Source organism: Pinus tabuliformis, chromosome X (genome assembly GCF_031772625.1).
Source record: "Pinus tabuliformis cultivar Carrire ecotype Pingquan chromosome X, CPIR1, whole genome shotgun sequence".
NCBI lineage: Eukaryota > Viridiplantae > Streptophyta > Pinopsida > Pinales > Pinaceae > Pinus > Pinus tabuliformis.
Genome location: NC_142308.1, coordinates 1,275,839,261 through 1,275,911,349, shown reverse-complemented (window position 1 = coordinate 1,275,911,349; position 72,089 = coordinate 1,275,839,261). Strand labels below are relative to the sequence as shown.

The 72,089-nt window shown below is 37.5% G+C and overlaps 2 protein-coding genes across 2 annotated transcripts; both read right to left on the bottom strand.

Moving 5' to 3' along the window:
- Positions 1-19,487: 19,487 nt before the first annotated feature.
- Positions 19,488-21,644, bottom strand: LOC149144658 (uncharacterized). Its single transcript, XM_089449881.1, has 2 exons — positions 20,547-21,644; positions 19,488-20,043 (listed from the first exon to the last, which is right to left on the bottom strand). The coding sequence occupies exons 1-2, from the start codon at positions 20,778-20,780 to the stop codon at positions 19,780-19,782; spliced, it is 498 nt and encodes a 165-aa protein (XP_089306007.1). The 5' UTR covers positions 20,781-21,644; the 3' UTR covers positions 19,488-19,779.
- A 2,757-nt stretch (positions 21,645-24,401) lies between these two features.
- Positions 24,402-26,509, bottom strand: LOC149144657 (uncharacterized). The gene is made up of 2 exons (XM_089449964.1): positions 25,378-26,509; positions 24,402-24,885 (listed from the first exon to the last, which is right to left on the bottom strand). The coding sequence occupies exons 1-2, from the start codon at positions 25,603-25,605 to the stop codon at positions 24,622-24,624; spliced, it is 492 nt and encodes a 163-aa protein (XP_089306090.1). The 5' UTR covers positions 25,606-26,509; the 3' UTR covers positions 24,402-24,621.
- Between the last annotated feature and the right edge of the window lie 45,580 nt (positions 26,510-72,089).

Here is a 72,089-nt window from a genome sequence, read left to right as displayed (position 1 = left end):
TATAAGGTTACTGCTATAATTGAAGTACAATGAGTGGGATAATATTGGATGTTGATCTTTTTTATGATGTTTTGGAAAACCTATTTGGAAGTATTGTTGATAATATATTTTATTCTGGTAGTATTTTTGAGTCACAAGGACTATTAGATCAACACAATGATTTTATTGATGACCATAAATACTCAGAGGTGGAGTCCATTCCACAGGAGAGCAAAACTTGTTTGTCCTTAAACCCAATTGCTAGTAATGTGATTGGCTTTGTTTCTAAGATTTCTGCAACAGTAGAGGATACTACCATGGATGTTGTTCGGAGGCCACTCATGTTCGAAGATAAGTGCATTTTGGTAGCTCCTCATGGAAAGTGGAGAGAACTTGAATTAGATTACCGTGTTCGGGGTCTTGCATTACATCCCAATCCGGAAAAGATTGCTGATGTTTAGTACATAAGCAAGGAGCAAAGGAATTCTTTTAGGAAATCCAGAAAGGTGAAGATGAAACTGCACCAGCAAATGAACAAGCATGGACCCTTTAGCAAGAAGTCAAAATTGAAATGTTTTGTTGTAAGCCTAGCTGAGACTTAGACCAGCAGGCATGACAATTAAGAATATAGTGTCTTGTATATTGTGCTATAGTATATTTGTCATATGGTTGGAATTAAGGGGGAGTGTTGGAAGACGTTAATTCCAACCACCCGCACTAATGTAGTTGCTAGACTGTTCTAGAGAATTCAGCAGGTAGTTTTTAGAATTCATTGACAAATGGGCAAGCTTCCTGAAGAAGCCACTGCCCCATCAGACTCCAGAAATTTTTCTGTCATGTATAAATACCTGTTCAATCATCGAATGAAGGCAAGTTTCTGAGTTCTGTGTTTCAATACATGCTCTCTGTTTATTCTGGCCTTCGCAACAATGCTTCTTGGTTGGCATACAATGGGTTCTCCACACACTTGAGTTCGCGTTGCCATTTTGGTATGTGGAGGGGTTGGCCAAGTAGAATCGCTAAGCGTGCTTTCCACCGGCAACAGGGTTTTAGTGGTCTTCTGCATAATTGGCCAAGTCAGTCTCAACTCTATGTTAATAGTGCTTTCCTTACCATAGCTTACAGGAATGGCTCTTTGGAATGATAAGAGTATTCTTTAATTTTGTCAATTTTGCTCAGAAATGATAAGCCTCTGTGCCTATTGTCAGTCTCATAGTTTTTGTAGTTTCTCTAGCCTTTTGTTTTATCAAATGCAATGGTCAAACACAATGTAATCTTAAGATCTTGAACTTTTATTACTGATATCTTCTTTTTTTAACAGGAACGATTAGATTTTATTAAGTGTTGGAAGGTTGGGTCGAACCCTAAACAACCTCTATTACATAGAGCTTTCGCGGAATGCTTCCAATACAGCATCCACTGAAACGGATGGAGTTGAAACTGATGTTCCATTGACCATGCGATGAGATCCCTCTTCATCGTTAGATTCTAATGCAGTTACAAAGGGTACCGTGAGAACGATGCATAGGAAGCAGATTGTATTGCATTTCCGTTCATACTGATAGGAAGAGTCGAAGATTGGAGGCGCCCAGGATCGAATCCTTCAACGTATCAACTCTGATTTCATGGGTGTATTAAGTTGATCCGCTATTTTTAACTCTTGCTTGATTGCTGAATGCATGGATGCTACCTTGGGCGCTCAGGAGTATTGGCCGAGGTGAAAGGGATGAGTAGCAAGTGAGATCCTCGTTGTAATACTGAAACAGAGAGATTTTGCGAAACAGGAGTTTAGAAGAGATGAGATTATTTGATTGTTGTCTGCATGATTGTTTGAAAAATGTGGAGACAGATGCTTTGCCAGTTGGAGGGCGAAGCTAGGATCTCTTTGCCACCAATACCCTGTTCTTGAATTGGAATAGGTTGCCATACAGATGCTTCATCATTTTTTTTAAATTTTCTTTTGAGCTAAGAGGCAGCCCATGTTTGCCCTTATGTCAGCTTCTTTATTTAGATTTTGGAGGATGTGGTAGAATGAATTGGCAGCCCATGTTTGCCCTTATGTCAACGTTTTTATTTATATTTCGGAGGATGTGGTAGAATGAATTGATGGTGAAACTTTGTAGCACTTTCTTGAGTCTCTGCAGGGTCTTGTTGAGCGCTGGATTATTGAGATGATCTTCTGTGTTTAAGATTTTTATCAGGATTTCTGAGTCCCCGAAGACTTGAAGGTTTTCCCCAACATTCCCCTGAACAAGCTGGCATGCTTTGAGCAATCCTAAGATTTATGTCTGGTTGTTAGTGTTGTCCTAGGCCCTAACTGAAACTGTTTTTGTTGTGCCCATCTGGGGAGTAGATTACCCCATTGCTCCTGATTTCCCCATAATTCCTTTGGAGGCTCCGTCAAAGAACATCGTGACTTCGCCCTGTTTCTTCCACCACTTTTGAAACTTCAATTCAAAGATTTGGAGCCGCCACTCAGGGTTGGAGCACGGCCAAGAGTGGTTCTTTTTTTCGTTGGCACGCCTCAGAGAATCACCGAACCAGCTGATCTCTTCAGGGAGGAGCGCATTGTTTGGCTTATGAGGCCAGTTCTCGATAGTTTCCAACAACAATGCTTTGGCTTTGGCAGCCACTACAATGGGAGAGTGCAGACTATTTTTGAAAATGGCTTCATTCCTTGCTAACCACACTTCCCAGCGAATGAATTTTGGTATTGCATACCAGATTTTGGTCCACGTGGATTTGCTCTTCAGTGCGTGAGGGGATCGTCTTTTCTAGTAGGTGAATAGATTAACTACTAAGAGTTGCGTTGGGGTTTTAACATTGAATCTGTGCATAGCCTGAATCTAGACTTCTTGAGTGAATATGCAATCAATAAACAGATGATCAAGCGTTTCCTGAGCCAAACAACAGAGAGGGCATCTATGGGGTCCGATGATTCCACGTTTCGCTAGGTTGTCTCCTATGAGGACCCTTCTGTGCATGAGAATCCAACAGAAGAAGTTTATCTTTGGGAGGCCAAAGGGGTCCCAGACATGCTGCCAGAGTGAAGGAGAGTGGATCTGAGGATGATGTTCTTGGAGAGCTGCAAAGCCTTGCGATGTTGAGTAAGCATCATTCTTCCCCCAACCCCATTTGTCCCTTGAACGAATATGCATGGGAGCCAGTCCCGAGATCGCAGCTAGGAAGAGGTGGTGTTGAGGGTGCAGCCTATCTGGGAGGCATTGGAAAGCCCAGGCACTCTAATTCCCACCAGAGTCCCAAGAAGAAATATCTGCCAGCTTATGGATGTCTTGTTGAATTATCAAAACACGCAGATCTGCAAATTCAAGGGCGAATTTGAGGGGTTGGAGGCCCATGATCTTGTCTTCCCATTGCCCGATTCTTTCACCATTTCCAGGGATTTTGTACATATGATCTTTAAAGAACTCCCAACCTCGGCTGCATAGCTTCGAAAGAGTGGTTCCTTTGCAGGAGACTCCTTCATCCATATTATTTATTGAGAGCCCATGCAAATACTTTTTAATGAGAACTTGACTTACTGGATGTCAATGATTTGAGAAGATTTTCCAAAGAATCTTTCCTCCCAAAGCCAGATTGGCCAACCTAGGGTCTCTTACCTGAAGACCATCTGCTGATAATGGCCTTTTCACAATGTCCCAGCTTACTAAATGAAATTTCTTTTGATTCCCCTTTCCTCCTTACTACAGGAAATTTCAAATCAGCGTACAGAGCTGCTCGGTGATCATTTTTGGAGCCAAGAGAAACAAGGCCTAATAAATTGGAAGGGAGGAGAGAACAAATTTTACAAGGATGAGCTTCCTGGCTGTGGTAAGCCACTGGCTGCCCTAAGCAATCATTTTCGCCTTTACTTTGTTGATTATTTCCTGCCAATGAGGGGCCTTGTTGATTCCTAGAGTTAAAGGCAGTCCCAAGTACTTGACTTTGTCCCAAGAGGCAAAGCCCGTGAAACCCAGGGCTTGAGCAATCCGAAGAATAGTTTGCTGGTCTACCGCCCAACCATACACTGCACTTTTCCTCCTGTTGACCAGACTCTGAATACTTTGCAAAAGCTTTGAATAACATCGTTAAAAGCCCTTGCAATTTTAATGGAGGCGCCTCCCATAAGAAGAGAGTCATCGACGAACAAGGCATGGTTGATTGGGTCTGAACCTTTTATCGGCCTGATGCCTAGGAGTGTCCCTTTTAATTTATCTGTTGTCATCTTTTGGCTTAGGGAATCTGCCATCAAAATGTACAGGAAGGGGGACAGTGGGCAACCTTGCCTTATGCCCCTCGAGGCTTTGAAATAGTTGGTCGGTCTTCCATTTACTAAAGGGGCTATCCATGGCTCTCCTATACAAGCTTTAATCAATTTTATAAACTCAAGGCTGAAACCAAAAGCAGAAAGAACTTGGAGAATGAAATAATGCCATACTCGGTCAAAGGCTTTCGCCATGTCCAACTTAATGAGCATCCCTTGCTCTTGGCATTGGTGGCTGGAATGAATGATTTCCTACACCAAGATCATGTTGTCCAAGATATGCCTTCCTTTAACAAACCCCCCTTGGTTGGGAGAAATGAGTTTTTCTAGCAGAGGCTTTATTCTATTCGCCAGAAGTTTGGAGAGAATTTTGTAGGATGCATTGCACAGTGAGATTGGCCTAAAATGATCAAAAGCCTCCGGGTTTGCTTGAACCTTTTGGGATTAGCACTAAGAAAGTGGAGTTTGTGCTTCCTCCCACTTTCGCCTTTTAGAGAAAGCCTTTGATCATACAAAACAGTTCAGCCTTGATGATGTCCTAGCAAATTCTATAAAAATGAATGGAGAACCCATTGGGTCCTGCAGCTTTGTTTGGTTCCATCATCCAGATGACATTGCTGATTTCATCTTCAGTGAAGGGCTTCAGGAGTGTTGAGTTATCCTCCTCGCTTACCAATATTGGAACGTGTGAGGAAGTCTAATGATTTCTCAACATCGTCCACGCCTTCTTCTTTGCTGCTGGTAATGAGAGGTTGCAACCTCTTTTAATAGAGTTGTGCCTTTGAGGACAGACCCATCTGAAGAGGTAATTTCAGCAATGTGATTTCTAGACAAACGAGTTCTAATTTTCTTATGGAAGAAGGCAATATTTTTGTCTCCAGACATAAGCCAGAGATTACGTGATTTGAGCCTCAAGGATTCTTCCTCCACTCTGAATGATCGGAGAGTGCTAAGTTGAGCTTCTTGTTCATTTTGAATTTCTGAACATGTAATGTTTTGCTGCTCCATGCCCATTTGCAAATCGAGCAGCTGCTTGGTTTTCTACTTTCTGAGCATAGCTGGGGAGTCTATAGGCTTTTTTATCCATTCTTTCAAGGTTGTTTTGGTGGCATTTAGTTTTTGTTCCCACACATTGTTGGGCGATATGAGAACAGGGATGGACCCCAATTTTTCCTCTTCTTCAAACAGCAAAAGAATGGGTTTATGATCAGAAGTCAACTTTGGCAGAATTTTAGTGGAGATAATATTCTTTTCAGATAGGAAGGTGCTCTGAAGTAAAGATCTGTCCAAACGAGCTGATATATGCTCCGCCCCTGCTCTGTTGTTTGACCAAGTGCAGAGCCCTTTTTGGCTTAAAATCCAGTAAGTCCCATTGTTGAATCAGGTCTTCCACGAAGGGAAGTAAATGGTCCCTAGTGTTGACTCTTCTTTTTTCCTTTGGGTCGAAGATTAGATTGTCGTCTCTTGCTAGAATTATGTTCTTGGGGGAGTAAGCGTCCAAAAAATCGAACAAGGTTTTCGAGCAATCCTTCTTTTCTGCATAAAGCACAGGGACATAAAGGTTAAAGAGTGCGAAGGTGATCTTACTTGCATGGTGCCGGAGTTCAGTCTAAATCCAGTGTTGCATTTGGAAGGAGCTCTCGAGTTGATATTTGTCTTCCTCCCAAAGAGTGGCAAGCCCACCACATGTACCCCTTGCACTTATTGCTTTTTTGACTTTTGTTTTCCATTTTACTTCGCTAAGATAAATAAGAGCATCCCCTTCTATTTTAATCTCTTGGAGCATGAGGATATCGGGGATTTCTGATTTCAATAGGTTCTTCACCGCTTCAACTTTTAAGGGATTCCCCAGGCCTCTGCAATTCCAAGAGACTAATCGCATTATTTACTAGCAGCGGGGGGAGCAGACCCTCCCTTGGGAGGCCTTGTTCTAGTATTTCTACCTATGGCCATCTCAATCGTGGCCTGGCTGCCTTGCATTTTTGGTCTCTCAACCTCTTCTTCCCTTGCCTCTTTGTGTGATTTCCTCCCAACTCTTTTAAGGCCTCTCGATTGTCTCATCTTCCGAGGAACTAGAAATCTCAAGAGACTTCTTCCTCGTCATTTCTGCATAGAATGGGGGACTGGAGGCACTTTTTGGAGATCCGGCTTGATGGGGGCTTATTTCTTCCAGTCTTTTCTGTTCTTCCATATTAATGGGTTGTTGTTCAGCCTCTTCAACTACTGGAGTTAGGGGTTCTTCTGGTGTGCTGAGTATTTCGAAGGGGTTGTTGGATATCTTTGCTCTTGGAGGACCTGTGCTCCCTTCCCCTTGTACCATTGGCAGTGCTCCGCTCCCCGTAAGCACTCCTTTCCCTTTGGTTTTGATGTTTTGTTTAGTTGTTGTTGATTTCTTGACCTGAGTCCATTGTTACCCTTTCGAGTTCTCGGCCTCCTCCTATGATTTCTTTTTACAATGCCTGGCAAAGTGCCCATAGCCATGGCAATGCCAGCATTAAACGTGAGTTGCTTGTAGTCTAACACTTGAATGTGAGACCAGTTAGCCATTGTAAGCTTTATAGCTTCAGGGAGGCCTTCCTCTAGGTCGACTTCTACACAAATTCTCGCACAGGAGTATTGATCCCTCCTTTCAGCGTGATCTATGTATTTTCCAAGCTTATTGCCTATGGTTTCTATGGATTTGGGGTTCTAGCAGTGCAGAGGTAAATGAGGCAGGCGTACCCATATAGGAACAGCAGAGGGAACACCCTGTGTCGGATCGAAATCCAGAGTCCATTGGTTCATATACAGACCTTGAGGGCCCATGAAATATGGGCCATTTCTGAATATGAGATTCCTATCCTTTATCGACTCAAAAACAAACACAAAGAAGCCCTTACCAACTAAATGACTTTTGATTCCTTCTTTGACCAAAGGTCTCCAGTTCCTTTGCACCCAGGCATCAACAGCTTTGGGCGAGAGCCATAGCCCCGTGACTTTCCCAATGAGCCCTCGTTCTGCCAGATTCAGAGCCGATCTACATGGTTCTTCAGTCGGCAGGGCAACCGTGGGGATGGTTTCCATTCTTTTGAAAAAAAAAATTGTTGGTTTTCATTTACTGGTGTTACACTAAAAAATGTCACCATGACTATTTACAGTTAGGATGACTCTATCAACAGTCATGCTACCCTCTTAGGCAAGTCTTATGCCTCTGCTCTCCATGTCAAACTCCAAAAAAGAGAGAAAGTCTTTCTAAATGTATTTATCTCTGGGGACGCAGGTTCTCTCAACCTTACCTGCGGGGACGCACCCAATGTTCACAAAAGCTGCGTCTTTGGACGCTCTGTATGTAAAGGTGCAGGTGCGTCCCCCTGAAAAGGTTAAAATGCACAAGTTTCATCTTTAAAAAGTCACTTGTGGTCATTTCTAGAGCATTCTAGAAGGTTGTTCGACGTGTATTGAGCGCCTCCAGATGGTTCATGCACTCCTACCAAAGAGGAACTTATCCCATCAATAAGGGAGCTATCCCATCCAAAGAGGGGGTTATCCCATTGATGGTGGACCTGATTAACTTCCTCTTGAGCACTATAAATACAGGCATTGGGCCAGAAGGAGAGGAGGTTGGAAGCTATACATTTCTAAGGGTAGATGCTGCAGGAATTAGGACTCCCATTTAGAAGCTTGTGAGGAGAGATTGCCATCTTTGCTTATTCTATTTGGAAGTGGGTGAGCTTTGTCAAAGTAAAGGAGAACTCTTGATGGACCCTGGGAGGGACTTGCACAACACCAAGGCTCAGGTTGTATTTGTTCCTTTTGTTACCTATTAATGCAAATGAGTCCATTCTTCTCAATAACTTGTTATTTATGAGTTGTTTCATGTACTCCTTGGTCTATGTGTTAAATATGTTTTATTCTATGAGATTATCAAGTGTTATTTAATCGTTTGATTGTTAGTGTATGCAGGTTTCAAAGTGAAGGAGGAGCTCATCCGGATCAGCGGAGCTGGACTGCTACAACAGCGTTGGACTACAGGTAGGATCTAAACACTTGATTTCCCATATAGTAAATGCATGTTTAGAGAAGGATTGCTCTTGTTTGTCTTGTTTGTCACTAGAGAGTCTTAGGCTCCTAGGGAGGTTGGTTGTGTCCGCACAATCGACTCTTTCCGCCTGACAACTGGGCATTTGTTGCATGCAGCTACAAGCCTCTGGAACGTCGTCAGCTCGAAAGACAAGGAAGAATCGACCTCGGGCCCCCTCCTGGGGCCATGGCGATGGAGCAGCACATAGGTGCTCACTGTGATCTTCGTTGCTCCGCACGCGCGCTCGTCTTACTGATATCTTGAACTTCTGTTACTAGTCTGGTTTTTCTATTTCCCTACTGACACAAAACCTAAACCATAAACCATCATTTTTATGTACAATTTTTGTACTATTTTTCTAAAATGATGAAAGTCAAACCTTCACAAAAAAACTATCCCTCTCTACTTTACAGTTATACAACATGTTTTTTACACATCAATAATATCATCATAACTCCATAGTATATGTCAAACTGAAATATTGAGATGGTTTTCATTTTGAAGGCAAATAGTTCAATCAATATACTTCCCTTTAACAATCAACTCATAATCATAGTAGTCCAATAAGGCCAATGCTCATGACTCATCCTTTCTAACAAAATATAAAAACATATTCAAGAGTTGTCCTAAATCTCATCATGACTCATCCTTTCTAACAAAATATAAAAGCATATTCAAGAGTTGTCCTAAATGTCATCATGAAAATCAAATAAGGTAGAAGAGAAAATGGAGACAAGAAATTTACAATCTTAAAGAGTTATTTCAAGTCACCCAAAAATAGCATATCTTACTTGAATAAAAAAAGAGACTAGTACCAAATCAAAGTATGGATAGTGTGTCTTTTTCACCTCTACTCATCCAAAATCTTCTTGCGAGATTTTGAACTATTATCATTGTTGACCGGGCCATAAGCCTACATCTTTGCAAGCATTATTAAATACACTAAATTTATCAAGAAGCTTCATGTGCCACATAAACATTACAAACATGACACATATATTCGTATTGTAAAAAAAACCTCTTTGGTGCACGGAGAGATAATTAACATTATGCTTCAATTGATCTTTGTATGTAGTTGATCCAAATTGGATCTTCAAAGGACCAAAATGGTCAAGTGATTAAATTTTTAATTTATGTGCTATAAAACCCTTGAATTCGTGCTTGGTGTATGTTTTATGACATGGTAGAGTGATATGGTTAACAATGAAAGTGGTAAATAATGATTGGATAAGCTCTAATGTGGGTGGTCTCTTTAAGTAGACTAGCAATAGTTGAGACTAAAGCTTAGTACTAAGGGTTTGATAAATTTACCCCAACTTTATATTAGGGAAGGTCCATCAAGAGACCCAACTACACTCGAGGACTCGCCTTAGTGCCATGGATTTTGTGGAGTTACCTAAACTTTGCCAAGGTAATCCCAACCAAGGCTCCACTATATTAAAAGGGTGGCCACTAAAAGGCTTTCAATTAGACTAGCCAAAGGGGCAATTCAAAGACTCCAGTCCTCTAGAGTCAAGGTTTTCTCAAAGCTACCCCAAATCTTCATTAGGGAGATCCCTCGTGAAACTCTATGACATTACAATGGGGTCTTCATTATATTGAGGCCTCCATGGAGTTACTATCCCATTAGACAAGACAACTTCAGCAAAAGTGTGTCTACAAAGGAAAGGGGACCCCACAAGGATTGAAGGGAGCACCTACCATCAACAACCACACAACACATGGTATCGACAAAAGGGTCCATGAGGCAATGAAGAAGCCTCAATAAATCTACAAGCAGTGTGAGGTTTCCATGTGATAAGCAAAAGAAAAGGGCCAAAAGGTCATTTCTAGAAAAAAATTGTTCTTGACACATAAAAGTGAAATATGACAACTTCTAATGAGTGTTGGCATTCAAGAAAGCTAAAGGAACAATTTGACAAGCTTGATAAGAAGAAAGTTGCATGCCATAAGCAATTTTTGGGCCTTTAGCATTCTAATTAATCGAGGAGCCTTCAAAAGGCCACAAGATAGAAAAATATGGAGTTCCGCCAATACAATTATTGGGTTTCATGTTGATGGTTATTTGCTTCATGCTAAGGGGAGTTGTGGTGAGGAACAAAGAGACTTTGCTTTCCAATTGCAAATAAGATGCCAACATTTCCACTCAAAGAATTGAACAAGCACTTGAGAAAAGTAAAAAAAGAGCCATTATCAAACTATATGGATTTGACATTCTAGAATCACAAATAATTGGTCCATTAAGGCACTAAAGGCCAATTTAGGAAGTTTACCATGTTGTAATAAAGGAGACAAAAATAAGATTAACAATGAAAGAAACCTAATATTTGTGTAGAAAGGGAAGTCATCCGAACCATTTTAGCCTTTACTAAATCCAATAGCCTTAATCCCAACCATTGTAGCCTTTACTAAATCCGATAGTCCTAAGCATAAGAAATATGGGTTTATTGCAATACCTACAACAAGAGATCACCTATAGTATGGATGGTGAGTCTTTCTTCCAAATAAGAGGCAACCATTGCTAATTACTCAATCATAATCCAAAGAATCAAGAATCTTTGTTGTATAGTCACAATCTAAAGAAATCAAGAGTTTTTATTATAGACTAGTGTTTGCGTAGTGAATGTATCAAAAGTAAATTAAGGGTATTACTCTTTCTTTTAGCCTTGAATTATTGATATAGGAATCACAGAGAGTAAAGTAAGTTTTATTTGAAATCCACTATTTCATGAGATTCTTTGGAGTCAATATTTCATTTTAAATGAGCAGCTATTTTGTATGCTTTACTTAAATACATGCAGTGAAAATTGAAACTATCAAATTATAGCCATAAGACTACACTTTAATAATGGACAAAAGCAATGCACATCAAAATAAAAAAACAAAACAATAAAGTAAAGAACATTTATTTTTTTAATTTGAAAAAAAAACCAATAATGATCCATTATAATATTTTATATAAGCTCTTATAACAACCATTCATTTAAAAAAATCACTTATTAATACACTAAAATAAATATCTTTCATCATTAATTCTAAAAACCAATAATTTAACATTAAATTAACAAATTATAACTTGTTATAATAACACTAAAACAAAAAATATTTTCAATTTTATATTACAAACAAAATTCAATAAAATCATACATAAAAAAATTGGAAACTTTCTTTTCACTTCATTTACCATAACAAAAAAAATTAATAATAATAAATAAATATTAAAAAAGAATATAAATTTGGCACATAATTTTTTCCGGAGCGCGCGGAGCTGGATCGCGGGAGCGCTGAAGACTTGTGAGCAGCTGCAGCTTCGTCGCCTCGGCCTGGGCCGCGAGGCCTGCCTTTTGGGGCCTGGCCACCGCCATGGCCCATTCAGATCCATCTTCTGGGGATGCAGAGAAAGCTTTCTCTGATCTGGTAAAGTCTCTGCCCCCCGCCCGACCGAAACCAGCAACTTCAAAATTTGTCAAGAAACTGGATATTCTCCAAGAAGTTCAGCTACCTCCATCTCTCCCTCGAATGGCAGCTTTATCTTTAGCAGAAAAAGGGCTCATAGGGCAGTTTACAGGCTTATGGCCTTCACCAAAGACAGTCCAGAGATGGGTGGAAAGGAATTGGTCTGATAAAACACAAGGAAAGATTTCGATTTGATTATGTGGTAAAGGCTATTATACCTTTCATTTTGAAACCAAGGCAGACAAGGATCTGATATTCAGGAACGGGCCCTATTTTATGGACTCCCGAGGGTTATATCTGAACAAGTGGACTCCTGACTTCGACCCTGAACTAGATATTCCTAATGCGGTTCCGGTTTGGGTCCGTCTTCCCCATCTCCCCCTGCACTGTTGGGGAGATGATTCGGTCAAAGCAATAGGGAATGCAGTAGGTAAATACATTGACAGAAGCGAGCCTAAAGATAACATGCAAGCCTGTACAAGGATTTGCGTAGAAGTGGACCTTGGGAAAGGCCTGCCAGAAGCCATCAAGCTGAAGGTGGATGACTGGAGCTACATACAGCAGCTGGACTACGAGCAAATACCCTTTAAATGTAAGGTATGTCACGAATACGGCCACTTTGCTAATAGATGCACTAAAATAACTAATCTTGAATCTGAGGATCAAGAAGGACAATGGGAAACTGTGAAAAAAAAGAAAGCAGCACCTCAGTCAAAACAAGATCCACCTTCTGAACAACCGGGCTCTTCCTCCCCCTGCCCCACCTCTCCTCCTTTCAATCCTCCTGGACCTTCCCATGAATCCTCTTTCCCCTCATCCTCCAACCCTTTCCTTATTTTATCCTCTGATGATCCTCAGACTGATCAGCCCTCTCCGGATCTGACCGATCCTCCCTTGATTTCTTCGATTCCCTCTCAGCCCCTCATTGATCCTCCCCCCCTCAGAACCACCAGAAGCTCTTCAAAAGACATTGGCGCCTCCAGCGATATCCACAAGAAGCCGGGACCAGGAAGAAAGTCAGCCAAGCAGCATCGGGAAGAAAGCACGCAAAAGGACATAGCCCTAGGGATCCAAACCCCTATGGACTCCTTCATTACAGGATCTCAAGAAAAAGAAACAGCAGGTAAAGACCATGAGAGGCGAGCACCTCCTCGCTCGAACGCCTCATGATGAAGCTTTTATCTTGGAACAGTAGGGGTATGGGGCACCCTCTAAATCAGCTGCCCTACGAGATCTTCTTCAAACAGAAAGACCTGAAATTGTTCTGATACAGGAAACCAAGCAAAGTCAGAGCGAAATGCAAATAATTATAGATGCCCAAAAAAACTTTTCAGGGGCCAGTAGCAACTCCAGAGGAGCCTCTGGAGGAATCACAACCATGTGGAACAAGCAGTACTGGGACTGCAAATCTTCTGTCCTCAATCAAAATTGGGTAAGGACCAACCTTAGTAACAAGGAAGAGAGCTGTGACTTCATCATTTATAATGTCTATATCCCCAATCATTACCGGGAAAAGGAACAGTGCTGGAAGGAACTGAAGGAAGACATAGACAGCGAGCAGAACTCAAATGTTATTCTAGCTGGAGACTTCAATTTAATCCTCCATGCGAACGAGAAAAGAGGGGGCAACTTCACCTCCGATCCCTTCAGAAGACAGATGGAAGTGATAATGTCCGAACATGAACTGATGGATATCATCCCAAAAAATAGAAAATATATCTGGAATAATAGAAGGTTGGGGCCAGGCAATATTATGGAAAGACTGGACAGAATTTTGGTTAATGTCTCCCTCCTTTCTTCCTTTGCTGCAGGCCACACCAAAATTCTCAGTGTCACAGCTTCAGACCACTTTCCCATTCTCTTAACGCTGGACTCCCATTCTCAATTGGGACCAATCCCGTTCAGGTACAATCCTTTGTGGAGAGACAACGTTGAGGCCGAAGCTATCATAGAAGCAACCTGGAAGCACCATGTTGAAGGCTCTCCAAGCCATATTTGGGAAACAAAACTTAGAAACACAAGGAGAGCTCTCAAGGACTGGGCAAAAGTCAGCTATCAAGAGCCAGAAAAAATAAGAAAAAAAATACAGCAGGACTTGGAAGAAATCCATAAACAAATAGAGGACCATGGATTCACCCACCAGCTGAAAAGTAAAGAATGGGAAGCTCAAGGGCAGCTAATACAAATCAAGAGAGCGGAAGAAATCAAGTGGAGAATCAAATCGAGACAATTATGGCTGAAAGAAGGTGATAAAAATACGGCTTACTTCCATAAGCAAGCCACTGCCAGAAAAACAAGGAACAATGTAAACACTATAATTGATAGCCAAGGCAGTCAGCATAACGACCAAGAATCCATCAAAAGAGCTGCCTTCCTTCATTATAAAAACCTCCTCACGGAAAATCAAGGAGATGCCGACTATTCGGCGCTTCTACAGCATCTACCGGAAAGAATCTCTCCAGAGGAGAATGACAGTCTAAATCGTGAAATAACAGAGGAGGAAATCAGAAAAGCTATCTGGACTTTACAACCAGACAAGTCACCAGGTCCAGACGGGTTCCCAATAAATTTTTACAGGGATCATTGGCATTTGATAAAAAAAGACCTTGCAAAAATGATGAAGGGAATCCAAAGAAAAAGGAAAATGGGGGGCTTCACAAACTCAACGTTCCTCGCCCTCATTCCTAAAGAAAATCGCCCCACTTCCTTCTCCAGGTTCCGACCTATTTCATTGTGTAACACCTCTTATAAGATCTTTACAAAAATTATAGCTGCTAGACTCCAACCCCTTCTCCCTTCCCTTATATCCGAAAATCAAGGAGGCTTCATGTCAAACAGGCAAATTCATGACACCATCACCTTGGTCCAAGAAGCTATTCATTCCAGCACATCAAGGCAGGAGAAAGGTTTCGTTCTTAAGCTTGACTTAGCCAATGCTTTTGATCGAGTAAGACACTCCTTCTTGTTTGCTGTCTTGAGGAAAATGGGATTCAATTCTGCCTTCATCAGCACCATTGCTGCTTGCATCTCAGGTCCCTGGATTTCGCCTCTCATAAATGGGCGCCCTTGCGAAGCATTTCAATCCTCAAGAGGGTTAAGGCAAGGTTGCCCTCTTTCCCCTTATCTTTTCATCATTATGGCTGAATCATTTAGCAGCACTTTAAATCACAACAGAAGAGTTGGCCTCATCTCTGGTATCAAGTTTGGAAACGGAGTGAAGAATATCAATCACTCACAATTTGCTGACGACACTCTGCTCATTGGAGGGGCTTCCACTACTATTGCAAGGCGCTTCAAGATCCTTCTCGATCAATTCATGGAGTACTCAGGGGGAGAGGTCAACTTTCAAAAAAGCTGCATCTATGGATGGAATATCTCCAATCAAACAGCTCACAGCATAGCTAACATTTTTGGAGTTGCCTACAAAGCAAACTGGGACCACTTCACCTACCTTGGGATGCCGGTCACCATGGGCTCTCTAAAAGCCACTACCTGGAATGAAATAATAGACAAAGTCAAAAGGAAGGTCCAGCAATGGGGAACTCAATGGCTTAACCCAGCAGGCAGATTAATTTTGCTCAAATCAGGTATCTCCTCCTTACCTCTATATCGATTCACTCTTTACCAAGCTCCTGCCACTTTTTACTATAAGCTGGAAACTGCCCTCCGCAACTTCTTATGGCAAGGAGGGAAAAAAGAAAAAAATAGATTCAATTTGGTCAGTTGGAAAAGCGTAATCCAATCACAAGATAGAGGTGGACTGGGAATTAGAGCCCCTAAAATTCTAAATCTCGCTTTTGGGATCAAAATGGCTTGGAGGTTAATTAATGAACCAAAAGCCTGGTGGAAACAGGTCATTGAAAGCAAATACCTCTCCGACAAAAGGCAAAGACTTCTTGAAATTGATATTCCCAGTAGAGATTCTACTAAAATTTGGCACCTCTGTAAGAAAGCAATTCCCATCCTCAATCAAAACATCTCAAAGATCCCTGGGGGAGGGAACAGTATCAATTATGCCACTGATAAGATAATGGGTCTCCAACCTCTAAACACAGTCGAAGAAGCCATTCCCTTCATCCTCCATCTTAATAGCAAAGGCATTCAGAGGCTTGATCAAATATCAAAATGGGATGCTGATACAGGAGCCTGGATTAGTTGGGAATTTCCAGTTATCCCCTCAAATCTAGAATCAAGCTTCCAAGCCCTTCAAAAAAACCTCCAGAACAGAGCACCCATTAAAAAAGGAGCAGCAGATGGATTTCGATGGGATCCCACGGGCTCAAGCTACACCATCAAGTCCGGCTATCAATTTATCTGCAACAGCACCTATCAGACTCCTATCTGGAATCAATGGAGAACAATATGGAAATCTGAGGCCATTCCCAAGGTTAAATTTTTCATATGGCTGTTGTTAAAAGGCAAAGTCCTCACTTCTTAAAATTTAAGAAAGAGAGGGATACATGGACCTTCAATTTGCCCCAATTGCTGCTCAGCAGAGGAAACCATCCACCACCTATTCCTCGATTGTCCCTTCGCGAAGAGATGCTGGATCAACTTGTCCAACTTGGGCAATATAACATGGCAACCTCATCAGAACATTGCAGAGGCAATTCAAGAATGGAGAAGGAACTGCCCATGGAAAGATAAAAGGAGCAAGATTGTCAAAAGAACTTGGGATATCATACCTCACAATCTTCTATGGAAAATTTGGCTCACAAGAAATAAAAAAATCTTCCAAAGCAAAGAGAGTAATGTTCGGATGACATGCAACAAGGCCCACATCTTGGCGCAGGAGACAATTGCAGCAAAACACACAGGGAAAATCAAAGCAGCAGATTACTCAGTTGAGGAGAGGTCAATTATCAGGCATATTCTAGGCCATCCAGGACATCAACAGGATACTCAGAGAACTGATAGAAAGCATCAGGATCAGACCAGGGAGTGGGAAATCAGACTTCCAACCCAGGACTATAAGAGGTGGATCCAGAGTAGCAATTGTCCAATTTTATACTTTGATGGTGCCTCAAAGTCCAACCCAGGACCAGCAGGCGCGGGAGGAGTTATTCTAAATGAATCAGGAGAAGAAATCTGCAGCTATGAATGGAGCCTGGGAAAAAAAACAAACAACAACGCAGAGGCCTTAGCTCTCTATCAAGGTTTGTTGCAATTAAAAAACCTGGGTATTAGAAAAGCATTAGTATTTGGAGACTCTTCTATAATTATTGGCCTCATGAATCATAACCAGAGATCACCGAACAGCAGCCTTCAGCAACATATTCGACGCATTAAACTCCTCCTCAAATACTTTGAAAACATCATACTCTACCATATCCTTCGCACGCTCAACGTGGAAGCTGATAAGCATGCGAATAACGCAGTTGGAAAACGGGAAGGTGCGTTGAGGCACAACAACAGAGATACCTTCCAACCTCTGCCATGACACAGGCAAATCCTGACATTGCCCAGATTCGCAGGTCCATCAAGCGTGCGAAGGGCATGGCTTCAACAGCATCAGGACATTTTGCAGAGAGCACGAAATGCACAAGCAGTCTTATCCAAGCATCGATTCAAAGAATAATCTACTACCCAAGGAAAGCCAATCAACTCAGTGCCGGCCGGAAGATCGAAAACACTGCATCAGTAGATCGCCAAAGAGATCTCGGAAAATATCTCATCACTACCGAGGGTCCAGCTCCTGCTAGGCACCCAGGCTATCGGTGGATTCACTCCATAAATATGGGCAGAGGCAAGCCAAGATTTGTCATTCACTGCTATGCGAAAGAGCAGCTACACTGGCTTGATGAAGGCGCTCTCGTTCAGAGTCGAAGAAAAAACCAGTCTCTGGTATTGTCTCTTCCTGCTCTGTTTAACTTTCCTCTAATTTCTGTCGTGGTGTTTTTCAGGAGTAGTCTCTGCAAGGCGGCTAGTCTAGCTGTTCCACCCTCTCTTCACTCTTTGCTTTCTTCTCATCGCCTCTGCCAGCCGCCTTCCATCTTCCCCTCTTGCCCCTTCAGCAAGTTTTCCTCTGTTCCATCCTCCCTCTTCTTCGTCGTTCTTCCTTCTGGCTTGCGCGCCTTCGCCCCGCCCCTTCTATCCTCCTCCCTTGTCGCTCAGAAAGCGGGATCTGCTATCTCCCCTGACAGCGTCTTCAATTTCCGTCTGCAAGATATCATCTCCAAAATCTCCCTAATCTCTCCCGCCTTCTGGACTCTTTTCCCATTTTGCATCCTCCTTTCCATGGCGCGCAGTGAGGATTGTCTGCACTGTGCTGACCTTCAATTTGAGCTGGAAGAAATAAGGACTCAGCAGTCATTGATAGAGGAAAAACAGGGTCTGCTTGCTGCAAGGTTAGAAGAGCATGACAGGCGTCTTGATGAGCACAGTAGGAGACTTTATGAACAGGACCGCATCAACACGGAGAAGTATAAAGCAGAAATCCAGCTTTTCATGCACAGGGTGTCCTCTCTCCGAGAGCAATTTGAGCAGCTCTCAAATCGCTGTGGCCATGTCGAGGAATCGCTCGCCATTCTGAAATCCTGGCTGGAAAAGAACACCATCGTCACCAGCTCCTCCAGCGCAAATCATGGAGCCAAAGATGAGAATCCAGAAGAATCAACAGCAAGACACATTCAACACATAATGATTGACTGAATGAAAATCAAATGTATCTTTTTGTTATCCTCCTTTATTAGAATCTATACTAGTGCCATCTCTAGCAGTAGTAGGGAAAAAAGTAGTCTAAGGATCAAGGGGGCAGCCTCATTTTGTAAACCCCTTGCCTCCTCTCAATCTGCGAACTCTATGTACAAAAAGGAATTTAGACCCTCGTTTTTTTTCAGAATATAATACATAGCAACCGACTTTTTCACAAAAAAAAAAAGAATATAAATTAATAATAATAAATAAGTATTAGAAAAAAAAACATTTTCAAATTTATGTTAAAAAAAAATATTCAATAAAAAGAAATTCAATAAAGTTATAAATAGAAAATCCAAACTTTCCTATCACTTAATTTACCCGACAAAAAAATAAAAATAATATTTATTTAAAAAAAAAAAAAAAAAAAACATTTTCACATTTATGTTACAAAACTCATCTAAAAACAAAATTTCCTCTCATTTGCAAAACCAATGAAAACCTATAGAATCTCTTACATGACAAATACTCTTAAGATATACAATATTTCTTTATATCAACATCATACTAATTTCAAATACATTTTTTACAACCTAATAAACATAACTGATTTTTCTGTTTAAGGACTAAAGAGCATTTTAATATCAACTGATTTTTCTGTTTAAAGAGTAAAGAGCATTTCAATTTCTATAGGACAATATAATCATTTTTTTTTCTAATTTCAGATATTTAGATTCCTCCACTTTTTTATTGTTTAATTTACAAATGAAATACCAGTGGAATTATAGAATACCTGTAACTATTACTAAGCCAGGGTTGGAAATGATCCCTTTTCTAATTAACTGATAATTCTGTATGCAATACAAAAAAATAATAATTAAACATTTTTCTTTTATCAAAATGTGTTTCAATTAAGGAATTCCAAAGAAAATATTTTAAAAATATAAACTCGCTTTACGACGATGAAGTAAGCCATTTCCAATCCCCATTAACTCCATTTAACTGGCCAAATAGGTTCGTAAAGAACATGACCCAATACCATCACTCAATCAAGGAGTTCCAACGGAAAAATTAACAAAAATATAGACCAACTTTAAAGCAATTATAATATTTATATTTTTCTTAGTTTAAGCCCGTTCCAACCTCCATGAACTCCATTTAACTGGCTAAAGAAATTCATAATAAACCTGACCCAATACCATCTTGAATTTCCATACCAAAACATTAAATGGTATTCTTTCTAACGTTCTCCAAAATCTCATTGGCCATCCCTTCCGTTAAGGAAAAAGAAAGGAAAAGGGAAGCCCTTTTACTAATCACAGGAAAGCCCTTTTACTAGTCACAGGTTCAATGATTTTGAAGCCTGTATTTTACAAGGAGATTCTCATACCACTATCCTTGCTTGCTTTGAAGCTCTATTCAAATATAACACTTTTTCTAAAAACCATGTATACATTGGACTTTCAGAATCCGCGTCATCAGTTAATTGAAATTCCATCACCTCTAGAGCAGGTGTGCTCTGAAGAAGGCAACCTAATACACAGATTTCCCTGTTACTGGTTCCATCTAGATATATGTACACCCGTATCTTACGGAGATGAGAGAGTGGGGACTTTAGAGACAAAGGTATATCATGGTTTGCTAGCTGCTGCATTGCATTTCAAAACTACAGTCAGCCATCTCTGCCTTCATTTACAAGGTGAAAGGCATGCATATGAAACATCATGGAAAATAACAATCCCAATGAAAAATTTTACTGCAGGTGCATATGTACAGTGGGCATTATTTTGAGTAAGTTAAGATATCATAAATTTATGTCGATTGCAGATTCTAGCATTTCATAGTCATGGAGCAAAATTTACTTTACTTATCCTCCTCAAAGACATGAATGTACAACCCACATAAACATAAGACATGAATATACAATCCACATAAACATACCCCACTGCCTGCTTGCCTCTAGTAAGATGTAAATAAATGTAAGACAGGCAGGATAATCTGTTTACTAAACCACATCAGCATATGCCTTGTCTAACATGGCTTGCACATTATAGATACCCTGACACCTATGGGAAGCAAATTCAAACACACAACCATGGAAACATTTATTGCACTGAACACATCAAAGTAGTGTAGAGATTATGTTCTTACCGAGAGAAAGTTCTCGCCCATGTATAGTTCCTCAAGATGAGGAAGCCTGTCGAACACACTGAGAAGAGAAATATCCATCTCTTTCTCACTTTTAAGCAAAGGCCCAACAAAAACGACCAGCAGCTTCAATAATGTGAAGCTCCCTATAATGTCAATAAATCTCTCCGCTGAGATATTGTATTCGTCAGAAAGCGATTCTACTTTCAATCCAATCAAATTACTTCCACCCTGCATGTTGAGTTCCCAAATTGAACCTGAAATCTCATGAAACAGTATCCCATTCACCCTCAAATCCCTTATCAGGTATACATGCAGGTTATTAAGCTTCGGGCAGTTCACTGTTAAAGCCTCCACACCCTTATACACATTCAAATCTGTAATGTTGGAAGCCGATATGGCAGGCTGCTGCAGGCCAACGCAGTTTTGTAAGCTGAGATTTCGAAGAAGAGGGCAATGTGAAATAAAGTTGGCTAAGGAGTGGTCTGTCAATTCCACATAGTTGAAGTTGCAAGTGGTGAGATGGTTGAATCCAGAGAAATGGGGTGGAAGACGGTAGAGAATGTAGTTGTAGAGTGTGAGTGTAATGAGACGAGTGCAGGAGAAAAGGGCAGGAGGAGGGATTTCCCTCTCTGGGGAATCACAGAGAGTGAGGTGCTGAACATTTCTCCATGCTGCGCACCGCACCCATTTGTACACACTGTCGCGAGTAAACCGCCATTGGCTATCAATGCATACGCGCGCGGCCGGTTAAACGTCGTTGGATAGATAAAAGGCTTCCAGGTCAGAGGAATGCAAGAGCAGAATTTTGGAGATTATATTCTCCACCGTTGCAATGGATAGGGGATCTGGATGCAGAGGGCCTAAAAGAAGATCGGGGGAGAGAATGAGTTGGGGTATTTGGGTATACAGAAATCTCCATCTCTTGGAGAGAAGGGAAGATTTGATGGCCTCTTTAACCGGGATTTTTGAAAGGATGGAAGAGAGGATGGCATCTGGTAGCGAGGAGAATTTGTCTGTAGCGGGCGGCATACCGTTGATTCACAGAACTCCTTTGATGGAAAAGGATTGCATTCGAGGCCAAAAACCAATACCGGTGGTGCAAAGTGAAATGCTGGGAGGGAAATGAAAGCCAATGGAGAGTAATGAGACACATAATGATATCATACATTGGCGGGAAAATTGCAGGAGCGGCTCCAGTTTCATTTGGTTTGTTTAAGATTTTTCTGACATGTGTCTTTTATAAATGGTATTAAGCATTGATCGGTTTAGGAAAAATTTATGTCCGTTATTTATAGTTTACTTTTGGAAATCTATTTTTTTATTTTTTATTTTTATTTAAATTGATTTATTTGTAAAGTAATTGGTTGAGGTTTTATTATAGGTTATTTAGTAATTTTTATTTCTATTAGTTACTATTTTTTGTTTTTAATTTTATCTCATTTTTATTTAAATTTTTTATTTTTATTTTCTTTTTTCTATTATTTCCATTTTCATGAATTATAGCTTTTCTTCATATTTTTAATTTAAAATGACTAATTTTAAAGAAGGAAAAATAATTAAGGAAAAAAATTATAGTTATATTTCTGTTTTTATCTTTTTATACGGTTTTTTTTAAATGAGAAATTAAAAAAAAAATAATAATAATAATTAAAAATTATTTTTACAATATATATTTATAAAGTTTTATTCTTTTTAATTTGACTTAATTTTTTTTTAATCTTTTTCTATATTTTCATTTTCAATTACATTAATCATAATATAAAAAATAAAAAAAATCATGTTTACACATGGCTTTTATTAAAAATGTTTTATTGATGTATAGTTACTAATTTTTAGGATTTCGTGAGCAATTTTTTCCCAAGATTGTTGAATTTGTTTTATTCAAGGATAGTTTTTATAATTTTTGCCTCCAAGTATATCAAAAATTTGATATTATAACAAGAAATTGAATTCAAGATTTCAAAAAATTGATCTTCTTGAATTCAAGAATTGATGATTTATTTTTTTTTTTTTTTTTGGTTTTGGCAGGTCAAAGGATTACCAAGATCCCACTTTGAAGCTCCATATTCTGCTTCAAGTGGCTGGAGATTGCTAAACATTTATTGGGAGATTAGCCTTCAATTTCTCATTTGTTTTAATTGGTTTGTTAAGGTTGTTTTATCTTCTTAAGATTGGTCTCAATTATCACACAAAAAATTTGTGTGAATTTTGTTAAAGTTGTTTAATCTACTAAAACTTTATATTCAAAGTGATTGTGTCAAATTCATCCATTTTAATACTAAATCATAAATCATAGACAAAAGTATAATATTTAGAAAATATTTGAAAAAGGTTATTGATATATTTTATTTATTTTAATAATCAAATTATTTTTATTTTTATTTTTATTTTTATTTTCACTATACGAGATATTTTAGGAACCAAGTATTCTGATTACAAACTAAGTGTTTGGATATCCATCTATAGTTACAAGTGATTTAATTTATATAACTATGCTAATCATAATTTAGTTGTTAAATTAATAGTAGAACAATTGTTATTATGAATTATTCATAAATATTAATTAGCTTGTCTCTACAATTTAATTTAAAAATTAGTTTAATACTAAAACAAAAATTATAGATCATCCCAACTCCATTTTTCTCTGCAAAAAAAAGGCCTTGTTTAAAATGGGACCTCATTTGAGAGATAACGTTAAAAATTGTTTCATATTCCCATGCCTTCACTGCCACAAACATAATTGCATTCAACTCTATATTTATCATTTACAATTCTCATGAACTTTGTAGGAGATAATTGGTTGTGTAAAACAAGTTTCTTGGAATTGACATCTCATTGAGTTGAAAATAAGTTTCTCCATATCAATAACCAAACACTCCCAAAGAAACAAAGTTATAAAGCTTCATTACAACTAACAAGGTAAGGGGCTCACCAAACAAAAATTTGTTATCACAACATTTTCACTTTCATTTGGATTTTTTTATGAAAGCTTTAATTGATCATCACATCTTGTAAGCAATTCATACTCCAATTAATTATACTTATACAAGAACTAACTAGATCCATCTTATCCCTGAATCTATTAAGCGTCAAAATAAATTAAATCTCTTTTCACTTTAAAAAATATTACATCTCAAAATATTTCATCTCTCAATATTTGATAAATCTAAAATTAGAATAAAAATTATAAACAATATCCATTATCATGAAAAACATCAATATAATTTGAATATTTTGTTTTCACATTCCTATTCAAATTTATCACTAGTATTTAGTTCTAAAATACCTTTTTAAGAGCATTAGTATTTATTTTCGCGATAAAGTGGTCTATATGATATCAATTGACAGCTGATTTTTTGTTTGTAATTGCCCTCACAATGGGCAATTTCAATTTGTACATGACTATATAATCTCTTTGTTTTTGTGGTAACTGTATTCCAATGCTAAGTGTTTGTTGTTTATTTTCAAAGTGAAATAATAATGGAATTGTAAAATGCCTGGTGATTATTATGAAGGAAAGCTGAGAAATTATCTCTTTTTCAGTTTATAATAAAAGAGATAATAATGAAACATTATTAAGGAAGGCTCAGATATAGTTCCTTTTTCCAGATCTTAATTAACTAATAATTCAGTTTAAAAAAAAAAAAAAAAACATTATTAAAGAAGGCTTAGATATTATACCTTTCTCCAGATCCTAATTAACTAATAATTCAGTTTACAATAAAAGAGATAATAATGAAACATTTCCAGTTATCTTTTTAATAATTATTTGAATAAAAAAGAGATGATAATGAAACATTTGCTGTTTTTATTCAATAATGAATATAATTTCGGTCTGTAATAAACTAAGCCCTTTCCAACCTTCATGAACTCCTTGCTAAAGAGATTCATAAAGAACATGACCCAACACTATCTTGAATTTTCATTCAAGAATATTAAATTGTATTCTTTTTTAAATTCTCCAAAATCTCGTTGCCCATCCCTTCTGTTAAGAAAAAAAGAAAAAGGAAAAGGAAATCCTTTTTACCAGTCACAGTTTCATTAATTTTGAAGCCTGTATTTTACAAGGAGATTCTCATACGACTATCCTTGCTTGCTTGGAAGCTCTGTTCAAATATAACACGTTTTCTAAAAACCATGTATACATTGGACTTTCAGAATCCGCGTCATCAGTTAATTGAAGTTCCATGACCTGTAGAGCAGGGGTGCTCTGAAGAAGGCAACCTAATACACAGATTTCCCTGTCACTGGTTCCATCTAGATGTATGTACACCACTATCTTACGGAGATTAGAAAGTGGGGAGTTTAGAGTCAAAGGTATAGCATGGTTTGCTAGCTCCTGCGTTGCATTTCAAAACTACAGTCAGCCATCTCTGCCCTCATTTACAAGGTAAAAGGCATAAATATGGAAAATAACAATACGAATGAAGAATTTTACAGCATGTGCATATCTACAGTGGGCATTCTTTTGAGTAAGCTAAGGTATCATAAATTTATGTTGATTGCAGATTCTGGTATTTCATCGTCATAGAGCAATGTCAACAATTTACTTCAATTATTCTCCTCAAATACATGGAATATACAATCCAAGTAAACATACCCCGCTGCCTGCTTGCCTATAGTAAGATTTAAATAAATGTAAGACAAATGTACATAAATGTAAGACAGGTTGGATAATCTGTTTCCTAAACCACATCAGCATATGCCTTGTCTAACATGTTTTGCACATTATAGATACGCTGACACATATAGGAAGCAAATTCAAACACACAACCATGGAAACATTCATTGCACTCAACACATCAAAGTTATGTAGAGATTCTGTTCTTACCGACAGAAAGTTGTTACCCATGTATAGTTCCTCAAGATAAGGAAGCCTCTCGAACACATTGAGAAGAGAAATATCCATCTCCTTTTCACTTTTAAGCAAAGGCCCAACAAAAACGAGCAGCAGCTTCAATAACTTGAAGCTCCCTATTATGTCAATAAATCTCTCCGCTGTGTATTCCTCAGAAAGCGATTCTACTCTCAATACAATCAAATTACTTCCACCCTGCATGTTGAGTTCCCAAATTGAACATGAAATCTCATGAAACAGTATCCCATTCACCCTCAAATCCTTTATCAGGTATACCTGCAGGTTATTAAGCTTCGGGCAGTCTACTGTTAAAGCCTCCACACCCTTATACACATTCAAATCTGTAATGTTGGAAGCCGATATGGCAGGCTGCTGCAGGCCAACGCAGTTTTGTAAGCTGAGATTTCGAAGAAGAGGGCAATGTGAAATAAAGTGGGCTAAGGAGTGGTCTGTCAATTCCACATAGTTGAAGTTGCAAGTGGTGAGATGGTTGAATCCAGAGAAATGGGGTGGAAGAGGGGAGAGAATGTAGTTGTAGAGTGTGAGTGTAATGAGACGAGTACAGGAAAAAAGGGCAGGAGGTGGGATTTCCCTCTGTGGGGAATCACAGAGAGTGAGGTGTTGAACATTTCTCCATGCTGCGCACCGCACCCATTTGTACACACTGTCGCGACTAAACCGCCATTGGCTATCAATGCATACGCGCGCGGACGGGTAAACGTCGTTGGATAGATAAAAGACATCCAGATCAGCGGAATGCAAGAGCAGAATTTTGGAGATGATATTCTCCACCGTTGCAATGGACAGGGGATCCGGATGCAGAGGGGCTAAAAGAAGATGTGGGGAGAGAATGAGTTGGGGTATTTGGGTATACAGAAATCTTCATCTCTTGGAGAGAAGGGAAGATCTGATGGCCTTTTTAACCGGGATTTTAGAAAGGATGGAGCAGAGGATGGCATCTGGTAGTGTGGAGAATTTGTCGGTAGCGGGCGGCATACGGTTGATTCACAGGTAGCGGGCGGCATACGGTTGATTCACAGAACTCCTTTGATGGAAAAAGGATTGCATTCGAAGCCAAAAACCAATACCGGTGGTGCAAAGTGAAATGCTGGGAGGGAAATGAAAGCCAATTGAGAGTAATGAGACACATAATGATATCATAAAATGGCGGGAAATTGCAGGAGCGGCTACAGTTTCATTTGGTTTGTTTAAGATTTTTCTGACTGGTGTACTTCATAAATTCATTGAAATTTATAAATATAAATATAAATATAAATGGCAATTGTTTCTCACCGTGCAAAGTTACAAAGAAGGGATAAAAGATTAGAGCAGAATATCTTTAAAAACTAAATCACTAAAATTTATTTTTGTAACTTAGCTAAGTCTAGGTCTAAGCCAATCTGCCTATTGGTTAGAAGAAGACTCATCCACTCACCATGAGATGCTTATCACCAAGATCGTGTGATGCTTTGGTCAACCCTCGATGCTCCTTGGGAATTTTAATTCCCCATAGTGGCTTTCATTCCTCGACCCTTCTCCATGAGGTTTGAACCCCGTGACTTGGCGGGGACGAAACCTAAAACTGTTATTTTTAATAGAATAAATACCATAGAAAGAGTATTTGAAAAAAAATTGAGATATATAAAATGTATGACTACATGTATTATGTTGGATTTGGCCAATATTAGACTGTTGATCTAGTCTATGTCAGAGATAGGTATTCCTAACCCTAATGGGAAAGGCTCGACTGGCTCATTGACTCAGTGCTTAGTGTGTAGATCACCAAATGATCTATCTATTGCTAAGCTCTAACAAGTGTTGACTCATTGACTCAGTGCTTGGTGTGTTGACCACCAAATGATCTATCTATTTCTAAGCTACACCAAATGTTGAAACAACATGGAGGTAATCAATTTGACAATGCAGGGTCCAAAAGAAACCTTTAGGCTAGGACACCTCACCCATCTAAAGCGTTGAACACCTATGCTCAAGATACCAGATGCCAGTGGATAGTGATCTTGCCAAATCCAAAAAGATGCAATGGTATTTTCCCCTAATGTCATCGTATATGGGATTGAAGACACTTGAAAATGAAATGCTCCTCGGATTCCACCTCCTACAAATAGCATAATTGAAAATCAGAGACTCGCATGTAAGTGCCTTTAGTTATACGCATGTTGCATCAATTGCATGCGAAATCTATGGGCAGAATCAAGTTGAATCAATCCAAACTTAACTGAAAAAAAGTATCATTCTCTAATTGGTTTCAATACCAATAACATCCATACAAAGTTGACTGGTAAAGAATTCGTGCAAACGCACTCAAATAAATGGGATTGTTTTAGCATGCTGGTATAGGTTGGATCCCTCAAAAGTTTACAAAGAAGCATAGAAATTGGCATGAACCATGAGCCCATTATAAAACCACGTGTGTTAATTGTAGCCTCCACTTTAAAAAACTTGAACTATTTTACTTGGTAGCCTTGACTTTGGCACATTCAACAAAAAACTTGAATGTCAATTCCAATTCTTCTTTTTTTTGCTAAAGCAAGAGTCGTACCTTCGTTATCATTAAATCGGAAAATAATTTACATAGAATACAACCATCCACGTGAAACCATGGATCAAGTAAAAACTACTCTCTAAAAACCAAGGGCATCGAATTAGGGGTAAAAACCTCGATCCCTACCATCAAAACAGCAAAACCCTCAAATGCCAGACAGTACCAAGGCCAAACATTCGACCCACCAAAATCCGAATGGGGGACTAACACTCGTACCAATGAAATACCTAACATCCTCGAAACGAAAATCAGCCTTGAAGCCTTTAATCTCCACCGTCAAAACTCCTTGCCCGAGCCAACGACAGAGGAAGACATCACAATGCCAAGAAGCCCGTTGATTAACAATATGGACCCACTGACATGCACGATGTTTCCTGACTATAGATCCTCCAAGCTTGATCCGACGACAGAGGAAGATATCGCAATGCCTAAAAGCCCGCCGCTTAACTTTATGGACCCACTGACATGCTCGTTGATTCTTAACCGTAGATCCGTCGTGCTTGATCCGACGGCCGAGGATCATATCGCACGGGTTTAAAGCACTGCTAGTTAGCATGCGATGAGGGCGGTATTCGTACCCACCCCTCAGCCACGTGTAGCGCGTTGAGTGGGATCGCTCCCAAATCTTAAAAACCGCTTCCAGCTTGAAAGGCTCCCGATAAACCAAAAACCACTCTGCGAGCAGAATTGTGTCCCTGTGAAGAGAATCAAGGGTATTCCGGCCGCCACGAAAGCCCGGATTCCAGCTTTTCACTCCATCCCCTCTGCACCAGTTTATGAACCCATATAAAGTAAAGCCCCATCCCTCCGGCCAACTACCCGGGCAGCAGAATCTGCCGAGCAACCCATGAAGGAACAAAAAGAGGAAAAAATAGCAACTCATAACGAAACCAAATTATCTGGACACAGCCTCCATGGCTTTATTACGATACACCATCATATCTTCATCCGCTTGGCAGCAACACTATTCCTTAAGTCTATTCTGAGGCAACCCTTGCCAACCCATCGCAACCCTGCTAATGGTACAATTCACTCCTTGATTAGCCAGAAAATCTGCCAGTTTGTTGGCCTTCCTTCACACATGGTTAAAACTTACCGTGCATAGGCCCAGGAGGTGGAGCTGGATCTGTTGAAAGACCTGGATCAACCTCCAATGTTTTGAAACCTTCTCCGGCCCCGTGCCACAACTAATTCTTTTGACCGAGTTAATGATTAACTCAGATTCAGCTTCGATAATCACATTATGTCGATTATCCTGCACCAGGAGTTTTAAGCACTACTCCATAGCCATTAATTCTGCCATGTTGTTCGTGGCTCTGCCTAAATGGCAATGGAAGATGGAAAGGATATTTCCATTTTCATCCTTTAACACCCCTCCAAAGCCAGCATTGCCCAGGTTGCCTTTTGAGGCCCCATCAATGTTAAATTTCAGAAAACCTTGAGGGGGAGGATACCAGTAGTCCTACTCAGTATCCATTATCCAAAACTTTCTGTCCAAGCCCTGAGGAATAAGTCCCTGCAAGCCCAACCGTCGGAGAATCCTCATTTCAACGTCTGAAGGTAGATTCTTAGGGGGATTTCGCACAGTAGTACTGACCGTCTCCTTAAATTGTATCAAGATCTGCTCAAAAAGACACTGGAAGGGTTTCTTTTCATTTTTGAAGATTCTGTTGTTCCTTTCTTTCCAAACATTCCAAATAATGAAGCTAGGCGTAGGAGCCCAAGCTGAGCCAAGAATTTCATAATCAAAAAAAATTCGCCTTCAGTTGTTTAGGGTATTGATAATACTCCCTCTATTCCTGTCGGTCTTTTCGAAGATGGTGGCAAAATAATCCCCCAACCTAAAGGTAAAGATGCAATTGTTAAGGAAGTGTTCCATAGTTTCCTCGTGGGCCTCACAGAGCTGGCATCTGGATGGCCCCAGAACACCCCTTTTCCGAGTGTTATCCCAAGTTAGAATTTTTTTTATGATAAACCAGCCACATGAATAGTTTAATCTTCATCCAGCCTTGATGCCTCCATAGATTCTGCCAAATTCTATCCGGAGCAAGAGAATCCAACTCAAGGAGTATGCATTTTGCCTCCTGAAGATTAAAGGTACCCTCATTGTTGTTGCCCCATCTTAACTGGTCATGCCCCCCTGTTACTAGAATCTTCCTTTGTTCCAATATTTTCATAAGAGCCTCTACTTTAGCTTTCAAGGGGTTGTCTTCCCTGTAAACCATGTTCCTCCAGTTTCTCCATTTTCATGCATTATTGGTTTGGTCCCAAAAATCCTTGACCTTAGATAACCCTATGATGTCAGTCTCTATCTTGAGGTCCACAAAATCCTATTTTAACAGTATCGGTTCTTGTTTCCATTTATCTTCCCAAAATAGTGCCAGATCTCCCTCTTTGATTTCCCAGAAGCTGTTCTTTTGTACTAAGCCTCTATTCTCCCAGGCCTTATTCCAAATGTATGAGCCCTTTATACTTCCAGACATCCTTATATGATCGTTAATTTGCCAAGTGCTGGCATATTTCTCTTTCCAGATACTAGCCCACTGAGCCTTTGGTTCTTTTACCCAACGCCACCATAATTTAGCCCCTAAAGCCCTGCTTAGAACCTCCGGATCGTCCAAACCAAGACCCCCATGATTTTTAGGTTTGCAAATCTTTTCCCAAGCTACCAAGGCCCATTTCTTACTTTTCTCCCCCTTACCCCAGAGGAAGTCTCTTTTAATGGTTCTAAATTGTTGTAAGACTCCTTTTGGTGCTGGGAGTGCTGATAGCATGAAGACTGGGATAGATTGAAGAACAACCTTTGTAAGCACCAACCTACCAGCCAAGTTTAAAGATCTGATGGTCCAATTCCTGATTTTATCCTGCATCTTATTAATCACCGGCTCCCAAATGCTCTTATGTAGAGGTTTAGCAGTTAGAGGAACTCCCAAATATTTTGAAGGTAGGGAATCCCTTTGAAAGCCCAGAATTCTGGAGATATTCCTTTGAATAGCAATATTGGTGTTAAAGAAAAAAATCTTAGATTTGGAAAGATTAACCTCCATACCTGTAGCCATGGCAAAGTCACTTAGAAGTTGTTTGTATGCAAGAGCTTCTTTGACTGTAGGGATTCCCTGCAACATGGTATCATCAAAAAATTGTTGATGAGTCAAGGGCTGTCCATTCTCAGAAAGTTGGAGACCCTTGATTTTTCCATCTTCTTTTTCCTTCTTGATAGACCGACCAAGTCCTTCCATCATGAGTATGAAGAGAAAGGGAGAGAGTGGATCACCCTGCCTGAGGCCTCTTGAAGGAATAAAAGTCTCGGAGGGAGAACCATTTACCAAAATTGAAAAGCTGGAAGAAGTTACCAGGGCCATGACCCATCTAACCCAGTTATGATCAAACCCAAAAGCAATAAGAACCCTCCTAATATAGGTCCAGTTCAACTTATCATAAGCTTTGGCTAGGTCCAGTTGCATGATCATTCCAGCCTTCCTGTTGCTAGTCAGTGAGTGCACCACCTCCTGTGCTTGAATGATATTATTGAGAATTTGCCTGCCTTCCACATAACCAGATTGTTCCCCATACACAAGAGTGGGAAGAAGAGGTTTGAGTCTATTGGCTACAACCATGGATATTATCTTGTAAACCACATTGCACAATGCGATGGGTCTAAACTTATCTGGAGTTAGGGCATTGTCCTGTTTAGGGATCAGAGAGATGAAGGAGGTGTTGAGTGCCTTCAGAATAGTTCTATTCCTCCTTGAGTCTTCTACTACATTCAGAATGTCCTTTTTAACAATATTCCAACAAGCTTTAAAGAAATCAACATTGAAACCATCAGGACCTGGCGCTTTACCATTATGCATTTCCTTGAGGACCTCATTGATCTCCTCTTCAGTCACTGGCCTATTGAGGTTGAAATTATCCTCTTCGGACACTAGTCTTGGGATATGTCTTGTTAAGTCCTTGATGAAATGCTCTCTGTCTGAAATGGTTTCCTTTGCTATCCCCTGAAAGTGCTAAACTAACACAACTTCTATGTCTTCATGGGAACTAAGAAGTTGCCCTCCCTCATCCTTGATCGAAGAGATTCTACTATGGGCTCTGTTTGCCAAGGTGGATCTGTGGAAAAATCTGGTGTTTCACTCTCCTTCTTTTAGCCATTGCACTCTAGATTTTTGTCTCCAAAATATTTCTTCTTGTTTACATAAGTTCTCCCAATCTTGCTGGAATTTGGTGGCTTTATCATTTCTGACTTTATCAAAGCCATCTGTGATAAGAGTTTGGTTGAGCTCCTGCAATTTGTATTCAACAACTTTTTTTCCCCTAAAAATGTTGCCAAATTCATTCTTGTTCCAATCTTTTAACCTGAGCTTGATGTGTTTTAATCTTTTGTGAAGAAGAAACATACTTGTACCCTAAATATGCAAATCTTCAGACCACCAACTTGAAATGTTGCTGATGAAATCTGGATGGGTGAGACATATATTCTCAAATCTAAAAGGTCTATTCCTGGGGGTACCAACGCCCTTGACCTCCAGTTGAACTGGCCAGTGATCTGATCCTCCAAAGGGGAGAATTCTCGCTACCATTTCCTTATCATTGAGCATAAGGTCCTCTGAGCTGATGAATCTGTCTAACTTTGAGGCTACTTGAGACTCTCCTCCTGTTTTATTGTTCCAAGTAAAGAGACCATTACTCGAAACAATGTCAACTAGCTTCATAGTATCCATAAAAGTTTGAAAAGCTAAGGAGTCTTTGTTTAGAGTTCTGGTTCCCCCTTTTTTCTCCGATAGTGATTTGATCATGTTGAAGTCCCCACCCAAAATCCATGGTATCTCTACATATCTCTCTCTGAGATCCACAAGAGAATCTAGAAACCTAAGTTTGTCATCCATTCTCTGAGGGCCATAAACATTCGTGACCAGATAGGTCTCCCTATCCCCCACAGGTTGAATAACCACTGATAAATAATTTCTAGAAGCCTCAACATCTATTATACCAATCTTTTGGGGGTTCCAAAGAGTAAGAATGCCTCCTGCTGTATTTTCTGCCTTGACTTCTAGAAACTCAAATCGATTGAGCCATTTGCTATATATTTCTCTGATTTTCTGAATGGAACATTTAGTTTCCTGGATAAAAATCATATCCGGAGCTTCTTGTTTCATTCTATTACTAAGTAATCTTTGTTTCCTTTTACTACCTAGACCCTTGATATTCCAAGAAGTGAACTTCATCATTAAATATTTGTGAAGGAGTAACTGGTTAGGTCTTTCATCTTACCTGAATCTATCATTAGCTTTCCACATTCCATCAACAGCTCATTCTGCTTTTTTCTGCCTCTTTTCTTTCCTAGGCATCTAGGTGCTAATCCTGGTGTGTTTTTCATAGATTTCACACCTTCGTTACACTGTATTGCAGTGTTACTTTTCCTGTCCATCCCTTTAGCCTGGGTTTTCCATAAGTACAGTTGTTGTACTCTAGTGAACTCTTCTTGAGGTAACGAGTCTACCCCTCCCATGGTTCCCTGTTTCAAGAACCCTTCCAAATCTAGGTTTTCTCTATCAAGAATCTCCTGTAGTTCATGGTCCTCCACTTCCATCTCGCTCTGAGTCATTTCCTGGTCCATATCCAGTTCTACATAGCTCATCATATCCTCTTTCTGTTTATTATTATCCTTTGTTTGATCTTTGTCTTCCTCTTTCTCCTTCTCCTCTGGACTTCCCTCCATTCCCTGATCTACTTTTGTTATCTCTTATTCTTCGTCGAGTACTTGTTACCTGTTCCGACTGGCTTGAGGTCCTTCTGCGTGATGTTGCTTAAGTCCCCTTTTGCCCCCTTTTCCTCTATGGCTCACTTTGTGAAAGCTTTCAGTATCTTTCATTGTGGTAGCTTTGCTCTTGTTCTCTATTTTACTGAGAGGGCAATCCTTGAAAAGGTGTCCATGCTCATGGAATCTGCGACATCTAAATGGAATATGTTCATAATCTACTGTTTGTACCCATTCTTCATCAAAATCTTCCAAGATAACCTCATCTGGTAGAGCTCTGGAGAGATCCATCTCCACACAAATTCATGCAAAGGAAGTGTATTTTCCCCTTCTGGTGGCTTCAGAAGCTTTGACAAAACGTCATAATTTATTTCCTATGGCTATTAACGATTCTGTTTGCTAGTAATCAAGAGGAAGGGAGTAAAGTCTTACCCAAACCAGAACTGAAGTGAAAGTCTCCCACTCCGGGACAAAGTTCATCATCCACGGTTTCATATAGAGGCCAGCAACTGCATAGAAGTAGGACCCTCCTTCAAACACTCTGTTTTTATCCTCAATATTTGTGAAGACCACAGTAAAGAATCCCTTTGATCCAAGATGTAGGTCAATGCCTCCTTTTGGTTTCCAATGGTATTTAATCCATGTCTGTAATTCCTTTTCAATGGGCCATACTCCCATGAATTTACAAATGATAGCATATGTCCGCATGTGGTCCCTATGTGCCTGCAGAGCAGGATCATTCAAAACTACTTTGGGTGTGACTTCAGTTTTGGGTTTACATGGTCCCTTATGTGCCTTGGTTTTTTCTCCCTATTCGTTATCGTCTTCCTCCTTTTCTTTTGTGCTATTATTCTCCCTTGATTTGATTCCCTCTTGCTCTTCTTCCATGCTCTCTTTCCCTTCTTCAGCAAGACCTCTGACCTCTTCTATTGGCTTCTTACCTCGGTTGGCTACAGCCTGCTTGTAGGAGCGAGTGGAGCTCCCTCCTTTGCGGCCTTCCATGGAGTTCAACACCTGCTAAAGACTATAAACCCTAGCTGCTCGTTCTCCCGTCTGCTCCAATCCTGCCCTCAGTCTTCGTCAATCGAGCCCCTTACCATCATCATAACGCACTTCTCAATTCCAATTCTTCATTATTTTGGAGTGTAATGATTAAAACATTACAAGCGAGAGCGTTCGCTACCAAACTATTTTTCAACAATTCTGCATATAGCTTTAGAGCATCCCAAATATTTCCTTCTTTGTGGTGCCCCCCATATTAGGGAGGTATAAGTAAAAACATCAGGCTTCATATCACATTCAATCATATCTCTATAGAGATGGATAGCCTTTTGCGAATTGCCCTCTTTGCACTGTCCATAAATCAGAGTGGTGTAAGTAAAAATATTGGGCTTACAAACATGGTGATTTATTATACCACAGTTTTTATATGGCCGCAACATTACCATTGGTTTCTTTCTCTATATATGTTGCTTTTACCACTTTTCTAGGAGATGTGCTTGCACTCCCACATTATAGTCATATTGACTGTACTCTTCTTTAGTCCCATTGACCTAGTTTTGAGGTCATTTGTTGGGCATTAACAAATTTACTTACTTATACATAGTTTTAAGTTCGTTGGTTTAATTTTTCATGTTCAGAATAAACGAAGAATAGTGACACGTTTGATAGTCAACTATTAAATTTTATTATTTGTTTTCTGCAATATGTTTATAAATTGTAGCATTTATTACTAAGAGTCGTTTTGAGATATCTTTTTAGTTTAGGTTGTCTAGTTTTCTGTAGGAATTATTGTACATTGTAGAATATGTTTACCATGGAATATTCAACACAACTAAGATAAGCTTTCAAATACTTGAAGGTTGGTCCACTAACACCTCTCCAAATATGCATTATCCTCACCTAAAAAGGAAAATTTTTGTGGAGGATCACATCACTTGATCCCTTGAGACATTTCAAGAAATACTTAAAAGGAAAAAATTGAGTTGTATAATGTTGATTCTCAAATGGTTAAATTCAAACAAGCTAGTAGAAACTCTTCAATATTGACAAGAGGCTATCTCTGTAGTCAAAAGATTTGTGTTCTATGTTTTCTAAATAAATTGAGCAATTTCACTCTTGCTATCAATAGAAAAATGGGAATTAGAATAGTTGAGGGATTTTTGAAATATTCTCTTGCAAAAAACCATGCCTCCTTAACAAGAAGAAAAAAGTAACAATTTTGTTGAATAAGTTAGTCTACCTTTCTATGGCTCAAGAGATTTGAGAAACTCTAGTAAGGCCCTATCAAGCTTTTAGAAGACCTTAATTCTATATGTAACTTCACCAATGGTAGTCATTGCTCCAGATTTCCAAGATAATCTTAGCCCCCATCATGTGCCATATCTGGGAGATTCCATTATCCAAATCTAATAATGGTATCCTAGATCAAAGACAATCTAAAAGCAAGCAAACATAACTTGTATGAAATAGTGTTTAAACTAAGCTAGGTCTCTTCCTTCTTCACTGAACTTGGCCCTTTCTTTGGCACTAGCAAGATGGTATGGAAATACCTTATAATGGAAATACTATTTCATTTTGTGAAGGAAGATATGGATATTGGTAAATCCAATTACGAGTTTCTTCTACTTGTCATTGGCAACCATGTTGTCATCACTAATTGTATTGTGCAAGTCCCGAACCATGCAGAAAAGTACAAATAACACTTGATCCTCTCAAACGACCAAATATTCAACTGCTCCTTTCCTTGTCATTAGAATGTGTCTAACTTAGGGATCCTTTAGGGATATTAAACAAAATGTGTGGAAACACAAGAAAACCTACAATATGTTACTAGTGCCAAACCACTTTAGCGGGGTGGCATGTGTTGGAATAATGTGGATGCCCCACCTAGTGAATTCAAAAACAACGAGGGAGCCGCCCCCACCCACATTTCGCTTATAGTTTTCATCATAACATAGTTTTGTTGTCAAAACAATATTTCAATGAAAATAGTGGCATCGTCGTTTTATCATGGACAGATTGCCATTTGTTGGACGACAAAGTGGTGGTCGACATCGTGGCCATCGAGGATCAAAAAAATATGTGTGTGGACGATCAATATGATGATCTCGGATTTCTTGATAGGTGATCGATGAACCATGTCAATTGGAGTCACTCGAATCAACCTAGAACAATGGTAGCTCAATCACTTGAAGGAGTTCAATGCACAAATTTTCTAGTATGAATATGATCACCTCTAGACAATTCTTGTTTTGAGAAGATGCACACAAATGTCCTTGAAACTCTACAGTTGGCATTATAGAACTTAGAACATAAATATGAGATCAGAACAGGGATATTGGCTCTTGAGCAAGTTAATGGTCACAATTAAGACTAAGTTGAAATGGAGCAAGACATTATTATGGCAAAACAAACCTCTAACTTACCAATTTACTAACCTTTGATAGGAATTCTTCAGGAATTCTTTAATATTGTAATAATGGGGCATCAAAAAATGATACAAAGGTGGTGTGATATGGGGAAGGATGTACAATTATGATTTCTGAGGCAACATAATGCAACTCAGTAGATCAAATTGTAGATAGTCCACCTATTTTAATAAAATTTCTAAAATTGCTAGATGGCTTTTCGAGGCCCATTTTGAGTGCTCAATAAATATAAACAAAAATCCATAGGAGATTATTCAAATAGTAAATATTGATGGGACATTGTTAGAGCGACAAGTTGTAAGACAACTTGATTCAAATATTTGCTTTGGTTGGTGGAAAAATATAGATGATCCCATTAATGGCTATGAATGTTATTGTTTATGTCTTTGTTCCCTTTTGTTCAATGGAATCCCAGCCATTGGCTCCATATCTCTATCTCTTTCTCTCTCTCACACATATATATCAATGCGAAAATCAAACCTTCGTTTACATGTGTTCAACTTATTGTATAATTATGACATCCAGATAAAGGAACCTCTAGTCTCCAACTGCATATATGTAGACCAAACAGAAATCACATCTCTTTTTGTTTTTGTTCAATGGAATCCCAACCATCGACTCTATCACACACACACACACACACATATATATCAATGTGAAAATCAAACCTCCATTTACATGTGTTCAACTTATTCTATAATTATGACATCAAGATGAAGGAACCTCCAGTCTCCAACTGCATATATGTAGACCAAACAAAAATTGCATATCCCGACTGTATATATGTAAAGAAAGGTAGATGGTCCCATGCATGTTATTGTATATGTCTCTTTTTGCATTTTCTCAATGGAATCACAGACATTGGATCCATATCAAATAATTAGATATATGTCAATGGCGTCAATGCATACATGTGTTTATATGTGTTTTAGTTATTGTATAATTACAAATTGAGCATGTGTTTATATCTGTTCTAATTATTGTATAATTATGACATCAAACTGAAGTAACCTTCAATTTTCATCATTTTCCACCACACACAAATGAGTAGGATGTCATTTATTTGGTAAAAAATCATACTCACTCCTCCACAAATCAATCATTATGTTAGTAAGAGGCCACTACTGTGAACATTTTCATTGACATAGAAATTAAAATATAGTGAGGTTTATATGTACCATGCCCAATTTTCTCAACAAATGTTGGATAGCATTTTTTTCCTATAAAATTACAGGAGGGCTTGAACATAAAAATCCAAAAAACCCACAATCCAAATCCATGAAATGTGAAATGAAAACTATTGTCCAACTTGAACATAAAAAATCCATGAACCCCGCAAACCTATGAAATATGGAATGAAAGACTTGAACAAACTAGAATTACTTTGTTCCAGGGAACCTCCCTCATCAAGGTTTCAGCCTCATTTTCAATGAGACCTTGGTTGTGATCTCCTCTTGAACAAGGATTCGATAGCGTGTGACAAGCACTATGTAGAGAAACTGTCTACGACCCGTGAGAACTTCGTCGCTGTAGAATTCATCGTGAACCCTTTGAACCCTTGCCTCGTAATCTCTCTTTATCCCATCCCCCAAGAAATGGGTTTCCACTCCTAATACCTGTGAATCCATTCAAATTACCCTTTATATAAATACTCCAATAGACTTATCCAAGATGATGAAAGAGGAGAAGAAAAAATAAAATACGTGGGTATATTTGGTAGAAGTCAATGGGGAGAGTAAATTATCTCTCAAGGGTCAATGTAACAACAGAGCTCGAGTCATTTGGGTCATTGAAATCGAATATATATATATATATATATATATATATATAGTCTTCCCAATTGCTTGCCCTGCATCTCAATTTCTTGCATGACAAGCTCTTTCTCCTCCTTGTTCTTCTGCTGCTAGTGAGGGGAAGATGAAATATTGAATCTCGTCTCCTTGTGATGTTATCTCCATCAGAAAAAATGTGCATAAATCCAAGCGCATGGCAGGGGGCGAACTTGAGAAGTGTCATTGCCAGTCATAACCAGTGTGGAGTTGTGGTGTTATGGATTGAGATAAGGTTTTGCTTCAACATCTGCATTGACTGTGTTGTTACTGTTACCCCCAATTTGCACATAAATATGGTGTTTACGTTCGTTGATGTCTTTTACATTGGGATTAAAATCGCATAGCTATGATTCAATGTCAGGGGCAAGGGCCACCACAACGCTCAGAGAAGGCATGAGGTTGTAGGGCTTTTCCATGTTGGAATGCCACAGGGAGACCAACATTATTGGGATGTCATTTGGCTTAAGTGTGCACTCAATCTAAGAAAGCAACGCTGGCACTGTGGCTCAATCAAACAACTCTGAAAACAAAGTCGAAGCTTCCGCAACAAGTTACGAGTGATCTGTTCCACGTGGTAAAAAAATATTGGACAGAGGAAGACGAAATTCGAAGAATGTGATTGGATAAATATGACGAGTCCAACCTAGCATAGGAACACCTTTGATGTAATTAGCGTTAATTTTGACTTATTTATAAAATAGTTCAGTTAATTATGATGGAACTTATTTTAAATTTTTTTAATGTATAAAATATATTTATATAAGGAAATATATATTAATTTTTTTGTTTTATTTGGTTTCTTCACGATTTTTCTTGACATGTTTTCTTTCTCAATCCATTTTAATTTTTTAATTGAAATTTACACATATAATTAGGGTTGATTTTGATTTAGTTATAAAATAGTTAAGTTAATTATGGAGTAATTATAATATAATTTATTTTAAGTTTTTCATATGGAAAATATTTTTATATTTTCTGTGAGAAAGAGATATATTCATGTTTTTGTTTCATTTGGTTTGTTTATGATTTTTCTAACATTTGTTTTTTCTTGATTCATTTTAGTTTTGAAATTTATAAATATAATTACGATTAATTTTGACTAAATCATAAAATACTTAGATTAATTATGTTAGAATTTATTCTAAGTTTTTTAATATGGAAAATATCTTTATATTTTATAGTAAGAAGATATATGTTTATGTTCTTGAGAGACCATTTATTTTTAATAACGAGGCTCAAAGTCCTTATATTAATGCATCTCAATATTCCTCCCAACCATCCAAGATAAATATAATGGAAAAGTTATTTTAAGTTTTTGTTTAAACTAATTATTAAATTTATAAGTATAATATGGTTAACTTTCATTTAGTTATAAAATAGTTAAGTTATTCTTAGTAAAACTAATTACAAGTTTATAGTTATGAATTTATATTTTTAGGTAATTAGTCGTATTTATCTATGTTTTTTTTTTTTTTTTTTGAATCAGGCTAATCTATTATATTACAAAAAGTCAAAAATTACATCAGTATTACAACAGGGTCTTAGCCCTGTAACTCCTGTCGAGAGATTGACAGTTTGCCCATGTTTAGACATATCCGAAATTGAACAGGTACAAAAATTGGGGCGATGACAGACTAACATTACGACACATGACATTGCTTATGGCCGACACATAGAACATATGGATAGCCAACACATAGATTTTGAAATCTGGACTGAAACCAAACACATACAGATAACGATGAGTGAAAACAAAGATAAGCTTTCCCTTCCCGGCCACTGTGAGCGAACTGTTGGTTGAATTATTCATCGTCGGTGGTATGCGGCTCGTCCTCCACTTTGCCCTTGAAGTGCTTGGGGTCGTCCGAATCAGAGAGCAGGATCCTCTGAGCCACTTCGCTTGGGCCCACAAGGGTAGCCTGAGAGTCTAGGGAAGAGCTTTCCTTGATTGGGCTTTGCAGATCGATAGTAGGCACCTGCATATCAATTGTGGGAACAATCCCTTGAACCGGAGGAGGGTTTCTCTGCGGTGCTTCCACTTGACCTCTAGAATTACCACAATGCTCAACAGAAACCGAGACGATGAATGTAGAATTTGCTAGAGTGCAGGGTATTCTATACCTGACAGTGGGATGCGCTGTGTGACCACATTCCATGATTTCGCCATACCCAGGTGCCCTGCCACGGCCTGCTGCCCGACCCGAGGAGCAGTGATGGTCCGAAGTGACCTCAACTGAGGAAGAGGGAGAAATTGCCGACCTCTAAGCAGAAGCTCGACCCCTTGAGCTTCCTCGACGGCTGCTCATTCTCGGACGCTCGCGCTGCATTATCAAATTTGCCAAAGAGCAGTAAAGTCCCTGCGAAGTCCCCCACAGAACCAAAGGATTTTCCAGTGTTGCCGCTGGGTGCCCAAACTCTATGAAAGAATGCGGGAAAATGACAGAGGTTTCTGGCCTATGTAGCGCCATCTCACCAATTCGCAGGAGAACCATTAAGACTGAAAGGGCTGGAATTAAATTTCGCTGAGGATCGACCGCCGTCACCCTTAAGAAACCATCTGCCAGGTACTGCGTGGCTCGTCTGGGCTGACACTTGCCCATGTGACGAGCCTTTGGGCTGCTACGCGTAGGAGACACCCGCATCCGGGAGCGTATTTATCTATGTTATTACATATGATTAAAGTTTATCTAATGGATACTTTATTGTAAAATGTATGGTATAACTTCATTAAAAGTGGGTACATTGGTCTATTGAGTGACCACTTTGGTTGAAAGTACATAGAAACTAAAATGTAGTATAATTGTTTCATTGTTGAATAATACAATGAGTATACCAAATCATATTGTTAATGGCTTGTTAATTATTTGCAATTGTTGTGCTCTAAGCTTTTGTACATTCTTCTATCATCAATTAATGTATGAAGTATACTCCACACCTGTGCTTCCTTTCATTATAAGGCACAATTTCATGATGTATATAAATCTATTTATATAATAAAATACTAACTACCATAACATTTTTATCCTTAAAATGACATTTTTACAAGAATTTTGAAAATGTAATTGTTTCTATGTAACTATATATATGGATTTACTTGAGGTACAAAATTTTCTATTATAAACTACTTTGGTGGATTTACTTGAGGTACAAAATTTTCTATTATAAACTACTTTGGTGGATAGGGTTTATAGATTTGTATTATTGAAATATGTTTAAAGTAACTATATATATGGATTTACTTGAGGTACAAAATTTTCTATTATAAACTACTTTGGTGGATAAGGTTTATAGATTTGTTTTATTGAAATATGTTTAAAGGCATAAAGTAATTGTGTTGAGAGGAGTAAAGTACATTTTACAACTCAATGTGCCCAACTCTCTCTAATATGGTACTTATTCTAGATCCAATAAATTATTTTTGAAAGAATAAAAAATACATGATAAATATGTCATGTAATATTTTGTATTTATCAATCAAATAATTATAAAATAAAATAAAATTCATATTAAAAATTTAAAAAACAATACCAAGTATCAATTAATGTATGTGCTTTTGTTAACTGAGTGTACTTGGGTGGTTAAGAATAGAAGTTATCCTTCCCACTTAAGTTCAAATCTCATTTTTTGACATGTCTGCCCCTTGTGAGTTAATTTATATTGACAATGTACCAACATTCTCACTCTAGTTTAATTGTTTGAGGGTAGGATGAGATGTTTATAAACATTTTATTCCAAGGGGTTTGTTCAACTGGTTGTCACCAATGTTGTTGTGCATTTCTCTAGTTCCATGGTAGTAGATATTGAGTTAGAGTTCCCTTGGGTTAAGTGCAATAGTTTATGTTGAAAGGTTTACTAGAAATGCCATCTATGAATGTGAGAAAGTGTTCCTTAGTTTTCCCCATGGGGTTTTTCTTGGAAATATCCATATATAATGTGCATGTGTGCACACACACCAACATATATCTATATTAACTTATAACCTTTTAAGCATTAAAATATTTAAACTCAATAATTGCTTGATCCCTTTCAATGTTGGATAAAACTAGAGTTAAGATGGATTTACACTAGTTAAGTTGCATTAATAAGTCTCACGTTATTAAAAGTAGCATCAACACCATCTAATCCTTGATCAACAATAATTGTATAAGTAATGATTCCAACAACAATTTAAGGTATAAGAGATTCTAGACGACAATGATGATGATGGAGAAGACCCTAAAATTTGAAAAAGCCACCTAAACATGAAGATGGGGAAGGTAGAAAGAAAAAGAAGTTTGAAAATAAGAGTGACAAGTTGTGAAAGGGAAAAGTAAACCCCAAAGTACCAAAATCAAGAGAAGCATTGGTGGGAAGAGTAATAATATATGTAAGAATAGACCTAACAAATGAAAGAGAGGTAGCATGGCACATGAAAAATGATGCAATCCCACCAATCAGAACAACAAGTCCATTGAGTTTAATGGCACCAACAATTACTGGTAAATCCAAAGAAGACGATTTTTTCAAAGAAGGTGTATCTCCAAGATATGGTAGAGACATGAAAATCAAAGAAAAGAGAAAGGACCTGGGAACTAAAACATGGGTGAGAAAAAATTATTTGTGATTAAAGTGAATGAATGTGGACACATCACATCAAAGAGTATTAAGGATTGAGGAAACAAATACAATAAATATTTGCAATGACGGAGGCTAAATATGTGATGGTGAAATACTTGAAGAAGGCATGTGTTAATGAGATCATTAATCTAAGTCAAGTGATATTATTCAAACATTAATGTAGAGCTTGAGGCAAATAACTCTAAAGTTACAAAATAACAACAATATATAGACAAGACATTAATCCTTTCAAGCCAATCTTCTAAATAAGAAATAGATTGTGAAAAAATGTTGCTAACTAAATAAATCTAGGGCCATACTTATTGAGCTAACCATCCTTCAAATTAACACTATACAAAGAAACATAAAAAAAGTATTATATAGAAATTTTATATGCAAACTTGATAGTAAATTTGCTCCACTATGTAACTAAAAAACCATTAATGAGACAATACCAAAAGTAAATTAAGATTCTATAAGGTGGAGAACTGTTAATAAAGAAGTAGGGATGGATGTAGAAAAAGTTGATAAGAAACTAAAAAGAAATGTGTGTGTGTGAGAGATGATGTAGAAAGAGTTTATAAGAAACTAAAAAGATGTGTGTGTAAAATTGTGAAGGTTATATTGTTATTCACCTTACTAAATTATGAATAAGTTAAGGAACAACTTGTTCACTTCCATGAAGAATTTAAAAGGTTTTTTAAAATAATTTTTAAGATAAATGTGAAAGTTTAGAAAATGGATATAATCAAATCATACAAGTGTTCACCTTACCAAATTAAAAATGAGTTAGAGAATAACCCATTCAATTTCAAGAAGAATTTAAAATAATTTTAAGAATGGGTTATGGAATAACTTGTTAAATTCCAAGAAAAAATTAAAGAGATTTTTTTTTTTTAAAGTAACATCTGAAAAAAATGTGAAAGTTTCATCTTAAAAATAATTCATTCAATGCAATTATAGTGTTACAAAATCATTTGTGTTAAAAGATGAATGATGTCATTAGCCTTACCAAATTAAGAATAGGTTACGGAACAATTTATTCAATTCCAAGAAAATTCAAAGAAATCTTTGTTTTTTTTTGGCAATTCCTTATATAAATGTGAAAGTTTTATCCAAAACTAATGGATTAAATGTAATTATAATGTTGAGAAAAACATTTTAGTTAAAGGTGAATGATGTAGTTAAGGTTATTTAGAGAGAAAAAAATGAGATGGATAAAAAGTTTATAATGAAAATAGTATAGATTTACAATGAAGATGATTTTAGTATATATTTATGGTTTAGAGATTAAACAAGTTATTTAGATAATATTAATATAGTCATTTAAATTTTGATATAAAATTTATTAAAACATTATTATGAAATTTTCAATAAAATGATTTAAAAAAACATATCTTTATCATACATTATTTCTTCATAAAATTGTAAGTTTGCATAAATCTTAACTTTAATCAATAAAAATAAAAATGAAATGTAAACTAACTTAATATTACATTGTACATAGTTATTCAAATTATAGCTAAATAGAAAAGTGATGATAGAATGTAAGGCAAGGAAAAGCTTTGGAAAATTATTCAAATTATAATTTCCAAGTGATGATAGAATGTAAGGCAAGGAAAAGCTTTGGAAAATTATTCAAATTATAATTAATGGAAAGTGATTTGATGTTGCATCTTAACATTTGAGAAATTAAACACAACAATATCATTGAATATTGTAGTGGTTTACATCCATAAATGTATATTAAAATGAATTTATAATAATTAGTTATCAAATAGTTCATGACATCTATTACGTTATTGTGAAGATTTATGAGAATTTTTACGAAAACCTTTAATTTCTAACGTACAACCTTTGAAAACTCAAGTATCTTGAATCTCTTTACAATAATAACAAACTTGCGTGACGAAACATGGGCATATATATGATTTAATTGTAGAAACATTATTTAAAATAATTTGATTTTAATCAAAGTCATTAAGGTTTTGATTCTAACCATAATGTTGACATTAAGAAAAATAATTGTGTCACATAACAATTTAAATTCAAGTTTGTTTTCAGATATGAAGTTTTTTATGATTTGGTTTTATTATGACGTATTATTTGGAAAGTTGTTTTATATATAATATGATTTTATTTTTTTATTTTTTTCAAAGAAAATTTAAGTAAATCAATTTGAAGGGATCACGTTTTGTTAGCTAAATTAGTAGAGTTTAATTTTGAGGGTGTCGAAGAGAATTGAACTTGTGACCTCACAATCACAAGGTACTTTATTAACAAGACCTCGACTAATTGAGCTAACCCTCGAGACTATATACAATATAAAATTTAACACAATTGCTTTAAATAAATTATTTTAAGATGAGGTCATCATAAGTTTTTTTTATTCTAGTCCAAATAAAGTCTATTGGGTTACTAGTTTCTATTGTGGTGAGCAGTTGAGTTGTTCTCTATTCATATATTTTTGCAGAAAATGGGGTGATCTTACAAAGTTTTCACTAAAAAGGAAGAAAATATGCAAATGAAATGTGTGAGTTGTGTGTGTAGCATGCTATATCAGAAATTGGAGATTAGCATATCATATTTTAGAAATAATACTAACGATAAAAATATCGTTTACTTATACTAAACAATGTCATGTAACTATGATGATTTTCCCACACATACGATGATTTTCCTACATTTGGATTATAAGGTTATGGCACAAAGACATATATCCTCCATTGTATAACTTGCACCACTCAAGTAGACTGATATCTTTTTGGAGGAGTAGAGATTTTCAAGTGCATAACTAGAATATCATTACATTATTGGATATTACACTGCATTGATTCAACTCTAAATGTACCACTACCTGTTGGTACCATTCCATTACCATCTTTTTCTTCTAAAAACATCATCATTTGTCTATCTTTTTCCTCCATAGACCCCTTTACATCCATCGAAATTGATTAGTTAATAACATTATAGTTGTTAGTTTGCATTAAAGTTTTTTTATGAATTTTTATGTTAGAAATTAGGAATTTTCAACAAAAAGGTTACAGGAAGACATAACATCATGTAAATGGTTTATCATCTGACACGTGGCATGATAGGCAAGCCAAAGCAATGGATAGGAACGAGCTCCTGAATGTACATGCATGGAAAAAAATCGATTTTACAGCAGATCAAAAGCTCTTAGTTATGCGGTCAACGCTGGGTCAAACCCCAGCCTTTTGGTTACAAAGGCAGTAAAAGCCATGGTTTCCAAACCGGTTTCGTTTTGTCTTTTTTGGAAATCGGTTCATATTAGGATGACCAAAAATCACTCCACTGTAAAAGCATAAACATCTGCTTAATGAATGTGCATTCGATTCAGATAGGAAGGCAGATAAAGGCTGTGTATTATTTTTGTTTCAGAGACAAGTTACGATTATTCTCTGTCTATTGTTTTGAGAACCGAATTCATATATGTGATTGCAATCTTCAGCGTTTGAATATAATTATGATTTTACTCCAGCATTGTCTATGCGTTAATACTCTCGTTGCTTGAGTTCATTCCAGTGTACCATTGAAACGTGGACGGGCCCTGCGTGGATTGGTATATTGTTCATTTCGTTTCCATAGCTTTTGAATTTACTTAGAACACATACTATTTAATGTTATTTCCATAGTTTTTGAATTTACATAAAACACATATTGTTTAATGTTATTTCCATGCTCATGATTTTGTCAATTTGATTACGATTTCTCACAAATGGTATTTATGGTGATAGCTTGAAGATCTTATCGTTAGATCATTGAACCAGGTCTTGTAAGAGATTTGATCCAGCGTTATGTTTTAAAGCATCTCCATAGACTCTGTTTGTTTATGTATTTAAAGTTCAGTGTGTTTTTTATTTCTTTATGAATGCTTCAGTGTTAACTAGATAGAGTTTTTATGCACAACATCCTTGTAAGGGGATTAAAATCTCAGTCTAGCCATACGCTGTATCCTTAGGACAGTTAGATAACCTACGTGATCTGAGTGTTAAGGTGAGGGGAAACATATCTTAACCTTCTGTAAAGAAGTACTGTCGCCTATCACAACAAACACTTAGTTAGGAATCCTTTGTGTCTATAGATTTTAGACGCATGCCTCGAAGTTTACTTACCCTGGTTGATAATAAATCTAGTCTAATCTAGCACCCTAGATTGGCCACTACATTTTGGCGCCGTTTCCAGGGAGGCGTAGTTAGAGGATTTCGAAAAAAATCAATCAAAATATTAAAAAAATAAATAAATCAACAAAAACAACCAAAAACGCAACATAGATTTGAATGTCACTTTAGAAATCGTGTTTGCTTATGCCTAGATCTAGAGATAATAGAGGCAGATTCACAAAAACCCCCCATCCAAAAACTAACCTATCACCAGGAGCAGAACTTTTGGGAAAAACTGAACACACAACACCAGCTGAGGAAACCACCATACAAAGATTAGAGGATAAACACAAATCAGGCCAAAGACTTACACTTATTGAGAGACAAATCTAATTGGCACACGAATCTCAGAAGAAACATCTCCCTGAATCTTCTGCAAAGAGAGAAAGTAGAAAAATAACTCAACAATCTCTAGAACAACTCTTTGGAACGATTGATACCGAACAAGCAATCAAATCACCAGAAGAATCTATAAAAATGGCTGATGAAGGAGGAGGATCAGCAAGAAGACCCACTCCTGAACAACAACACGATCAAGGAGAGGAGGAAGAATCAACTTTTAAATTTCCTATCCACGAACCAGAAGATAATCATGATGAGGAAATAAAAATGAAGAACATACCTCCTTCTGTGTTACCAAACTTTTATGGCATGGCTTCAGAAGACCCAGATTCATTCTTGTTTGAGTTTGACATTGTATGTCGAACATATGGTTACACAGATGATGCCCATAGGCTTAGACTCTTCCCAGCAACATTAAAGGCATCAGCACTAAAATGGTTCATGGGACTTGGTGAGCATGCAATCACTGATTGGGATGGCATGCGGAGAATATTTCTAAGGAAATACCAACCTTATTGTAGATCAAAGGATTCTAAAGATGATATCTTTAGGATGAATCAACAAGAGGATGAAAGTCTAGAGGAGTACTTGGAACGATTTGCTTACAATTTACAGAAATCAAAACATCGATCCATGACTCTTGATCTCATTAGAATAATATTTTTGAAGGGCATTCGAGAGGAATACTTAGATGATCTTAATTTGATGGGCAAAGGTGATATTTCCACCTTACCTTTCGAAGAAATTGCTGATCTATGTGAAAAGTATTCTAGGAGCAAAGCCAAAATTGGAAAGAGAACCATATCATCCAAAGCCACAAAATCTGCTTCAGCTAGTGTCACACGAGCTGAAATAGGAAACTTGTTAGAGGAATTCAAAACAGATATGTTGAGTACATTAGGGACCCAAATTGACACTCTTAAAGCTAAGAAAAGACAAGAAGAGGAAGATCAAATGATGGCTATCTTTGTCCAAAATGCCGGAAGAAGCATGCCTTAAAAGATTGCCCATTAGAAAATATTCAAGTGTGTGCCTTTTGTACTGAAAATCATGATATATTTCATTGCTCTAAAGTTAAGGTTTTGCAAAATTGTAATGTGGCAGCCAATAAAAATATGGAGAATGTGTATTTTATGGGCACAAAGAGACCATGGCAGCCAAGACCTCCACCTCAAGGTATGTTCCGAAATCAGAATTTACAATTTCCTGCACATGATCAGATGTATGCTCAGAATTCATGGAATGTACCCATGCCATGGCAGCACCAAAGTTACCCACAACAACAATGGAGACCATCTCAGCAATACTCTCAACAATATCCATCATACCCTCAACCATACCAACCATATTCGCAGCCATATCAACAATACCATCAGCCATATTCGCCATATCCTCAATCATATCAGCAATATCCTCAGCAGCAAGTTGTTTACCCACATCAATCCCAACCCACTCAACAAGCATTGCCTGCTCCTCCACCAATAAATCCACCACAATTACAACTTCCATCTAACCCACAACCTCTTAGACCTACTCAAATCCCTGCTCAACCTGTACCAAATCCAAATAACAGAGCAGAGAGACCAGCTTACAATGTAGATGAGGGACCCTCATATCCCACATTACCCTTGCAAAATATCATTTTGAGGTCTGGGAAGGTACTTCACAAAGAATCTCCAGCAGTTGAAAAACAAGGAGAAAATGAAGAAAATGAAAATGAAACTCCCATTCAAAGGAAACCAAATGATGACATCAAACACAAACAAATGCAACCATTGCATCCACCACCTTTTCCAGACCGATTGGTCCAAACAAAATCTCCCATGTCTATACCACAGTTTGATGTTTTAGATGAGCTAAAGAATGTCTACATAAAAATTCCGCTACTACAAGCCATAAAAGACATTCCCATATATACTAAAGCCATCAAAGAACTGTGCCTTAAGAAACCTACTAGGAAAAGAGTTGATCCACAAACCATTCATGTTATTGGACATTTAGCTGGCCTTATGACAAACACCATTTCAATGGAAAAATATGTTGATCCTGGTATTCCCAGAGTCACTACAATCATTAACAACATACATATTCCAAACACCTTAATTGATCTTGGGGCCGCAATAAATGTGATGACTCTTGAAACCATGAAAACACTCCAGCTCACAAACTTGCAGCACACAACAATTGTTCTAGAACTCGCTGATAGGTCTAAAGTGATTCCTGAAGGGATTTTGGAGGACATAATTGTTTCACTGGACTCTTAGGAGTATCCAGTGGACTTTTTAGTTCTTCAGCCAAAATCCAATTTAGGAGGACACCCTATCATCCTTGGTAGACCATGGTTAGCAACTGTTGATGCATTCATAGGATGTAGATCGGGTAATATGATCATTTCACGAGGAACTGAAAGAAAACAACTCACTCTTTACCCATCAGCACAGTCACCAGCAGTAGCACACAATTTATGGCTTGATGATAAATACAATGATAAGGTAGAAGTTCAATCTGTTTTCAGCATCAACCAAATCTATGATTTTCAAGAACATGATAATGATGATTTGGTAGAATTGTTCCTCTCTCAACCTGATGTTTCCGAAGAATTGAGGAATGATCAATACCATGCTGCAGATGAACTTTTGGCACAAAATTTTCAGGAAACATGCACCATTCATTCTTTGCAAACAACATTTCACAACATTTTTCCTATTCAATCCATCACAAACACACAGAGTAAGACCATAAAGATTAGTCTAGGAAAAACTTTGAATATTGGCACTCACCTAGACTCATCTCAGGAAGAGAAATTGATTCAATTATTGAGAAAATACCAGAAAGCATTTGCTTGGGACTACACCGATATGCACGGAATCCACCCTGAAACATGCACTCACCATATTTATACAGATAGCAATGTCAAACCGGTGAGGCAACCACAGAGATGAATGAACCCCATGCTTCAGGATATTGTTAGAGAAGAATTACAAAAACTGTTAAGAGTCAATTTTATCTATCCTATCTCTGACAGTCAGTGGGTATCCCCATTGGTAGTAGTGCCCAAGAAAAATGGTAAGTGGAGGATTTGTGTTGACTACAGACAATTGAACAAAGCCACCCTCAAAGATTATTTCCCACTACCATTTATTGACCAAGTGCTAGACACACTAGCTGGGAAATCATCATTCTCTTTTCTTGATGGTTTCAGTGGCTACAACCAGATCAGGATAGCCTTAGAGGACCAGGACAAAACCACTTTTACTTGTCCTTGGGGCACTTATGCTTATAATGTTTTGCCATTTGGACTTTGCAATGCTCCAACTACATTTCAGAGAGTTGTATTAGCTATTTTTGCTTATTTAGTTCATGATTGTGTTGAAGTTTATATGGATGATTTTTCAGTGTATGGTGATTCATTTGAGCATGCATTAACGAATCTTGAAAAAGTTTTGAAGAGATGTATTGAAGCTAATATGTCCCTAAGCAACGAAAAGTGTTTTATGATGTTAAATGAAGGGATAGTATTAGGACACTATATTTCTTCTCACGGCATTAAAGTTGATCCATCAAAAATCCAGATCATTGTCGATTTGCCAATTCCGAAGACTCAAAAAGAGGTAAGAAGTTTTCTTGGGTATGCAAGCTATTACAAAAGATTTATTGAGCATTTTAGTCGAATAGATTTACCTTTGTTTAAGCTTCTAGCCAAAGATGCACCTTTCACCTAGAATGATAATTGTCAGCAAGCATTTGAAACACTCAAAGCAAAGCTATCAACCACACCAGTCTTAAAAGGACCTAACTGGAACCTACCATTTCAAATCTTTACAGATGCATCTGATACTGCAGTAGGTGCCTCATTAGGCCAAAAAGAGCAGTCTTATCATTATGCCATTTATTTCATTAGCAAAAATCTAACACCTGCAGAATTAAACTACACAGTCACAGAAAAAGAGATGCTTGCAGTCATACATGCTGTGAATAAATTCCGACATTATATAACTGGTTATGAGGTTTTTGTACAAACTAACCATTCTGCCATTAAGCATTTAATGAATAAACCAGTAACTAGTGGCAGAGTTACCAGATGGTTGTTATTGTTATAGGAATTTAACATCACAGTGTTAGATAGACCAAGTAAGGAGAATCAGGTGGCAGATTTTCTTTCTAGACTACAAAATCAAGGTGAGGTTGTTCCGGTTGAAGATTCTTTTCCATATGAAAATTTATTTGCAATTTCAATAGTGAATCCTTGGTATGCTGACTTGGCCAATTACTTGTCCACAGGAAGAACACCTCCATATTTTACTTCAAAGGAAAAGAAGAGGTTAATCAAACAAAGTGCTCGATACTCATGGGTTAATGGCGATTTATTTTACACTGGTATGATATGATTATTAGACGATGTGTAAGAAATGATGAAATTATTGATATTTTAAAATCTTTCCATGATGAACCGTGTGGTGGGAATTTTGCAGCTAAACGAACAACATCAAGATCCTTAGTCTTGGGTACTACTGGCCATCTATTTTCAAGGATTCCAAGAAGTACGTGAAGAGTTGTGATAGCTGTCAAAGAATGGGTAGGCCTACAGCTACAGATGAGATGCCACTTCAACCTCAAGTACACCTAGAGCCATTTGAAAAATGGGCTCTAGACTTCATAGGACCCATCAATCCAACTTCCAATGGTAAGAAGTACATCCTAGTATGTACTGATTACGTGACAAAGTGGGCTGAAGCTAAAGCACTAGTCCGGGCAACTGAACAAACAGTGGTAAATTTCCTCTTTGAAGAAATTTTTGTAAGGTATGGAGTACCAAGGGAGATAGTAACAGATCAAGGTACTCAGTTTACTTCAAAGTTAGTTAAGGACATCACCAAAAAATATCAAATCAAGCACAGAAGAAGTACACCTTACCATCCACAGGCCAATGGCCAGGTGGAATCAACAAATAAAACATTGGAAGGAATTATCACTAAGACCGTAGCAATGAACATAAAGAATTGGGAGGAGAAGCTCAAAGATGCACTCCGGGCTTATAGAATCACGTGGAAGAATACTACAGGATTTACACCATACCAGTTGGTGTATGGCAAAGAGGTAATGCTTCCTATTGAATTTCAAATACATACTTTTAAGATGGTTGCAGATTTGGGAATTGATCTTAATGAAGCACAACAAGAAAGAATTCAACAATTGAACCAGCTGGATGAAATGAGGCAGCAAGCAGAGGAGACAACACTCCTCATGCAAAGACAAAGGAAGCAGTGGCATGATGCACATATCAAGAAAAAACAGTTCAAAGAAGGAGATTGGGCTTTACTCTTTGACTCTAAATTCAGAGATCATAAAGTCAAGTTTACCACACATTGGATGGGCCCATATGAAATAGTTCAAGTTCATGAGAATGGATCAGTCCAGCTTATTACCATTGATGGAGAGGGTCACCTCTTTCTTGTCAATGGCCATAGGTTGAAACTCTATCATAAGCCCATCAGCAAGGAGGATTTTCTTCAAACTGTATCTCAGCAAATGGAGGTTGAGATATTGCAGCCTTCAGTTGTAGTATCTCTACCTTAGTTCATTTTATTTCCATTTAGAAAAAAACAAAAAACAAAAAAACAAAAACAAAAAACAAAAAAAAAACAAAAAAAAAAACAAAAAAACAAAAAACAAAAAAAACAAAAACAAAAAACCAAACAAACAAATAAATAAATAAATAAATTTAAACAAAAACAAAAAAAAAAAAACAAAAAAAAATAAAAATTAATAATGGTTTAGATGTGAAAACCAGGCTCTGGCACACTCTAACCCAGAATTCTTACTTGAAAACCAATTCTTTGGCTGGTAAGAATTCCTTGTTCTTTTTGTTTCCTGTTGATTCATCGATTTAATAATGACTTGAGGACAAGTCTAAGCTTCAGTGGGGGAGAAGTATCAGCATTTTTATTTTTTATCTCATCTCCTCACTGCAAATTTTCAAAGAGTTTATCTCTTCATTGTAAATTCTCAAAGAATTTTGTTTCAGCACCCCAGTATTTCAATAAAGAAGTTGTTTTTGTCTTTGTTCTAATCAGAGGGACCTGTTTTAAGCACTATGCAGTGGGACCTATTCAGAAGACCATGATACCAACACCAACAATAGAGGGACCTGTTCAACAAACATAAAAGGGACCTGTTAGAGACTGCTATCTCAAGCTACTTCAGCAAAGCTTCAACAAAGTTCAGTAGAGATCCAAAGGTTGCTTGTCACTGAGGCTCCATCAAACATCAAAGATTAAGGAAGCTGCACACATATAGTTTTTTTCCAGATTTCAAAGAGACTGCACAAACATTCTCCGCATCTCAGAGGGACCTGTTGCATCCAAATTTATCTTAGAGGGACCTGTTATGAACAACAAAGATTAGTCATATCTGAACAAGAAATCCTACCTATGCATGCCAACTCAACTCTTGATCAACCAATAAAAGTGTAAAGTATTGTTATCATTTTTATTTTTAACATTTAAATTCTTAGATTAATTTAGTGTTAAATGTGATGGCTGTAACTGCTTATAATCAATTTCAAAAACACCCACGTATCCACCACTCTTGTCATATTCCTAATTCCTACCATTTCCCAACACTCTAACCTATCCCCATACTTCTCCTACGATTTTTAATCCCTTATTCTACCACCCTCCTAGCCTTGTTATTCACTCCCTATCGGCCATCAAACCTTACTTTCGGTCCAACATCTCCTTATTTGGCCAAGAACCAATGAGCAAGGGACAGGTGGTGAACTATTGGAAAGCCAAATGTTATACGGTTTCATGCATTGATTTTGAATCGACCAACTTATAACATGATCGCTCGACCAAGTCGACTCATGCAAGCGGCTATCCATTATTACACTCCAGTACTTCATACATGCTCGCGAAGTTCTCATGATGGTATTCACACAACACAGTACAGCTACTCCTCTGTCATTGGACTATGAATATGCTCTGTTATTATTATAGTGAATTGGGTCAAGTCGGTTGTTAAAATTCTATTTCATTCTCAGTTGTAGAAAGGGTGTTCCATATTAGAAATTCAAAGTGCTGTGATTTCAAAAACGGAGGCCGAGAACACCAAGTGCTATGAAAGGAAAGCACAGTATTTGGGCTCACAAATTTCCACCTTCGCCATAATTCAAGGCCAGTCATCCGGTCACTGCTCAAGCCATTGAAGGAGCTGATTGCGAAGAACAGAGGACGCCACCAGGTCAGTTGTGTGAAGCGAAAAGCAAAGGTAACAAACCAAAATACCCTTGTTCAATTAATAAGCATAAACGAAGAGGGTTAGAGCAAGAGTTTCTCTGTCAAAATGACTAATAGAGTAGAGCCAAACACATTTTATAGTTCTCAGTACCACGATGACTGCATTGCAATTTTAAGAGAGAAACAGTGGCTACCCTTCTTGGAAAAGTTTAATGGAAGCAATGAGGAAGTGACTAAACAGTTTGCCTTTACATTTAATGGGGAGAAAGCGCTGATAGGTAATTTCTCATTTAGAGTCTCAGAAGACACTATAGCACAGTCCTTAGGGATCAGCCCAGAAGGAGAGAAGTACTTCAAAACTAAACAATTCAAAGAGAAATCGTGGACCCAGTTCATGTCCAGGTCGAGGGTTTCATCGGTTAACTGGAAGAAGGGTGTCCCAAGGAGCTGGTTGATGCATCCATGGGACGAGATGGTGTATATCATCCAAAAGTTTGTTACATGTGAGGGTCGATATAGCATAGTTTATTTGTACCACATCAAACTTCTGTTACATTTAAAGGGGCAGTGCACTATTAGTTTACCATATTTCCTCTTGCAAAGCTTGACCAAGATGTCAAAGACTATCCAAAAGCAGAAAGGTAATGAGGACAAAAGTTTATATCATTTTGGGTTAATTAAGATTCTCATTGAATTTGAAGTGCAGAAAAGGGGCAAGACATGGAAGGAATTCCTAGTTGCCAATCAAATCAAAGATGGAGAGGATGAGCAAGAACAGCAAGAGCACTCAGGATATATGCTTGACATTGATGAAGAGATTCCTATGCATAAATCAAGCAATGTCCCTCCACCCAGTAGCAGTGCGAGGATGAGAAAGATGAGACAAGAGGCTGCCCAGAAAATGGAGCAAGATAAAATTTTCACTACCTATACAAGAAGATTCAGGAGAGCACAAAAGACCCAGCCACAAGAAGATCAACCCGAATCAAATGCACATGCACCGATGGACATCGAGAGCAGTGCTCACTCACAGCATGGACAAGAAGTCGAAATAGAGGTTGAGAGCAACAATAGGCAAAGAAAGGAGTCACCACCTGCAATTAAGAAACAAAGGAGGTTGGAAAAGCAAATTGAAAAATTAAAAGAAGAGCTGATGGAGGCCAACATGCTGGAAAAAGTCATTAAGAGGGAGAATGAGATGTTGAAAACTCAGAGTAAGAAAACCCAGCAGAAGAATGAGAAGCTTAAGGAACAAATTAAAGAGCTCAAGGCTGAACAGACTGACATTTGCAAGTGGGCAACTAAATGGTTTACCTAAAAGAAAGACCTCAAGGAGAAATACAAGAGTTTGAAGCATGAGCTCCACATCCAGAAGGAAGCCCAAGCTAAAAAGAACATAGATGCATTGTTAAAGGCAGCAGAGGTACAGCCAGGGACAGAGTATAGAGTCAGCACATCAGGCTTAGCATGAGGACATGCTAAGACATTAAGCTTGGGGGAGATGTTGGTACCATTCCATTACCATCTTTTTCTTCTAAAAACATCATCATTTGTCTATCTTTTTCCTCCATAGACCCCTTTACATCCATCGAAATTGATTAGTTAATAACATTATAGTTGTTAGTTTGCATTAAAGTTAATTTATGAAATTTTATGTTAGAAATTAGGAATTTTCAACAAAAAGGTTATAGGAAGACATAACATCCTGTAAATGGTTTATCATCTGACAGGTGGCATGACAGGCAAGCCAAAGCAATGGATAGGAATGAGCTCCTGAATGTACATGCATGGAGAAAAATCAATTTTACAGCAGATCAAAAGCTCCTAGTTATGCGATCAACGTTGGGTCAAACCCCAGCCTTTTGGTTACAAAGGCAGTAAAAGCCATGGTTTCCAAACCGGTTTCGTTTTGTCTTTTTTGGAAATCGGTTCATATTAGAATGACCAAAAATCACTCCACTGTGAAAGCAGAAACATCTGCTTAATGAATGTGCATTCGATTCAGATAGGAAGGCAGATAAAGACTGTGTATTATTTTTGTTTCAGAGACAAGTTACGATTATTCTCTGTGTATTGTTTTGAGAACCGAATTCATATATGTGATTTCAATCTTCAGCGTTTGAATATAATTACGATTTTACTCCAGCATTGTCTATGTGTTAATACTCTCGTTGCTTGAGTTCATTCCAGTGTACCATTGAAACGTGGACGGGCCCTGCGTGGATTGGTATACTGTTCATTTCGTTTCCATAGCTTTTGAATTTACTTAGAACGCATACTGTTTAATGTTATTTCCATAGCTTTTGAATTTACATAGAACGCATACTGTTTAATGTTATTTCCATGCTCATGATTTTGTCAATTCGATTACGATTTCTCACAAATGGTATTTATGGTGATAGCTTGAAGATCTTATCGTTAGATCATTGAACCAGGTCTTGTAAGAGATTTGATCCAGCATTATATTTTAAAGCATCTCCATAGACTTTGTTTGTTTATGTATTTAAAGTTCAGTGTGTTTTTTATTTCTTTATGAATGCTTCAGTGTTAACTAGACAGAGTTTTTATGCACAACATCCTTGTAAGGGGATTAAAATCTCAGTCTAGCCATACGTTGTATCCTTAGGACAGTTAGATAACCTAGGTGATCTGAGTGTTAAGGTGAGGGGAAACATATCTTAACCTTCTGTAAAGAAGTACTGTCGCCTATCACAACAAACACTTAGTTAGGAATCCTTTATGTCTATAGATTTTAGATGCATGCCTCGAAGTTTACTTATCCTAGTCGATAATAAATCTAGTCTAATCTAGCATCCTAGATTGGCCACTACACTACCAAATGCAATTATAAATTAGATATCAATCTTGGAGATCAATAATACCTAGAAAATATTTAAGAAATGCCTTAGAAAGGATTACCCTTAGCCAAGCTCCCTTTCTTTAACAAGTCTAATCATTCTCTGATTGAAAAAGTATAGTATGTTGTGTATATGCATTAATTATCATGAATTGAATAAATGTTGGCTCAATTAAAATTAAAAAGACATGTAAGATATATTTAATGTCAACTCAATTAAAATTAAAGACATATGCACACACACACACACATATCAACAAACAGAATGAACTGAAAAAATATAGAATAACTAAGGAAAGCAACAAACCTAACATTTTCAGATATGAATTACTTCTGGTTATAGTTACTGAAACATTTATCGTTAAATATTTCTTTATTTAATTATAAAAATATAATTAGAAATATGAATATTTTTATATAGAGAGATGTGAACTATATATAAAATATAAATAATTACTGTAAATTAAGATCCAGTTTTCCCTAAAAGTTAAAATAATGATTTATATTTAAATTTAATTACTAAACATATAAAACTTAATAATTACAATAAAAAAATTATAAAACATGTTAGATAAAAATGCAAAGCATATATATATATATATATATATATATATATATAGAGAGAGAGAGAGAGAGAGAGAGAGAGAGAGAGAGAGAGAGAGAGAGAGAGGAAATTTATATAAATATCAATAATATTTTTAAGAACCAATATAAATCCATCTTAACTCGAGATATACAAAGCAATAAGAGGAATCAAATCTCTCTATGTGCAAATATTTCCTCAATTTTTACACTCATAAAGAGGCTTGCATATTAAGAGATTTGATCACTCTAGATGCTTGATATATGTAATAGCCACAAGTATCTTTATAATTATTATAAGCATGGAAAATAAAGTAAACATGGTTTGAGTGTGGAGACACAGATTCCAAGGCTGAGGAGGATTTCCACTTGGGATATATTTTGATTTTTTATTACAACCATGAAGGTTGACAGATGGTAAACAAGAAGCAGGGGATTAAGTGGCATTATGGTGATTGGCCTGAATGACTTGGCAAGAAGACAAAAAAATAAACCAAGGATGATAAGGCTAACCAATAAAAACAATCTGGAAACATGAGGACAGATGGAGGACTCTGCACTATTGCAATGTTTACAAGTTGTGTCTGGGCATGGTGATAATTGGCAACCAGAGTAAATCGAGGCCAAATGTTGTTGAAGTTGTGGAGTCAATAGATGCGACTAAACAACCTATAGAGCCCGTGAATACACATCCACTCAAGCGTTCATGGACTTCCTCGTTTGATAATCTAATGCGAAGTCTAAGTAGCCACCTAAGGTAGTTCGTCGCATTCTATTCACACCTTCAATACCATCGAGGACTTCTGGTGGGTTTATAATATTATACTTCATCCAATTCAACCAATTGATAGTTCAGGTTTTCATTACTTTAAAGTTGGAATTGACCCAAAGTGGGAGGACCCTAAATGTGCAAATGGAGGAAAGTGGATTGTTACTTCCTTGGAATGATTTTGAAAGATGAAGACCACAGGGACACTCAATGGTGGTTGCATGGTGAAGGAAAGTAATGTTGAGTGTGTGATATTGTAGTTGTAAGGAGTAATTTTGTCCACATGATGGTAGACATTCTCCATACTTTGGAGAGGGACTGAGGAGACAAGGCTCAAATGTAATAGAGTTCGAGTAAGTATGCATAGCAACATAGTAGCACAAGTGTAAAGGTGGGGTGTATAAAGGAAGCCTTACACAAAAAAAAAAAACTAAAAGTAATAGTACACAAAGGGAACCCTTTATTTTTGTACAACACATAGAGGCAACAATATTTTGGTTGAATAGTAGGAGCACTGGTGGAATCTCACCAGAGTGGAGGTAGCATACCTCTGGATCCCCTAGTATAGCCTGTCATTGAAGCCATTTTTATAAATAAAGGGTGGAGGTAGATTGGACCTCTGGAATCCCTGATTCAACTCGGAGATTGGTTTAGTCATTGAGCATCCTTCTCAACCCCTATAATCTGGCTTGGGGGTGACAACTACAAGAGATACTTGGTTGCAACTTCTCTACAATTGGGTGGAGAGTTGTTGCCCCAAACTCAATTGCCCAATTTTTTTTTAAAGATAAATATCTATCACCATTGTTGATATTATGTTACATCCCTGAAATTGTTAGTATGCCAATTGACTGTGTGAGACACGTCTTCTTATGTTATTGTAATTGCCGATTGTTTTTTATGGTCTTGGATAACCTCTTTTGTGGATTGCCTTGATGATGTTTGGGTGATATGATTCCTTCGTATTACATGTTGCATAGATTGGTGATGGTGTTTCATGGTTATTGGAGGAGGTTGATATGATTATTATTAAGGATTAGCCTAATTTGATTACACATTTAATGGAAACTTTTTAATGTAATTTCCCTAGGAAATTTTGATACAAATTATGTTGGAGCCCTTACACATTAAAGGTGAAATAATGATTAATTATGCTCTATGAATCAGTTGCACCCATATAATTCATACCTGAGAAATTTATCCTAGAGTGCTTTAAGAAGGGTTGTATTCATGATTGTATACATGCAACCATATTACCAGCATACTAAATCTGAATGTCCTTAAGAATATGGGGACAAAGGAGCAATACCTTACTTAGATGTGGCAAGTGGTTGCACATTTCAAGCCTAGAAGTAATTACATTGATATTGTTAAACCTTAGTACAATGGTTAATTGGCATCAAAACTATTCCTCCTAGCTAGCAAACAATTCTTCCAAAATCCAATTACATGTAATGAACCCAATCAAAGGGCCATTCTCAACCTAAGTCACCTTTGTTGGCTTGTTGTTGGATGGAGGCAGAGTCATTTCTTGAATGCTCATCTAGTACATAAGATAGAGGTCCTCTAACTGTGAGCCCAGACTATTATTGCATTGCAATCTAGTTTTGAGTGCAGGTTACATCAAAGCAGAGGTCATTTTACCAATCTTGAATATTATTGTAGAGTATTTGCACTTGTAACTACATAGAAAACATAGGACTTGCAAACATAAGAGGGAAGAGATCACTGTACAAGATCAAAAACATGGACTTAGTTCCATAAAGTATTTGTGTTGGGAAGGGAATGGGCTATAAATCCATCATTTATGGATTAAGGTCTCATGGGGCCTTTCACTCTTGGGTGAGAAGGTGAGCTTATGCCTATCTCATTTCTTGCATTCCCATAGCCTGAATATCTACCACACAACATCCATTTATAAAATCAATAAGTGAATTGTGTCTCAGAACAAGGATGTAGGTCGAAAGCCACCTATAGGTAGGGGTACTTTGACAGGCTTAACGCACAAGGATTACATGTTAACTTGAGATGGTCTGTATATCTCGTGATGCATTCTCTTTACGAATGTGAAAATTTAAGAATTGATGCATGCCAATGCGACATGTGGTGTCCTAACTAACTCTATGAGATTACAAGTACTATGAATATTGACCTGATGAAGAAGTTCAAATCCTTCTAAAGTGTTTAAAAGGATGATCCAAATGGTGAAAGTAATCTCGGTAAAGAGGTTGATTATGACTACTTTTTTAGTATAGATCACAAATTGATTCTAGCATTTGTGATTGCATAAATATAGTTGTGACTAATGTACTTATATATACATATGTGTTTGGAATTTTGAAATCAAACTTATGTAGATGTTATTTTTCTTTTAGACATAACAATCCTATGGATGTGTGACCACCTACAAAGCAACATGTTTGAGTTTACTTGGTAATATGACCATTGGTATATGTATTTTTTCATTATGAATTAATAATTGAGTCTGTGTGGTAGCACATGGGAAGACTCGGTGGCAGAGACAGGGAAAACATGTATAGTGATACACGCCATGAATCTAAGAGGGGGAGCTCCTTTGGAAGAGTAGAATAATTTAAGGCTCATCAGGGAATTGGAAACTGAGCTCAGGATTTGCAAGGCAAAGAATGAGAAAATTGTCAGGCAATAGCAATAATTGAAAGATTAGAACTATGAACCATAAGAACACTTGCAGGAATTGGCATTTCAGGTTCAACCCTTAGAAAAGGGAAGTGATGATGGAAGGAAAAGGCCCCGTAAGGCTGAGATGGGAAGGAAACTCATATTTTGTTGGTCTTATGGGGAGAATCGCCTTAAATGAGATTGGCCCCACGAGTTGAAAAAGAAAGGAGATTGATTTTTTTCCACGTGTATATGCATGGCATGATGGTTGAGATTTTCATGAGTGTTGGACTTGGGACATTGAGTCAAAATTTTGAGACTACTTTATTTGATGTTGATATGTTATCCATTTAAACTTTAAGTTTATGGTTGCTTATTAATTGATTATTGAATATGCATGGTTGTGTTGTTTTGTGTGTGACTTTCCTTTATGATTGTGATTATGGATCTTGTTTTCTTTTTGTGACATTGACTTTTATTTTAACTCTTGCATTTTCTATTGATGTTATGATTGTCTTCTGATTTACATACTTGGGGCCTTGGAACAAGTTGGTTGGGTGGCAGGAAAGCCACAAATTTCTAAGAAAGAGGTAGTGCATGAATTGCATATTAAACACTATGGGGCAAATTGGTAGGAACATGACAACAAGCACATGAAAAGGAAAAAAGTAAAGGATGAATTCTGGAAAAAGAATTCCATGAAAATAATGGATGATAAAATGGTAAAAAGGGAGTTCTCTAAACCCCGACTTTATTTGTACATGTACTTATGTATTGTATACAAGATTATACATATGAATAAATATGAGAGTGTTTGTATGAAAATTTTGATTATGTCTAATAGGGTTGTTAGTGGTCATTTGAATGAAAATATTACTACTTACGGTTGACATGAAAAGAGGAATCTATTGACAAAAAGGAATTCCTACTGAACATGACCCTTACATTGTGAACATGGAAAAACAAAAGAGGCAGTATGGCCTAGGTCACATGAATAGAGATGGTGTGGTCTATACACTCTATGTGACAATGCCTAATGTGATGGGTCATTTGTATATGTGCATGTGTAAATGTGTATACATTCTACTGTGTCATATGTACATGGTATTGTGTTATGTGTACATGGCATCGTAAAAAAAAATTTGGACCCTATATTAGGTTGGGCAGACCTACCTATGGTTTTCAATCCATGGTATTGGATGCTTCGGCATGTATAAATATGTATTGTAACATTGAAAGGAATATAATGAAAAATTAAGCTAGTAGTCCCAGTTTTGGGATCCAGGGGAAATCTCTGTGTATATGTGTCTTATGTGTTATGCTCTCGCATTGTTTATTTTCTATGTTTTATAATTCGCATGCAGGCAATTTCTATATGGGGTTAAAACCTACAATCCAGGCATTTCTTTCTTGTCCTCACTCTAGCATCTCCTCATTTGACATCCAAGAGCGAAACTAACATGATGGTAGTTGGACCTACATACCAGATCGGACTCCTATCCCAAACAGTGTGAGGTCTAATTGGGCCTTCACACCAGGGAGATCCTTTAGCTATTGGCGAGACATCCAACACCGTCAATAGATTTTGGCGCTAGAAGGAGGGCCAGATGAAAAGTTGAGCCCTTGAAGCCTTTATTTTAGCTTCATATCTTTAAATGGCTTCACCCCAAATCTCTATTATGGGTTGTTTTTCTAAAAATATTCATTACAGAAATTTTGAGGTCTAAAATGGACCTCCTAAGGAAATTATAAAATAATAGTGGAAATAATAAAATAATATTAGATTGCATCATCAAATTTTAGAGGGAAAAAAAATAAGAAAAAACTATTTTTTCAACTTGTATTTTCAACTTATCCCCCTAAGGTTTTTCTTAGATTTCGAGCGAGAATACTTGTTGGATGAAAAATTTAATTCCTCATCCAATGAGTACCCATGCTGCATACTTTCAATTGACCTTGCTACATGGAAAATGAGAAATACATGAAAAATGTGATTGCAATCATGTTTTTTTCATGTATTTATCATTTTTCATGTAGCAAGGACCATCGAAACTATGCAACATGGGTACTCCTTGGATAAGGAATTAAAATTTGCATCCAATGAATACTCCTACTCAAAATTTGAGTAAAACCTTAGGGAGATAAGTTGAAAATATGAGTTGAAAAAGTAGTTTTATTATTTTATTTTTTTTAAATATTTTTACATTTGTACTCCAAAAATAGTGAATCATCATCCATGGTTGACATCATCATCTTGAATCCTATTGGTTCTTATCAAGTTTATTTTGGTTGTACATGTTTCTTAGGAGGCTCATTTTAGACCTCAAAATTCCCCTAATGAATATTCCAGTGCCCGTGGAAGTAGTTTATCACTTGTCGCAGTTTAAATTTGATGGTGAGGGTCGAAAAATTGTATTTGGACACATGTGTCAAGTTATCCATTTTTTTCATTCTAATGGAATACATTGTAAAGATGTTATGGGCGGATTGTTCACCCTTGCGCTTTAAGGTTGTGTCAAGCAATGGTGCGACACGTTTCCAGTCGCTTCTATACATTTGTTCGAGCAACTCATCAGCGAGCTCTGTTAATATTTCTATAGGTACGATTATCAATATCTGTTTAAATGGATTAATAAACTTAGAATGAAGCCCGAAAAATCATTAAAGGATTTTGATTCTAGGTTTGGTCATTTTTTTTGTGAATTTCCTGAAAGAGATGTTGACTAGATGTATTTGGGTGAAAATTTACGAGTATTGGTTTATCTTTCTTTGCAACCATTCCAATATGAAATGAATCATGATTCTGATGATCATCGTGATAATCTACAAGATACAAATCGGCCAGATCTTATCCCTAATTTGGTCTTACCCATTTCTATGAGTCAGAAAAAGCCTTAAGATTTTGGGGAGGACATTACCACCCGTGAAATTATGTATACTCCTTCAGCTTCATCACCCAAGGAATTTTTTGTCATAGACATCTTAGATGATGAAGAGTGTTTGTAGAGAAATGAACCAAGTTTTCTTGCATCTGAGGCTCTCAAACATCCTAGTGAAATTAAACGACCTAGGAATCAAGCTGATAAAATGCCTCTCCCTATTAATGAGATTAAACTCAAGTTCGTTGAACATATGCCTGAATCTATTCTTGAATGTTCCCATATTATGATTCCTCCTTCACATGTTTGTGATGACCTAGGTCTTATCTCGGATAAAGTTGAATGTCCTATCAACCCCATGGAGCATAACCTGCATGATGATCCATTGTTTCCTCATGTTGATACCAACATGTAGGATACGAGCCTTGAACCAGACTTGGTTGGAACTGGTGCCTCTTCACCTGAGAGTTTTCATATGTTGTACCCTAATTTGTTCCATGAGCCACCCCATCAAATTCTTTATCATTCAGTTTACCAAGATAGAGTTGCATCTTAGCTAGAAGAGCCTTTTTTGGCACGTTTTCCTTCTAACAGATATGACCTTCTGGCTCTTTTGAATGTTTTACAAGTAAGCATTTTTGTTTTTGCACAATTCTTTATATTGGTCCTAATCGCTAACATCATTTTTTTTGCAGGTTGGGAACTGTTGTGATGGCTACATTGGAAGTTCAATTTCACATGACCTGATCTTTTTTCTGGTTAAATTAGGGTTTTAGGTTAAGATTAGTTTACAGTTTTCTAATTAGGATTTGCTTATTAGGATTTTCTTTATGATTTTAGGGTTAGATATTCTTTTGCCATGTTTTTCTCATTGTATGTAGTTAGTTTGTTGCATGACATTAGGAATTTAACATGCATTCACCTTTTGCAGTGCATTTAGAAATTGTTCGCATAAGCATGGCATGGCTCTCTTAGCTGCAATTAGTTGATTCTTCCTTGCATCTATATTGCATTACACTGCATTATTTTCCTGCATTGCATGTAGCTTTCTCTGTTACATTACATCATGCAGTCATCTCCTTGTATAGCATACACTGGCCATTGACCTATCATTGCATTTGCTCTCTATGTTGCATGGCACTGCATGAGCCTTCACAAGTCGTATCCTATGCATGCTCCTTGCAAACCTTTGATGTCATGATGAGCTTTCTTATGCCTGTTCGCACATGCTAAAACCCTAGAAGAACTTCTTTAGCCTCTTTGCACATGTTGAAACCCTAGAACAATTTCCCTGGTCACTTTTCCCTAATGTTAAAACCCTAACCCTAATGGTTGCATGTGGTTGTGGAGGTTGTTCCAAGAGGAAACTTCTCATAGAACCAGTAATAAAAATCATGTCCCGAACACTCTTCCTACGAGTCTGACCCATTAACAAGGAAAATACAGACATGTGTGTGTGGGGAACCCTAATCAGTTCATATGATCTACAACTACAACCTGAACCTTGTGTTCGACTTGGTCTTGAATATTTTGATGGTTTGTTTTCACTGTTAACCTGTCAGTTGGAGATATGATGTGGAAGTAGGGCATGAGGGGAAGCCTAAGTCAGAGAAATCCTTTGGTTTCTGAAAATAAGGATCAACCTCTCTTGCCTGAAAATAAGTTAGGATCCCTCATCTGCCTTGACAAAATTGATGCCTAATAAATGATGTTGTTGTGCATGCAAAAGTGAAATCAATCAAACGAGAGGTAAAGGATTGAGAAAGGCTTCTTACGCAGAGAGGTGATGCAAGCAACTTTTCCAGGGTACTGAAAAGTCCTGCTAGCAGTGAAGCAATGCTTGGGATTTCTTAGGTGACTCTATCAGGGTATTGAATAGACATGTTGATAGCAGAGCAATGATATAAACTCTCTTTAAATCTATAAATAAAATAAGTTCTCTTCCATGATCTTTGCATCATTATTGAAGACCCACATGTGTAAGCTCTTGTTTTAGCATGTAAACTTCTAAAGGACCTACCTAGGATACAGTGGAAGGGGATATTTGTAAAAGATCAAGTAACCATAAGAGTACCCATAGTGTATGTTCAATACTTCCTTGCACTATTATCAAGACTCGAACTATTATAAGGATGTCGACAGAAATGTTGGATTCTACTAGTGGTTCACCAATTGTTGTAGCCGCTACAACAACACCCTAAAAATTTCACTTATCACTAGATTTTTAAGTCCCCCCGCTCGTTCAACGTCCTAAAGGTCGTGCCTATGTTTCAAATTAGTCCATTCTCCATTGACCATTTATCGATAAACCCTACCAATAATTATGCCTTCATGGTGCACAATTATTCATTCTCTCCTTCTTCTTTGTGATCCTCATCACGTTATGTACATTGGGGTTTGCATTTACAAGGGTCAGGTAGATGTTTGTGTCGTTGATCATAATCCACGTTGGTTGTTGTCTTTGGAATGCATTATGGTTTGAGGAGTTGTTGTGTTGTCCATACACCCTTTAAAACCCTAAGATATGATGACTATCACTGAAGGACTAAACCATGACACCTTGATCCCATTTGTAGTCCCAGCTTTCACCTTCATTGATATTTAAATGGAATTCTTAGTTATGATAATCACATCATCATGATTAGGAGGTGAATCGTGTATTAAGCTCTTTAGGCATCCATGTATTTATTGGTTTCTTTAAAGAAGAGGTTTGTTCATATATGTAAAATCAAATATTCAAAGCCCTACCGTTTAAATTACATGTAACACTCATAAGACATGGAACATGTTTATCATGAGGTGTTGCAAAATTATTAATGAGTTATGAGGCTTCACAAAACTTAAATTACCAATTTCTCATCATCTATTTCACGCCTAAATACTAGAAATAAAATTTGCAAAGCCATTCTATATTATTTGTTTTATTAATTTATATTATGTTATGGCGTGCAAGTAGCTGCCAGGTCTTGTGATGAATACCATGCAACATGACAATGCACAAAGGGATCAACACACTAAGTGGGGAAGAGAATATTACTGATTAAATGGAACATGTTAGTACAAAATTCATATGCCATGAGCTATCATGTGTTTCTATCACAACGAAATCTTGTATATTGAACACTAAAGTATCAAAATATCAAGCATACGATATGGATGGTGAAAAGAGCATAGAATCACACTGCTCGACCCATCCATACATTGAAGGATATTAAGCCAAATGGAAACCAATGATCGATTGAAAATACTTTCAACAGTGTGTTAAACGCTTCTCGAAGGTTGTTTTGGGAAATCATAAGGAGGCTACCCAGAAATCATGCAAATATGCGTTGGAAGTTATTTTGCAGTTGCATTTTCCAAGGAAGTTGTGACAATGAATCCTAAGGCAATGGTTCAACTTTGTAACACGTGTTTTCTATTCTGCTGGATCCAACCTATGACCAATGTTATTCGCCTGCAGGTAGAAGAAAGGAAACAAAATGTTGGCTTGCATGGAGGAAGCTACGGTTTCTCACAGAATTTGTGTAACTAGGTTTTTGGCAAAAAGGCTAGATGGATCCTTGTAGCAGTCCAAGGCACTGTGTCAACCTTGATGGCAGATGTTGTAGCGAATAAATGGTCATTCAGTTCATCCAATGAACAATGCATCCTTGTCTCGTGACATAGCAACTGTGTCGACAACAAATACACTAGGGTTTCCAAAGAGCCCTTTGTATGCTCCTCATGTCTTCTCTCCTATCTTAATGTAAATGTTTCTCATCATAATGTCAACAACTATACAGATGTCACTTGAGCATGTTATAGTCATTACACATGAGAGGGAAGTGAGGAAGTTCAAGAGTCACGAGGGTAGGTGAAAGGTCACAGTAGGTGAACAGTGGCCTCATTTTTATAAATATACCCTCATGCCTCATTTGAGGTGACTTTTAGCACTTAAACTTGGACCAACAATATATAGGTGATTGGTGCGTGAGAAGCTAAAGGAACTCAGCTCTTGGTAGCTAGTAGGGTGAGTTGTGGTGAGGCTATGGTTTTGCATTGGATAAAGGTATGAGCAACCCATGTTCCATTGTTGGGCTTTGATGAATTGCAGGACATTTACTTGTGTTTACAGCATCATTATGAAGTTATTTTCTTTCAGTATGGATTCTCGTGCATCTTTATGATGGTTGTGTGGCTTTCTTGTATTTCCATCATGTTTGTATGTGTGATTTCTTGTGAGCATATGTTAATGAACTCATTCTTAGCTTATGGATTTCATATCCGCTTTGAATATGTGCCTACTTATTCCAAGCCATGTTGATGGCCTATTGTGAACTAATTTGCAATTAACCTCTGGCATGTTCTTGTTCATGTATGTTTGAGATGGTTTTAGCTTATTGATCCTTCTCTTGGCATACTTCTTGTCGTTGTTGTTGTTACTTTCATGTCCCTTTTTTTGTAGTTTGTCAATATTTGGTTGAATTTTTTTCCCTTTATCCGGGCATTTCTTTCTTGTCCTTGTTCTAGCATATCCTCATTTGACAGCTAGGAGCGAAACTAACATGATGGCAGTTGAGCCTACATACCGGATGAGGCTCCTATCCCAAACGAGGTGAGGTATAATTGGGAATTCACACTCGGGATACCCCATAGCTGTTGGTGGTACATCCAACACTGTCAACACGAAGCAAGCAATAAAACCAAAGATCAAATGGATCCTCCCACAACTAGAGTTTGATTAATCAATGGCATATCTTCTGTGAGGAATGGTTGGGATATTGTCACTAGCCTCCTACTTAATGGCTCTTACACCAAGAATCAAGACTATTATGTGTCATGGAGTACCCCCGAGGGAAATCAAATGAGTTCTGACTATTTTTTTCCTTGGGTACAACAAGGATGCTCCCCTCGACATCACCCATGAAAGGTCCCTAAGATAATGGCCTCTGAGGATACCACGTACAACAACCAAACCTGGGGGAATAGTCATTAGTCAATTCTACATGCAAGACCAACAAAGCAAGGTAAATCAGTTTATTGGCCTTAATATGACCTCATGATGGACCCTTGTGTTAGAAGGGCTTCCCGGGAAATGTGCCACTACAAATGGATTTTCTCTCCCTAACTCAAGATACTAGGGTTGTTTTCATGCTCTTAGAGAGTTGACCTCACTCCCCTAATCCAAGACCCTAACCTAAGCCACTGTGGGTTTGCTACTAGAGAAAGTAAAAAAATTCTTGAATAAATTTTAATTAGGCGTTAATTTTATTGGTTGTTTATTATGTCCAGGGAATATGGATAAAACACATATGGTGTTTTTAGACTCATCTTTCAAAGAAAACCATGCATAGAAATGCTCATGCAAATGTTGATCTTCGATGAAATCTAATTAGAGAAGGGAGGGATCTTTTCTTTTCAAATGCAATGATGAGTACAATATTCTCACATTCTTATTAACCTCTCAGACACAAAATATAGATCATAATCACAATTATAAACTAAAAACAAAAGAAATCAAAGGAAATAGATAAAAATACCTACTCAAAACCAAACCCTAGCCTACAAGCAAGTATGCACTAATAGGAAAAATCCAAACAAGCAAACACACTCACAAGAAAGCAAATAAAAGAGGGTTGATATGACAATGATGACAAAGAGGTATCTAGCCACCAATGTCTATGTTGGGAATCAAATCCAAGAGAGAGTCAAAGCCCTAAAAACAAAGAAACAAATCCACTTATTTGAAGTGAATCTGTGTATTTTACATAGTAAAAGACAAAAAATATGGATTTGAATATAAGCACTAAGTGGGAAAAAAACATACACCAAAAAACTAAAGAAATCCAAGGTAAAACCCTGCCAAAACCCTAAACTAGTGGCTTCAACACTCTAGTGCAGATAAAACTGAGCAATAATAGGATATCAATGCTTTGGTGCAGAGTAAGTTGAGCAACGGAAGTCCCTTCAATGCTCTAGTACTAACTGGAGCAGGGCACTGGTAGAGAAAACCCTAAATCCTTGTTTTTTTAGCACCAAGGTTTCAATCCAAACTTATTTTATGACTCGTGACTACTATATAATGTTGAAGAAACCAAAAAATCATAGAAAGACTACAAAAATGCACCCACTAGGGTTTCCCAAATGGATTCACCAAGTTTGTTTAAGGGATAATTTCGCTCGCAGTAACAAGTTACTTTAGACCCTATATGCATGCCCAAGACTTGCCTAGACGGAGGGTGTTGCAATCAAAGCACAAAAACAAGCAATTCCGAATGCATGCATGCTTATACTAGAAACCACAGAGAGAGTGAAGAGACCTTACCTTTCTATTGCAAGAAAGTTCTCTAGTTTATGCAGCTAGCTTGAGGGAAAACCTTTAGAGATCTATGCTCTTGTACCTACGCCTAAATACATGCACACAACAAAAAGTCACCAAACCCTATGCCCCATAAGAACTGTTAGCACAACATATAATCCACATTCATTATTACCATGTAAATACAAGAGAATAACACGAGAAAATGAGATGGGGGGGAGGTTATTTATGTTTGTATTATACCAATAATAGTTTGTGCATAGTCACGCACTCTTGCGGCCCTTGTCTGCAGTGTTCCCCTCACCAACACTCACTATCCGTTGGAACTTTAATGATGGTTTATCATAGAGAGAACTATGAGTGAACAACCTGACAACACTTCGACATATGTTAATTTAACCTCTTTGTGATCTATGGAGAGCTTCCTTTTATAGATTTTCTTAAGTAGTGATCACATTGAAAATACACATCCTTTTGACCATGTCTAGTCTTTTGATCCTTATCCTTTCTAAGTGATCAATTTTAACCTAATGCGACTTTATCCATGCAATTTCTCACTCTGTTTCTCCATCACATTGTAATTGGGACATTGTTGGCTCTATGTTGCATGAAGCTAGTGTACACAAAGCGTTATTTGGCCTAATGTTGCTTGGATACAAAAGAAAAGGAGTGTTGAATGCATGAATTCATAGTTTTTGGAGCTTTCCACAAATCAA

What these genes read in the sequence shown, in the direction of transcription:
- LOC149144658 (XM_089449881.1), bottom strand. Translation starts at nt 20,780, where the DNA reads ATGCAGGGTGGAAGTAATTTGATTGGATTGAAAGTAGAATCGCTTTCT. An exon ending in TGGGCGAGAACTTTCTCTCG is followed by an intron (nt 20,044 to 20,546) that starts GTAAGAACATAA and finishes AATGCAATGCAG; the next exon opens with CAGCTAGCAAACCATGATAT.
- LOC149144657 (XM_089449964.1), bottom strand. Translation starts at nt 25,605, where the DNA reads ATGCAGGGTGGAAGTAATTTGATTGTATTGAGAGTAGAATCGCTTTCT. An exon ending in TGGGTAACAACTTTCTGTCG is followed by an intron (nt 24,886 to 25,377) that starts GTAAGAACAGAA and finishes AATGCAACGCAG; the next exon opens with GAGCTAGCAAACCATGCTAT.